The 60,948-nt window shown below is 54.6% G+C and overlaps 2 protein-coding genes across 8 annotated transcripts; one reads left to right on the top strand and one right to left on the bottom strand.

Annotated features, from left to right (window-relative positions):
* The first annotated feature begins 556 nt into the window (after positions 1-556).
* PIAS4 (protein inhibitor of activated STAT 4) lies at positions 557-31,867 on the top strand. 4 transcript variants are annotated; one of them, XM_053579854.1, is made up of 12 exons: positions 557-698; positions 5,513-5,939; positions 21,308-21,392; positions 22,367-22,441; positions 22,564-22,605; positions 22,965-23,055; positions 23,150-23,278; positions 23,353-23,458; positions 28,187-28,260; positions 28,447-28,607; positions 31,064-31,194; positions 31,384-31,867. In XM_053579854.1, exons 1-12 carry the CDS (start codon positions 672-674, stop codon positions 31,644-31,646), a joined length of 1,611 nt encoding a protein of 536 aa, XP_053435829.1. In that variant the 5' UTR covers positions 557-671; the 3' UTR covers positions 31,647-31,867. The 4 variants fall into 4 exon arrangements, with proteins under 4 accessions (XP_053435829.1, XP_053435817.1, XP_053435822.1 ...); XM_053579842.1 differs by having other exon boundaries at positions 22,367-22,460; positions 22,873-23,055; XM_053579847.1 differs by having other exon boundaries at positions 22,335-22,460.
* Positions 31,868-38,339: 6,472 nt separating this feature from the next.
* Positions 38,340-57,441, bottom strand: ZBTB7A (zinc finger and BTB domain containing 7A). Of its 4 annotated transcripts, none has more exons than XM_053579825.1 (4): positions 56,438-56,710; positions 50,925-51,058; positions 46,454-47,724; positions 38,340-41,840 (listed from the first exon to the last, which is right to left on the bottom strand). In XM_053579825.1, exons 3-4 carry the CDS (start codon positions 47,707-47,709, stop codon positions 41,348-41,350), a joined length of 1,749 nt encoding a protein of 582 aa, XP_053435800.1. In that variant the 5' UTR covers positions 47,710-47,724; positions 50,925-51,058; positions 56,438-56,710; the 3' UTR covers positions 38,340-41,347. The 4 variants fall into 4 exon arrangements, with proteins under 4 accessions (XP_053435800.1, XP_053435808.1, XP_053435785.1 ...); XM_053579833.1 differs by lacking the exon at positions 56,438-56,710 and adding an exon at positions 55,198-55,658; XM_053579810.1 differs by lacking the exon at positions 50,925-51,058 and having other exon boundaries at positions 56,438-57,441.
* Positions 57,442-60,948: the final 3,507 nt, after the last annotated feature.

Below are 60,948 nucleotides of genomic sequence, written 5' to 3'. Positions count from 1 at the left end.
TAGTCCCAGGGTTTACAGCGAGTGGGGAGGCGGGACTGGGCAGGATCACCGGCAAAGATGCTAGCCGCACGAACTCTGGGGAATTTGAAAGCTGGGTCCAGTTCTCCTGCCTCCATCCAGCCTGCTGGGTGCGGGGCCTGCCCCGCTCTGCACGCCAGGACCCAGATGTGCGGCCCAGGATAAGCAGCCCACAGAGCGCGCACCGAGGCGGCCGCTGTATTTGAACAACCGTCCCTTCCCCCGACGCCAGTGGGAGTCTGGGCACGCACCTGGCGGCCTCCGCGCGTGGCCAGTGGAGACACCTGATGGCATTGTTGTCGCTACCACAGCCAACGCCCCCTCCTTCCTCTCCTGCCCAGACGCAACCCAGCAGCTACGCGGACTTGTGCGGCGCTCCTTTTCCTTTAAGAAGCCAGACGGCCGTCAGGGGTGGGTGTGGCCGCCGCGAGCTAAAGGGGACTGGAGTGGAGCAGGAGTCAGACGTCTCTGATTGGCGTGAGTCCCGGGCGGCGGCCTCGTGCGCCTGCGCTGTAGGCAGCTGCGCGCGCCGTTGGAGGGAGGGGTCTGCGCCGGTGCTAATTGGCCTGGGCGGCAGCCCCGCCCGCGAGTGGCGGGCGGTCACGTGACGCGACGGCTGGGGGCTCCCGGCGCGGGGGACGCTGGTGGCCAAGATGGCGGCAGAGCTGGTGGAGGCTAAAGTGAGTGAGCGACGCCGGGGCGGGCGTAGGGGTAGGGGCCGGACTGCGGGCCAGGGTCTGCGCCTTCTGCCCAGGGACTGACGGCGCAGCCTGCCCGCGGCTCGCCGCCCGGGCCCCCAGCCCCCGCCCCCGGGGCTCAGGTTGCGGGCGGGGGGGCGGGGAGGCCGGGGGCGGGGCCCCCCAAACCTCATGCTGGTCTTCGCGCCGAGGGCCGATCCCCTGGCTTGAGAAACGTTCCCGCCCCCCCCACCCTCCTGAGCAGTGAAAGTCCAGGTCCCCAAGCACTGGAACAGGGCCCCCTCCTTCCATCTTGAGGCACAGTCTCCCTGGATAGTAGGGCGGGTTAGGCTTCTCTTCGTTCCGAGCTGGTGTCAGCGCTCTTTGGTCGGAGGGAGTGTCTACCCTTCCCCGCCCCCAGGGCACCAGGGGCTAGTATTTGAGTCTTGTCTTCTCCGCCCAGCAGGCCACCGTGGGGTTTGCGACTCAGTTCTCCGAAGGATTACCTGACTCCCCGGTAGTGTTCTGCCACCGTCCGGGTTGATGAGCTAGGGTCCTGAACCACCCCCAAAACACAGTACGTCCTCAGGCAGGGGTTGGAGTCCCTCTTCATCTCCGGCCTTAGTCCTAGAGCCCCGCCCCCCGCAATGGGTACTGCGCTAACGTTAGGTCTACCCTTTGCCCTCCCCGGAGGATGGACTGACCCCTCTTCTTGATCTTACTCCCCTTTTTCAGTGCCAGGTTCTGGGCTCTGCTCTTCTCTTCTTCAGTTCCCCCGAGTGTGCCTCTGGGCTTTCTAAGCCTCACACTTGGAGGGTCACATCTTATCTTCAAGCCTTGGCTGTCCCTGTAGTCTACTTCCTAGTGATTCTACTTAGATCAGACTCTTCTCTTCACAGCCCCCAGAACCTTTATGCCTCTAGCTCTGACTTCCTATCTTCTCCTTTTCTGCCTGTTATATTGATCTTTAGAGGGTCCCTGCTGGGTCCAGGGTAGGCCTCTTTCTTTAGGATAACTCCTGCTGCTGCTCTGGATCCTGTTCCAAGTTCCATGTCCCTTAGATACTGTACCCTGTCCTAGCTTGGGGCCCCTTTTAACCCACTAGGGCCTGAACTCAGAGTGTTCCCTTCCCAGGGATGTACCTTCTCCCAGTTGCCTCCTTGGAGATGAGGGACTCTTAGAAATGCACTCAAGACCACTTCTACTAAGGAGATAGGGGATTCCCACCCCCCTCTGGTCTTTCCTTTCTGAAGTTTTGACCTGTGTTTCCTTTTTTTCTTGCTGCTCCCTTCTTATATTGCCCATTTTTTCCCTGCTAGGATCTGAAATGCAGCCTTAGGGTTCTGTGATTATAGGATATATCTTATTCCCCCGTTCTAAATCTACACCACACGTACTTTGGGTCCTCTTTAGGGTTTTGCCTGGTAGGTGTGTAGGTCTGAACTGTGCAAACCCAAGGGGGCCGTCTCCAGACTTGAAGTCCCCTGGAGCCCTGAAATGTAACCTCTCAGGTCTGTGGACCCCACCCCCACCCAGGCCTGTGGTAGGGGCTGCACTTTTTATACTATCCAGGGTCTTGAAATATGATCTGATGAACTCTACTTGACCTTCTGGTAGCTGGGCCCCACCTCACCCCAATTATATCAAGTTGACCCTTCTTTCAAGTTCTCTAAACCACAGCCTCCATTCAGTGAGACTGGAGCCTGCTGCACAACTTCCCGGACCCTAAGGAGCCTTCTTTTTCTTTAAGTCCCTTTCTGCCACCTCACAGTGCCTTAAATATCATTGAAATGCCCTGTTTTTTTTTTGTTGTTGTTGTTTGTTTGTTTCAGGACTTTTCCCCAACTTGTCATACTAACAGGCATAGATTTTGTCTTTGAGGGTGCACAATGGGCTGGTCAGAGGGGCTTGTTGGTAAACTTTGATATCTAAGATTCCTTTTTTTTTTTTAGACAGCATGTCACTATGTCACCCTCGGTAGAGTGCCATGGCATCACAGCTCATAGCAACCTCCAACTCTGGGCTTAAGCGATTCTCTTGCTTCAGTCTCCCAAGTAGGATATCTGAGATTCTTGAGGAACTAGATTTGAATTTTGGATCTAGGGGTGTCCTGAGAATTGTACACATTAGTTTGCACACATCTCCATTTTCCTGGAGAGAGGAACCTTCCTGTGGTCTCAGGAGCCCGAGCCCGATTAGGTGCAGCTGCTCCATCCAGGCCAATGTTTTCCCGTACGACTTCCAAACAAGCCTGAAGTTGAGACTCAGCTCTGGAAGCTGTGGGGGCCTAGCCCTGTTTATAAACACAGTTCTGATGGCAGGCAGGTCAGGATGAAATCAGGGCAGGAAGTAATCTTTGGAGTGTTTGGGGCTTCTTCCTGAATGTTTGTACCCCTTCATGGTCTCTCCCCACACCCAGTGTCAAGGGCAGGTGGTGGCAGCTGTAGAGAAATCTGAGTCGTGAACATATGGCAGCCCAGGGGGTGTGCTCTGGGATGTAGGAGCCTTAGCTCCGGATGTCCTGCCTGGTTGGAAAGGCTCATCCTCAGTGGGGCAGGAGCTCCTGGGGCAGGATGACATCAGTAGGTTTGCCGAACCCACCTGCCTCTGGCTCAGTTGCCACTGTTAAGCTTCTCCATGATACCACCCCTCCCTTCTAAGGGCTTGGGCCTCTTCCAGAAGAAACATCTTGTCTGCAAGCCTTTTTGTTTTCCACACAAGGTAGGAAGTTGGCCAAAGGGAGGTGAGGCATTTTTATTTTCAGAGCATCCCAGCCTCTCTGAGGGCCAGCAGACCACATAGGTTCCTTGATAGTGGTGTGCTGGTGAGTGAGGGTCTCCCACACCCCACACCCCGTCCCCCACGGCTGGGTATGAATAGAAGGAAACACCTTTAGGAGTCTGAAGGACAAGGGTCTGAGCCAGCCCTGCACTTGTACTTGGAAGCTGAGGGTCAGCTGCATCCCTGTGAGCTTCAGTTTTCTCACCTATGTGTTGGGCGTGGCAATTGCGAGGTTAGTGATGTGTAAAGACCCTTCTGGCACCTGGCTCAAAGTAGACACTGGCGACCAACTGCTTTACAGAAGAGGAGGAGAAGGGTCCGGAAATGGGAAGAGGCTCCTCTGCAGGCAGGTGTCTGTCATCTGAGCCTGGGCAGCCTCCCTGTCTTCTGCAGGTCCTGGGCGTAGCCCCACAGTGAGTAGCTGGGCAGTGGCCTCCTCTGTGCTTCAGTGTGCTGCCAGAGGGCCAAAGCCTCACCCTTAGCCAGCCAGGAGCTAGCAAACCAGGGCCTCTTGGCACCAGCGCTGGTCCTCGACATTCAGGTTGAGTCTGAGCAATTTATTGGTTTCTTTGGGTGCCCACCTGCTCCGTGCCCACCTGCTTTCTGTGTTCATTCTTGTCACTTGGGCTTTCTTTTTCCATTCCTCCTGGAGTTTCTTTTTCCTATCACATTTCATTTATCCCAGGCCAGCTCCAGAGCTGTGAGGGTGGCCCCCAAAACCCTGCTAGCTCATCCCTGGAGGACACTTTGCTTATTTAGCTGGTTGGGGAGCCACCCCTCCCCTCGGTGTCCTGGCTTTCAAGGAAGGCAGGTCATAGAGTCAGCTGGGCTCTTCTGTAGCTTTTGTTCTAGATCAGCATTTTTCACCCTTTTTTTTTTTTATCTCATAACACACTTGAACCTATAGTTAAACTTCTGCAGCATGCTTAAATTACGTTGATCAAAAAAAAAGAAAAACAAACAAAAAGAGTACAAAAGAATATACTTACTGTGTTTTGAACTTCTTTTGAAAATAATTGGATTAGTGATCTTTAAAAATTTTTCCAGCACACCTAAGATCCTCTTATGCTACACCAGTTAAAAAACACTGATTTAGATGGACAAGCCCTGCTAGACCTCATTCATCACTTTGCCACAGCTCTGTTAACAGCCTCCATGGTAGCAGGATCCCTGAGACCTTCCCTTCAGAACAGTGGGTCTCAACCAGGGCTGAGCTTCCCCCCTGCCCCAAGACACTGGGTGATGTCTGGAAATGTCCTTTAGTTGCCATGACTGGGGTGGCAGTGCTCCTGGCATGGAGTGGGTGGAGGCCAAGGACACTGCTCAGCACCCTGCAGAGCCCAGGGAGTAGTGTGATAGAGGGGCCACTTGGCTTTAGTGTTGCCAAGGTTTGAATCTTGGTGCTGTCTTCCCCAAGCCAATGCTCCCTTACACGAACCTAGCAGGGACATTTTAAGGATCAGAGTTAAATATATAACCAAAAATCCAGCTCAACTCCTAGTAGGTGGTTCGTATTAAGCAAACTGTGGCTATCATCATCAAGACCAAAGGGAGGTCAGGTTTGTGGCTGACACTATTTGAGCCCTGGCTCTGGCAGGTGCTTTACGTGAGTAAGTCACTTCATCTGCTCCCTCCAAAATTCTGATGACGTGGTGTTTCCTCTCTCATGAGACTGAGGGTCAGAGAGGCTGTCAGTGTTTGCCAAGTAGGCACTGGCAGAGACTCTTTGTGGGTAAAGCAAGATTCCTGATTCTTGTACTGGGTATGCTTTTAGGGTTGAAGACAGGGAAAAGGAATCCAAAATAGAAGGTAGGGGGCAGTTAAAAGGAGCTTTAGGAGTTTTTGTTGTATTGACAAGGCTGGGGAAAGTTGGTGGGGCAGGGCTAGCCTTTGGCCCCAGCAGAGGCTGCCAGGTTCCTGACCAGTGGGTGTCTCACCCCCAGGTCAGGGCCTGGGAGGCTTCCTGCCTCTGTAGTGCCCCTGGTTTCAGCAACGCTAACCTCTTAGAGTTTGTGTATGTGGTTGCTCTTCCCCAGAACATGGTGATGAGTTTTCGAGTCTCCGACCTTCAGATGCTCTTGGGTTTTGTTGGCCGGAGTAAAAGTGGACTGAAGCACGAACTCGTCACCAGGGCCCTGCAGCTGGTCCAGTTTGACTGTAGCCCCGAGCTGTTCAAGAAGATCAAGGAGCTGTACGAGACCCGCTACGCCAAGAAGAACTCAGAACCTGTCCCTCAGCCCCACCGGCCTCTGGACCCCCTGACCATGCACTCCACCTATGACCGGGCTGGTGCGGTACCCAGGACTCCACTGTCAGGCCCCAATATTGACTATCCCGTGCTCTACGGGAAGTACTTAAATGGACTTGGACGGTTGCCTGCTAAGACCCTTAAACCAGAAGTCCGCCTGGTGAAACTGCCCTTCTTTAATATGCTGGATGAATTGCTGAAACCAACCGAGCTAGGTGAGTTGGCCTCCTCCTCCTCACTGTGGGAGGCCTATGTTCCAAGTCCTCACCGTGCACCCACTGCCCAACCACATGCTTGACCTGGAGCGATGTTTTCTGTGTTGTAGCAAGGATGGGGTGCCACCAGGGGAACATCCTTCCCAGAAAGCAAAGGGGCCATCTTAGATATTGGTTGCCTATTACTGTGTCACAAGTAACTTCCAAATTGAGCAGCTTAACATGTCGGATGTCTCTAAGCTCCCAGTTCCAGTGGGTTGGGCACCCAGGAGTGACATGGCTGGGTGGGTCTGGCTCAAGTTGTCTCATGGGGCTGCAGTCAAGCTATCATCCAGGGCTGCCATCATCCAGGGCTATCTCATCCAAAGGCTCAGCTGAGGCAGGAGGGTCTCTACCTCATGCGGTGGCTGACAGGTCTCAATTCCTTGCTGGCTTTGGCTAGGAACTTTGGCCCTCTGTACAGGCTGCCTGAGTGTCCTAAGAGCACTGTAGCTTATACATTCCAGAGTGAGTAATCTGAGAGAGAGAGGGTGAGAGTCTGGTGTGGTGTGGGCAGTTACTATACCAGGCTGTGGCTGCCAAGAAGTAGGCATCACCTGAAGGGTATCTGGGGCTGGCTTCTGTGTTCTTCTTCCCTGTGAAGGGGGCTGGAAAGTTGTTTCTGTCCTTTTTCCTTCTTTGCTCCCAAGGTTCTTGTTTCTAGTGGTGTCCTGTAGGAGCAATCATTGCGCATTGGCTCGGGCCACTGCTAGGCTGCTCCTACCTTGTGTTACCCAGGAGTTAGGATGCTTGGGAGTGGAGGGGATGTTCTGGGGTTCTGTGGTTCCCTCTTTACTCATTTGTTTGTCCCCAGCTATTTTTTGAACACCCACTATGCTCCAGGCCTCACAGTACAAGGCAATGTGGGGCTGTGGGGAGGTGTGGAGCCTGGTCCCCACCTTAGATGCTGCTCTGAGCTTGGGACCGGTAAGACCTGCTAGCCCCAACCTGCCAGGCTCCCAGAGAGCTAGCAGAATGTTCTGGGCCTTTTCCGAACCCTAGTCTAGGCCCACAGGTTTTCCCAGGGTCCTGACTGCCTCTGAAGGCCCTGCCCTTGGTGTCTTCTTCCTGCCCCCACCTCTCCTCAGCCCTTTACTCACACAGTAAAGATCTGAGAGCCAGCTGGATGGGTGCTTGGCGCTGTGCCAGGTACTAGGCACAGAGCAGGGCATACAACAGAACAGCCTGCCCTCATGGAGTTCTCTTCTAACACCCCATTGGGGCCGCAGGGTACCCCCAGCCTGTAGCCTGCTTGGTGAGTTTTGCGACCCATAAAAACATCCCACCATCTGTATCTCCCATTCAATCCCTCTTGTCTTTACTGAGTTGGCACTGTGTGCTGCGGCAGGGTGGCCTGGCAGAGGCGGCAGTCCCTGCGTGCCCTGCTCCCACGGCCCTGGCCTGGCAATTCAGAACCTCTGTGCATGCTCCCTCCCACCCTGCTGACCCAGCTCCTGGCCTGGGCCCCTGCTATGGCCTGAGGGCCCCTCTCTGGCATGCAAGCTTCAGCACCAGTCCAGCACAAGTCAGCCCCTCTCCCCTGCCCTAGGAAGGGGTTGGTGGGGAGGGGTGGAGAATGCCTCTCCCACCTGCAGCCCTCAAAGTTTGTGAGGTTAGGCTGGAGGGACTGGTTTCAAGTGGGGCTAGAGGAGGTGGAAGGAAGAAGGTCCTGCCAGTGTTTCCTGCAGCAGCCTAAGGCTCCTCCCTCTGGTCCAAGCTCCGACCTCCATCCTTAGGCACTACCCTCTGGTCCAAGGCTCCATTCTCATGCCTAAAGCTCCCCCATCTTCCATCCTTAGTCTCAGTCCTCTGGCCTTAGGCTCAGCCTTTTACCCTTAAGTTCTGCGTTCTGGACCAAGGCTCCGCCCTTTCTTTTTTTTTTTTTTGAGACAGAGCCTCAAACTGTCGCCCTGGGTAGGGTGCTATGGCATCACAGCTCACAAACAACCTCCAACTCCTGGGCTCAAGCGATTCTCTTGCCTCAGCCTCCCAAGTAGCTGGGACTACAGGTGCCCGCCACAGCGCCCCGCCATGTTTTGGTTGTAGTTGTCATTGTTGTTTGGCAGGCCTGGTCTGGATTTGAACCCATCAGCTCTGGTGTATGTGGCTGGCACCTCAGCCCCTTGAGCTACAGGCGCCGAACCTGGCTCCTCCCTTTCTGAGGCCTACTCTCTGCTGCTTTCTCTCTTGCAAAGTAGGTATTTCACAGGTTAGCCTAACTACCTGTCATGGAGTAGGAATGATGATGCTAGGGACCCAGGGCTTCATCCTGAGTTCCTTCAGGCTGACTTTCTTGCCTTTATGTCCCTTGTGCTCCTGTCTGGATAGGAAAGATGGAAGTCTTCTCTCTGCAGGACTCTCCAACAGCGCTGGTTGGCTCTGAAGATCAGGCTGAGGTTCAGACTCCTAAGACCCTGAGCATGACCCAAGTAACATGGAGGCTAGGCTTGGTGCCAGGTGGGGGCCAGGGCTGGTGGACCTGGCCCTCCCCACCCCCAAGATTACAGGCTTCCTTCCTGCAGGGTGAGCAGTCAGTCCGCCCCACAATGCATCACTGTGCCCTGAGCCCCCAGGGACCCCGGTCACCTGATCTCCGGGAGAGCCTGCTCCCTGCCATCCATACCAGGAATGACTCTGCTGGCAGCTCAGAACAAAGAGGCTGACCCCGCCCTGTCTTTCCTCCCCACCAACTCCTGCTCCTATCCCAGGACCTGGGAGGGTACTCCCATCAGGGGGTACCCCCCTTCCTGGACTCCCATGCTCTCCGGTCTCCCATGCTCTTTAGAGAAAGGTTTGCTGGTATACAATGCTTTCCTGAAGCATTGGTTCTGTTGTTCCAGGACTGAGATTCTTTCCCCCTTCTCCGGAGTGAACTCTGTAGCCCTGGCATTGCCCACTTCAGGAGGACCAAATGCACCAGCCTCTCCTTCCTTGCTTGTGGCTGTGACCCACCAGCCAAAATGAGGCCCACCATCAGGTCTCCTTCCTGGAAGAGCCACTGTCTGCTGGCTCCAGGATAGAGACTGCGCCAGGTGACAGGAGCTATAAATTACATGGAGCGCGGTGCTAGGGCTGTGGGAGGGGAGGGGTGATAGAGCCACAGCTCAGGAACTGGAGGGCTTTAGGAGATACATGATCCCCTGGGGGATGCTACTGGCCCGGAAAGTCTTCAGACTTGCCCCAGGGTCACACAGCAGGCTGACTGCATTCCCCACCTCAGACTTCTTTTCTCAGCACTGAGGCCCACAGTCCTGGAGGAGACTCCTACTCTGAAGATTTGGGATCCCATCCCCATTCCCCCCAACCCTTTTTTTTTTTTTTTTTTTTGAGACATAGTCTCACTGTGTCACCCTTGGTTGAATGCCATGGCATCACAGCTTACAACAACTTCAAACTCTTGGACTCAAGTGATTCACTTCCCTTAGCCTCCCAAGTAGCTGGGACTACAGGCATGCACCACAATGCCTGGGTATTTTTAGAGACAGGGGTCTCGCTGTTGCTCAGGCTGGTCTCGAACTCATGAGTTCAAGTAATCCACCCTCCTTGGCCTCCCAGAGTGCTAGGATTAGAGGTGTGAGCCGCTGCACCCGACCTGCGTTGTATTTCCTAATAATGTTTAAGAGTCTCCCAAGAAGCTGAGACTATAGGCATCTGCCACAATGCCCGGCTATTTTTTTGTTGTAGTTGTCATTGTTGTTTAGCAGGCCCAGGCTGGATTTGAACCCATCCGCCTTGATGCATGAGGCTAGCACCGTAACCACTAAGCTACGGGCGCTGAGCCCCCATCCCACTTCTTGGCAAGGGAAGCAGCTGTCCACACTTCCAGCCATCAGCCAGGCAGGCTTGGGAAGGCAGGTCATTGCCAACCCCAGCAGAACTGGGAGATCTAAGAACCGCATGGGGAAGAAAGGCTGTCACGAGACTGGAGGCAAAGGAAAGAAATACATTGGGTGGTAGAGCTGTTGTTCCTCAAGGCCACTTATCCTCCTATAGCCAGCGCCTTGGGGTATTAGCTTGCCTCACTGCCCTGTAGGGTGCAGGGCCCCTATCACCACGACCCCAAGTTTTCCACAGAGATGAGTGGCACTGACGTGACTGAGAACCACTGCTCTGGCAATATGTAGGCACACACATGCCCCTCGTCCGGACTCTTAAGCCCTTTGGCCTGTATTGCCCAAGCAAAAAAAAGTCCCCTGCCCCAGTGCCGTACAGATGGTGATTAGACAGTGCCAGGTGATACTGCTCTGATGGGTATAGGGTGCCCAAGGGCTGGCTGGTAGCAAGCAACAAGAGCCATTTATTGCACATCTGTGAGGTAGCAGTCAGGAAGGCTTCCTGGAGGCACTGGTGTTCCAGTCCAAACAAAAAGGGTACCAAGAAGCTAAGTAAAGAGGAGGGGCAGGAGAGTATGTTCCAGGAGAAGAACCAGAGCCTGGTTGTGAGAGGGGCTCATTCACAGGACTGAATAGAGGCCATCGTGACCCGAGTATGCTGTGCCCCAAGAGGACCAAGCAGCCTAGACTTGGGTGACAGAAGACAGAAAACCTAAGAATGGGGACTGGTCACCCTGAGGGCTGCGGAGCCCCTGATGTCCCAGTGAGCATTTCCTGTTCATGCTTTCTGGTGTCTTTTTGAGGTCAGAGAACACCACTCAATGCCAGGCCTGGTACAGACCCAGGCCCATGGTCCTGCATCTTTGGGTTTGTCCTGTGCCCTAGGAGCCTGGAAAGTCATGTGGCGTCCTGTGTCACTGTTACCTGTACAAGGTGGTCTGACCCACATGGCTGGCTGGGGCCTCCCATGCCAGTAATTGGTGTTGGAAGGATAACCCCACTGACTTTACTGTAGATCCTGGACTTTAGGGATACCCATCTGGTTAAGGAGGAGGGACCTGCTGGCCCCACCTCCAGTCTCCTGTGATCTCCTTTCCCATAGCCATTGGTTCTCACCTCCTACCTGCCCCAGCCTCTCCCCAGCTCCCTCCTAACAGCTTTTCCCCATCTGTTTCCCATATCTGTTCAGAAAGCATCCCTGCTGTTCAGAAAGTTCCCTGACCTGGGCCTTGTTGACTCCTGTCCCATCCTCCTCTCCCTCTGCTGTACCCACATGGACCTCCTCAATGTGCCTCCAACACTGCAGGTGCAGTCCTGCCCCAGGGCCTTTGCATAGGTTGTACCCTCTGCTATGCTGTTCCCTGGGTACCCAAGTCTCAACTTCATGTCACTTGCTCGGAGGTCTTCTGCCCTCACTATCCTCTTTTTCACCAGAACTTTCTTCTAACACTGACTATGCTTTTTATGTCTTTATTTTTTGACATTGTTTATTATTTTGTGTCTTATTTAAGCTTCTGTACCTTGGACTGGCTTGTTTACTGTGGCTGGATTGGGACAGGGTTAGGGTTGCAGCAGAACAAGGCCGTGGGGCTGACAGGTGGCCTGGAAGCTACAGTGAGAGCAGTGGGGAGCTGAGAGTACCTCTTGCCACAGGCCAATCTAGTTTGTCTTAAAACCCCACCCACAGGAGGTCTGTCACTGGGAGTATGGGAGTGGAGGCTCAGACTGATAGGGTTCCTTGCTCCTGGCTGTGTTCACACCTGACTGCTTAGCCACTGGTGGCCCCCTTCACACAGTCATGGACTTCTGTTGAGACTTCACCCCTCAAATCTCCACTTCATGCTTATCCTCACTTGATCTGGGGGAGCCCGTGAGGACCCTGCCAGTGCCCTGGTGTTCCTTGGCAGCAGGTAATTCTGGGAGCTACATCCAGGCCCACAGGCAGAGGGCAGTGCAGTCAGAGGAGTGTCAGTCTGGAGGAGGGGGCTTCCCATCCTTCGGTCCTGGGCCTGGCTTGGGCCCAAGGGGCAGGAAGCTGCCAACAGAAGGGCTTCAGGCCTGTGGACGGAGGAGGAGGGGTCCAGTGATCAGTTTTCTAAAATCTTCCTGTGTTTTCCTTTCATTTAAACTTTTATAAAATGATGTATTTGTCATAGAAAATCTGAATCAGCAGTAGAGGAACCTGCTGTGACTCCACTGCTTGGGGTGGCCCTCTCGGGGATGGGCCTTGTTCTTGCTGCCTTCTTTTCCTTTGTGTGTGTGGCTGTGTGCTGGCTGCCATTTAATGCCCCCCTCCCCCCAATATATTGTGAGCATCTGCTCATGCCATTAAATATTCATTGTCAGGAGCATCTTGTAAGGCTGCCTGGAAGCCCATGGTGGAAGCGATTACCCGGCCTATATGCCCCTGCTAGCTTCTGGCCTTTGGAGGTTGTGCAGGCCTTGACCTGGCATCTTCTGCAGCCTGGCTGAGCACTTCTTTTCAGAACTTCCTCCACTCATCACAGCCATTATGGTTAACTGGCTTTGCAGGAGCCACCAGAGAAGGCAGGATACCTTTGGTTCCAGTTGTCGCTTCAAATCAGAAAGCCTTCTAAGTGCCTCCTGATGCTCCATAGCACACAAATAGTCCCCACCTTCATGGTACCTTACATGTCAGGGGCTTGAAGAGAAAGAACAAAAAAAAGAGGCGGGGAAACCAAAATGGTTCTTGGGATGTGAAGGTTTCAGAGAAAGGTCAGACAGGGAAAGAAGTTATTTTTTTTTTTTTTTTGAGACAGAGTCTCATTTTGTTGCCCTCGGTTGAGTGCAGTGGCATCATAGCTCACAGCAACCTCCAAATCTTGGGCTTAGGCAATTCTCTTGCCTCAGCTTCCCAAGTAGCTGGGGCTACAAGTGCCCATCACAACATCCAACTATTTTTGTTGCAGTTGTCAATGCTGTTTTAGCTGGCCGGGGCCAGGTTTAAATCCGCCACCCTCTGTATGGGGCCAGCGCTCTACCCACTGAGCCACAGGTATCACCCAAGTTACCTTTTTTTTTTTGAGACAGAGTCTCAAGCTGTCTCCCTGGGGTAGAGTGCTGTGGCATCATAGCTCATAGCAACCTCCAACTCTTGGGCTCAGAATCCTCTTGCCTCGGTTTTTTTGTTTGTTTTCTATTTTTGGTAGAGATAGGTCTCGCTTTTTCTCAGGCTGGTCTTAAACTCCTGAGCTCAAACAGTCCATCCACCTTGGCCTCCTAGAGTGCTAGGATTACAGGCATGAGCCACCACACCTGGCCAGAAGTTACCTTTTTTTTTTTTTTTTAGTTGTATTTGTCGTCGTTTGGCAGGCCTGGGCTGGATTCGAACCCGCCAGCTCTAGTGTATGTGGCTGGTGCCGTGGCCATTGAGCTACAGGTGCCAAGTCTATTTTATCCTTTTTCTTTTTCTTTTTTCTTTTTGAGACAAAGTCTCACTATGTCCTCGGTAGAGTGCTGGGCATCACAACTCAAAGCAACCTCAAACTCTTGGGTTTAAGTGATCCTCTTGCCTCAGCCTCCTGAGTAGCTGGGACTACAGGCACCTGCCACAACACCCAGCTATTTTTTGGTTGCAGTTGTCATTGTTGTTTAGCAGGCCTGGGCCAGGCTCTAACCTGCCACCTTCAGTGCGTGTGGCCTGTGCCCTACTCACTGAGCTACGGGCGCCGAGCCCGAGAAGTTACTTTTTCTTTTTCGAGACAGAGCCTCAAGCTGTCATCCTAGGTAGAGTGCCATGGCATCACAGCTCACAGCAACCTCCAACTCTTGGGCTCAAGCGATTCTCCTGCCTCCGCCTCCCAAGTAGCTGGGACTACAGGTGCCCACTGCAACACCTGGCTAGTTTTGGTCTCAGCTGTCATTGTTGTTTGGCGGGCCCCGGCTGGATTTGAACCCGCCAGCTCAGGTGTATGTGGCGCCTTAGCTATTTGAGCCACAGGCGCTAACCAAAGTTACATTTTTTTTTTTTTTTTGTAGAGACAGAGTCTCACTTTATGGCCCTCGGTAGAGTGCCATGGCATCCCACAGCTCACAGCAACCTCCAACTCCTGGGCTTAAGCGATTCTCTTGCCTCAGCCTCCCGAGTAGCTGGGACTACAGGCGCCCGCCACAACGCCCAGCTATTTTTTGGTTGCAGTTCAGCCGGGGCCGGGTTTGAACCCGCCACCCTCAGTATATGGGGCCGGCGCCTTACCAACTGAGCCACAGGCGCCGCCCCAAAGTTACATTTTTAAACAAACTGCTCAGGGAAGCCATTCATCCTGGTTGTGTTTGTATAAAGACCAACACAGGGGCCATTATGAAGATGGAGAAAAAATGTTCCAGAAGTCAGAATAGCAAGTGCAAAGGCCATGAGACAGGGCATATATGACTGGTGGGGGACTCTAGGAGGCCAGGGTGAAATCCAGGCCACCAGGTTAAGTGTGAACAGGAGGCCTTCTGGATTCCTGTGTCCAGGTTTGGCCCTCAACAGTGGCTTTCAGGAGAGACTCAAGGGCAGGAAGGGGTGGGGGTGGAAAGGAGGCCACTGCTCTGTTCTCTGTTAGGAGGGCCTGAGTCTGAGGGAGCCAGCAGGGTGGCCCACACTGGGTGTGGTTTTTGATTTTTGAAATCAAGTACAGTGGCTTGATCATGGAATGATTCATTGCAGCCTCCAGCTTCTGGCCTAAAGTGATCCTCCTACCTCAGTACCCGAGTGGTTCACTGTGTTACCCAGGATGGTCTCAAACTCGTGGCTTCAAATGATCTTGCCTCGGCCTCCCAAAGCACTGGGATTACAGTCATAAGCCATGGTGCTTGGTGTGTTTTGAAAGCAGAGGTTGGCAGGATTGGCTAAGGGCATGGACGTTTGGGGGGACAGAGGGGATGGGGGAGTCATAGATGCCTCCACAAGTTTCTTTCTTTTTTTTTTTTTGAGACAGTCTCAAACTGTCACCCTGGGTAGAGTGCTGTGGTGTCACAGCTCACAGCAACATGCAACTCTTGGGCATAAGCAACTCTCTTGCCTCAGCCTTCCAGGTAGCTTCCTCCACAAGTTTCTGACCTGAACAGCTGAACAGGGGCATAGTTGCTGCTAATCACAACTGGAGAAGCACAGGTTGGGGGAGAGCCCACAGCTCGTCCCAATGGTATAGGGTAGGTTGTGTTTCTGTGGGGCAGAAATCAGCCACCCCATGGGCAGGTGGCACACAGGACAATAGAGTGCAGAGCACATTTCCAGGGTAAGGACTGCAAGATCCTTAGTCTCCCACGTCTAGGTTATGGCCTTCCTCGAACTTTCTGAGCCCTGTCTGCCCAGGCACAGGAAAGCATTCATTGCCTTGCAGGTGGGTGGCTCCTGAACTACCTGTGGGGGAACTTCTGTTCCTCCTGCCTCCCAGAAGCCACTGCAGGGTGGGGGTGAAGGGCTGGTATTCTTACCTCCTACCCAGCCTCTCCCGACCCCATGGCCCCTGGAAATTGCTCACCAGGTTGTCTGGGCAGCACTAGGCATGTCTGCAGGTGGCATGTGTGCACCCAACCTCCCATTGAGTAGATTTTCTCAAGGGCCTCTCTAAGATTTGCTGGCTGGCAGTGTCCAGGGACTGCTGAGCCCCGTTCCTGGGCATTGACAGTGTACACTGGGCCCTAAGAGACAGGACGTGCAGTCCAGGGAGGCTCTTCTGGAGCTGGGGTCTGGGCCTAGGACATCTGACCTGAACCTGAGCTGCTTATAGTCAAAATCAACTGTGCTGTCTCAGCACCTGTAGCTCAAGAGGCTAAGGCGCCAGCCACATACACCGGAGCTGGCGGGTTCGAATCCAGCCCGGGCCTGACAAACAATGACAACTACAACCAAAAAATAGTCAGGCCTTGTGGCAGACACCTGTAGTCCCAGCTACTTGGGAGGCTGAGGCAAGAAAATCGCTTAAGCCCAGGAGTAAGAGATTGCTGTGAGCTGTGATGCTACAGCACTCTACCCAAGGTAAAAGCTTGAGGCTCTGTCTCAAAAAAAAAAAGACTCCAAGGCAGGTTGGCAGATGAAGCCCTATCCCACCTGCAGCCTCTCTCTCACAGAGCGTCATGGGTACATGGCCATGCCTGTTTGTGGCATTGTGGCATTTGCATTTGTGGCAGTTTTTATGGTACCAGGCACAGTCACCTAGTTGTAACAGAGACAGTGTAACCTGCAAGGCTGAAAATAAATATTCACATTCTGCCCTTTGCAGCAGCCATCTACTGCCCTTGTTAAATCCATTTCTTTGTCCCAGCCACTTGGGGGCTGCCCTTTGGCCAAATTCTTGTGCCCACTCCCCAAATACTTTTTGCACACGTGAACAAATGTTTTTACACAGACTCTTTTCCTCTTTTTTTTTTTTTGCACAGGCAACAGCAGCATACTATTCACATTACTTGATGCTTCTGGTTTTCATTTAGCAGAAAACATCCGGCAGATTACTCCTTATCAGAACGTCAAGAACTTTTGACTGTTCATTCTCCCATTTTCACAGTTCTATAGTAATCCCTTGTGTGATGACCCAGAATGCTGTTTTACCCAGACCATTGACAAGGGTAGAATTCTTTTTTTTTTTTAGAGACAGAGTGTCACTTTATCACCCTCGGTAGAGTGCCGTGGCATCACGCAGTCACAGCAACCTCCAACTCCTGGGCTTAGGCAATTCTCTTGCCTCACCTTCCCAAGTAGCTGGGACTACAGGCGCCCACCAGAATACCTGGCTATTCTTTTTGTTTTGCAGTTTGGCCGGGGCCAGGTTCAAACCCGCCACCCTTGGTAAACTGGGCTGGCACCCTACCCACTGAGCCACAGATGCCACCCAAGGGTAGAATTCTTTAATTGAGGTATAGTTTACATGCAATGAAATCATAGGTATTAAGTGTGAAGTTTGAGTTTGAACAAATGAATATCATCTCAGTATCCTAAAACCCATCAAAATACAGAACATTTCTACCACTGTAGGTTCCTGTGTGCCTCTCCCAGGCAGGTCCCCCTGACACACATACCCAGCAGGCAATCACTGTTTTGATTTCTGTCACCACCAATTAGTTTTTTTTGTTTGTTTTTGGTTTTCTTTGTAGTTTTTGGCCGGGGCTGGGTTTGAACCTGCCACCTCTGGCATATGGGGCTGGCGCCCTATTCCAGCCACAGGCACCGCCCCTACCACCAATTAGTTTTATCTGTTTTAGAATGCGATGTAAATGTATTTATGCCATGTTGTGCTTTGTGTCTAGCTGCTTTCGCTCACTCGGCATAATGTTTTTGAGGGCTGTGTTACTGCTTGGCTCATGGGCGTGCTCTATCATATGACTGTACCAGAGCTTGTTTATACTTTCTTCTATGGAAGGACACTTGGGTTATTAACTGTTGGTTAATAGTTTAGGGCTAGTAGGAATAAATTTGCCATGAACATTCTTGTACAAGTCTTTATAGACATTTTTCCATTTATTTCGGGGAAAATACCTAGAATGGGATCACTGGTTTATAGGGTAGGTATAGGTTTAACTTCATGAGGGCAGTTTCCCAAAATGTTTATACTGCATTTTATAACTGCTAATTGCTCTACATACTCACCAAATCTTGGAGTTGTCAGTCTTTTGTTTTTTTTTTTTTGAGACCGAGTGTCACTGTGTTGCCCTTGGTAGAGTGCCATGATGTCACAGCTCACAACAACTTCAAACTCTTGGGCTTAAGCGATTCTCTTGCCTCAGCCTCCCAGTAGCTGGGACTACAGGCACCCACCACAACGCCTGGCTATTTTTTGTTGCAGTTGTCATTGTTGTTTGGCTGCAGGCCATGTTCTAACCCGCCAGCTTCAGTGTTCGTGGCTGGTGCTATAACCACTGTGCTATAGGCACCTAGCTGAGTTGTCAGTCTTTTAACTTTAGCCATTCCGGTGGACGTGTTAGAGGTTCTAAACCATCTTGCATTCTTCAGTTAGATCCCAGAGGCCTGATATATTTGCTAATATTTCATTAAGGACTTTTTTTTTTTTGTAGAAACAGAGTCTCACTTTATGGCCCTCGGTAGAGTGCCGTGGCATCACACAGCTCACAGCAACCTCCAACTCCTGGGGCTTAAGCGATTCTCTTGCCTCAGCCTCCCGAGTAGCTGGGACTACAGGCGCCCGCCACAACACCCGGCTATTTTTTGGTTGTAGTTTGGCCGGGGCCGGGTTTGAACCCGCCACCCTCGGTATATGGGGCCAGCGCCTTACCAACTGAGCCACAGGCGCCGCCCCATTAAGGACTTTTTACATCTCTGTTCATGAGGGATGTTTATCTGCAATTTTCCTTTCTTGATGCATCTTTGTTGGGTTTTGGTATCGGAGTTATTATGACTTCATAGAATGAGTTAAGAAAGTGTTCCTGCCTTCTTGTTTTCTGAACGAGTTTATGAAAGGTTATAGAGTTTCTTCCCTAAATGTTTTGTTATTGTCTTTCTGTGTTTTTTTGTTTTGTTTTGTTTTTTTGTAGAGACAGAGTCTCACTGTACCACCCTCGGGTAGAGTGCCATGGCGTCACATGGCTCACAGCAACCTCTAACTCTTGGGCTTACGCGATTCTCTTGCCTCAGCCTCCCAAGCAGCTGGGACTACAGGCGCCCGCCAAAACGCCCGGCTATTTTTTGTTGTAGTTTGGCCGGGGCTGGGTTTGAACCCGCCACCCTCGGCATATGGGGCCGGCGCCCTACTCACTGAGCCACAGGCGCCGCCCGTCTTTCTGTGTTTTTTTTACTTGTCTTGCCGATGAAGAAACTGAAAATATTTTTGTTCTTTTTCTTTTTTCGTAGAGACAGTCTCACTCTATCACATTCAGTACAGTACTGTGGCATCACACAGCTCATAGCAACCTCCAACTCCTGGGGTTAGGCCATTCTCTTGCCTCAGCCTCCCAAGTTGCTGGGACTACAGTTGCCCGCCACAGTGCCTGGCTATTTTTTGTTGTTGCAGTTTGACCGGGGCTGGGTTTGAACCCACCACCCTTGGTATATGGGGCCAGCACCCTACCTACTGAGCCACAGGTGCCACCTTTTTTTTTCATTTTTGTTGCAGTTGTCGTTGTTTAGCTGGCCCAGGCTGGGTTCGTACCCGCCAGCCTTGGTGCATGTGGCCAGCGCCATAACCACTGTGCTACAGGCGCCAGGCCGGGGTTTTCTTTTTTTTTTTGAGACAGTCTCACTTTATCACCCTTGGTAGAGTGCCATGGCATCACAGCTCACAGCAACCTCAAACTCTTGGGTTTAAGTGATTCCCTTGCCTCAGCCTCCCAAGTAGCTGGGACTACAGGTGCCCTGCCACAACGCCTGGCTATTTTTTTTTTTTTTGAGACAGAGCCTAAAGCTGTCGCCCTGGGTAGAGTGCTATGGCATCACAGCTCACAGCAACCTCCAACTCCTGGGCTCAAGCAAGTCTCCTGCCTACACCTACTCAAGTAGCTGGGAGTACAGGCGCCTGCCACAACACCCGCCTATTTTTTGGTTGCAGCCGTCATTGTTTGGTGGGCTCAGGCTGGATTCGAACCCGCCAGCTCAGGTGTATATGGCTGGCACCTTAGTCACTTGAGCCACAGGTGCCAAGCCATCCTGGCTATTTTTAGAGAGGAGGTCTCGCTGTGGCTCAGGCTGGTCTCCAACCTGTGAGCTCAGACAGTCCACCCACCTTGGCCTCCCAAGCGCTAGGATTACAGGTGTAAACCACCACACCCAGCCCTATGTTTCTCTTTGTAGAGATTGGGTCTTGCCCTTGCTCAGGCTGGTCTCAAATGTCTGGCCTCTAGGAATCCTCCTGCCTTATCCTCCCAAAGTGTTAGGATTGTAGACATGAGGCACCATACTTGGCCAGTCATTCATTTTAAACCTTTTTTGTTTTTAATATAAATAAGCATTCAAAACTGTAACCTCTTTTTTTTTTTTTTTTTTGAGATGGTTTTATTCTGGTTTTATTCGGTGGTTTTATTCTGTTGTTCTGTAGCTCACAGCAACTTTAAGTGATCTTCCTGCATCACCTTCCCAAGTAACTGGGACTATAGGCATGTGTCACCATGCCAGCTAGTTTTTTCTATTTTTAGTAGAAACAGAGTCTCACTCTTGCTCAGACTGGTCTTGAACGCCTGAGCTCAAGGGATCTACCCTCTTTGGCCTCCCAGAGTGCTAGGATTACAGGCATGAGCCACCGTGCCCATCCTAAAAGCTATAACCTTCTTTCTGAAGACTGCTTTGGCTGCATCCCGCAAAAGTATTTTCTCTTTTGGTTAAAAGCATTTTCTAACTCTCTGTGTGCTTCTCAGTCCAGTTATAATTGAGAGTCGGGCCCAGACTTGGAACCACAGTGGTTTTTGTCCCTTTGCAGAATGTTCCTCTGGCTCCTGCAGCCAGTAGGTGCTTTGTGATGCTGAGGGAGGAACTGCGTATGTCATCTCCCTGACCTCTGATGTTCCTGTCACATCCCGGCTGTGAGCTGACCTCCTGTGGTCTCTAGATTTTTTTGTTTTGTTTTGAGACAGAGTCTCACTATGTCGACCTTGGTTGAGTGCTGTGGTGTCACAGCTCATAGCAACCTCAAACTCTTGGGTTTAAGAGATTCTCTTATCTCAGCCTCCCAAGTAGCTGGGACTACAGGCACCTGCCACAACGCCCAGCTATTTTTTGCTTTTTGTGTTTTTGTTTTGTTTTTTGAGACAGAGCCTCAAGTTGTCGCCCTAGGTAGAATACCGTAGCATCACAGCTCACAGCAACCTCTAACTCTTGGGCTTAAGTGATGCCTCAGCCTCCTAAGTAGCTGGGACTACAGGCGCCCACCACAACGCCTGGCTATTTTTTGGTTGTAGTTGTCATTGTTTGGCAGGCCTGGGCTGGATTCAAACCCGCCAGCTCTGGTGTATGTGGCTGGCGCCTTAGCCACTTGAACTACAGGTGCTGAGCCCCAGCTATTTTTTGGTTGCAGTTGTCATTGTTGCTTGACAAGCCCGGGCTGGGCTCAAACCCACCAGTTTCGATATATGTGGCCAATGCCTTACACACTGGGCTATGGGCGCCAAGCCTGGAGTCTAGTTTATGTACACTTGGAGGTTTACTTCCTTATCTCCTCTGCTGGCCTGTGAGTGCCCTCAGCTGGACTACTGCTAGCCTGAGGACATGCAGAGAGCAAGGGCCCAGGCCAATTTGTGCCCTGCCACCAAGGCATGGCTCTCCTCCCCAAGCGGAGCAGTTTTCCATGTTCCCGAATAGACAATTGAACTCTAGCAGGTTGTGGGTGAGAGCTACCTTGCTCTGTGAGTGGCCCTGTTGAGGGGCATGGGCAGGGGAATTGAGTGTTTCCCAAACCACAGGCTGTGTTGAGTGGCCATGCTCTGTGCAGCCAGCTTCCTACTTCTGTTTCCTGGCTTGAAGAGGAGCAGGCCTGTGGAAGTGGCTGGGCTGGGGGTAGGGGGGGTGGCTTGCTGGGGCCCAACATTTGCACTGACCCATGTGTTCTTTAGTCCCACAGAGTAATGAGAAGCTTCAGGAGAGCCCATGCATCTTTGCCCTGACGCCCAGGCAGGTGGAGCTGATCCGGAACTCCAGGTGTGCCAGGGCCCCAACTCTCTGCTGACCGCCCCAAGGTCTTGACTGGCTCAGGAGAGCCTCCAGCCATAGCTGCTACAGGCTCTGGTCAGGCTTGCTCCAGAACTGGGGTCCATAGCAGCAGGGTTGTTCTAGAAATCTCTGTCCTGGGTTTGCAGTGCCTTATGCTCAGCATATGCTCGCTGTCTTTGAGCCCCGCATCTCTCAGTGGCCGTACTGAGCAACCCCCGTACCTCCAGGCACTGTGGACATTGTAACCAGTTCTCTGTGGTGGGGCACTGCAGGTGCTGAACAGTGTCTCTGACCCTATCCACTCATGGCAGGAATTCCCCCCCATTTTGATAACAACAGATGTCTCCAGACATCTCCAAGTGTCTCCTGGGGGCAGAATCACCCCCAGGTGAGGATGGCTGAGCTATGAGGGATGAGGGACTAAGAATCTGGCCATGGCCGTGGTGCTGTTTATTCCCTCACTCAGTCTCTGAAGCCACAAGTCCTCCTGCCTCTGCAGATCTGCCTGTTTTGGACATTTCATATACACGGAATCACATACTATGTGTCTTCCTGTGTCTGGCATCTCTCACTGAGCATGATGTTTTCAAGGTCCATCCTGTCGCCTTTGTCAGAGCTTTTTTCTTTTTCATGACTGAGTGATATTCTAGTGTGTGGATGGACCCTTGTTGCATTTATCCCTTGGTCTGTGGTGGCACTTGTACTGTTTCCACTTTGTGCCTGGTACTAATCATGCTGCCATGAACATTCACACACAAATCTTAGTTATATATAACTTCTCACTTCTCTTGGGTGCATTTCTTATTTAAGCTTATCCTTAGGTGTTTTGGGGGATTTTCCTGCTGCTGCCCATTGGCCAGTGATTCTGGTGTGCTTGTCTGTGATTTCATCAGGGGAGTGGGCAGCTCCTGCTGTCTCCTCTTATTACAGGGGCTTTGCGGTTGATTCTCTTGCGTTCCCAGGGAGGCAGCCCTCCGCAGTGGCCCCACAGATGTCCCTGTCTCCCCAGGGCCTGCGCCTCAGTCTCCCAGCTGGAGGTGGGGCAGCCCTGCCCAGGCAAGGTCCCTGCCCCGCTGGTCTGATGGGTGGGTGTGGTGTACTGGGGGCATCCCTCATTGACCTATCCTTTCCTCCCTTTTGGCTTACTTGACGCCCACAGAGAACTGCAGCCTGGAGTGAAAGCTGTGCAGGTCGTCCTGAGGTATGCCCAGGTGTGCCCACGACCCCAGTGTGGACCTTTAGTCACCCTTGCCTCTCCCACCTGGGTGGCCACAGCCTTTTCACATCCTGTCTCAAATACATCATGGCCCAGGCCCATCACACTCCTGGGCAGAGACAGAGCATGACTTCCCTTTCCCTGCCATCTGCCCTTGTCAGGGACACACTGCCATTCCCTCAGTCACTCAGGCCAGACACTGCATGACCTCCCTGGCATGGTTCAGCCAGATTCCACCTTCACCAATCCTAGGCCTGCTGTCCAGCCCTCATGAGTGTCCTCCCTGGAAGTATTGCAAACACCCTCTCCCCCCGCCAGAGGCCCCACAGCCCCTCTTGTTGCAGAATCTGTTACTCAGACACCAGCTGCCCCCAGGAAGACCAATACCCGCCCAACATCGCTGTGAAAGTCAACCACAGCTACTGCTCAGTCCCGGTGAGTTACAGACGCCCCCAGATCTGCTTCAGAGGCAGGTGGAGCCCATGGAGGAAGGGACGGAACTGAAGGACACCTGGCTATGTGTTTACAGGGCTACTACCCCTCAAACAAGCCTGGAGTGGAGCCCAAGAGACCCTGCCGCCCCATCAACCTTACCCACCTCATGTACCTATCCTCTGCCACCAATCGTATCACCGTCACCTGGGGAAACTATGGCAAGGTGAGTGAGCCACTGCTGCCTTACTATTTTCTGCTGGCCCCACCCAGCCCTCACCTGGAGCCCTCTGTCCCCAGAGCTACTCAGTGGCCCTGTACCTGGTACGGCAGCTGACCTCGTCAGAGCTACTGCAGAGGTTGAAGACCATCGGGGTGAAGCACCCAGAGCTTTGCAAGGCACTAGGTGAGTGGGTGTGGGGGGGTGCTGGGTGAATGGGAGCAGGCTGCAAGAGAAGCACTGGGTAGGCAGAAAGGTACGGTGTGCAGTAGATGAGCAGGGAATGTGTGTAGGAGGGCTGGTGGGCAGGAGTGGGAGGTGCAGGGGGTGCTGGGTGAGAAGTGGCACTTGAACATAGGCTCCCCAATCTTTACCCTTGCCTATTGGAGGCAGTCCCAGTTCAGTTACCAGGGACCTTTCCTTTGCTGGGTGAGAGGTATAGGCTCAGCCCCAGCCCTCGAAAAAGCTTCTGATGGGTCATATGCCTCAGATGGTCTTGGGAGACTGGGAATCAACCGCTTGTTACCTTGGGATCTGGCACCATCATGGCTAGGGAGGTCAGAGAGGTCTCAGGAAATTGCTAGAGGAAGAGGGGGAGCTGGGCCCCAGACAGAGGCCCCCAGGCAGGGTTGAGCCCGACAGGTCAGCCTGGGAAGAGTTGCAGGTGGTAGTGGGGCCCAAGGCAAGCCTGACTCTGGGCAGACCCCTTTGGCTGCTGCACAGCAGGGGTCAGAGAGTGCCACCGGCAGACATGTTGACAGAGGCAGACAGGCAGTGAAGGTCTGACTGTAAATGGTAAAGCTGTATTTTATGTCTCGTACTTGTGACAACCAAAAAAAAAAATTGTTTTTGAGATAGTCTCATTTTGTCACCCTCAGTAGAGTACCATGGCATCATAGTTCACAGCAACCTCAAACTCTGGGCTTAAGCAATTCTCTTGCCTCAGCCTCCCAAGTAGCTGGGACTACAGGTGCCTGCCACAATATTTTGTTTTTAGAGACGAGGTCGAGGTCTGGCTCTGGCGCAGGCTGGTGTTGAGCTCACGGGTTCAAGACTAGCCTGAGCAAGAGTGAAACCCCATCTCTAAAAAAGAGCCAGGCGTGCAGATAGCTCAGTGGGTAGGGCGCTGGCCACGTACACCAAGGCTGGCAGATTCAAACCCATCCTGGGCCAGCTAAAACAACAACAGCTGCAACAAAACAAAATAGCCTGGCGTTGTGGCAGGCGCCTATAGTCCCAGCTACTTGGGAGGCTGAGGCAAGAGAATCACTAAAGCCTAAGAGTTAGAGATTACTGGGTGGCGCCTGTGGCTCAGTGAGTAGGGTGCCGGCCCCATATACCGAGGGTGGCGGGTTCAAACCCACTGAACTGCAACCAAAAAATAGCCGGGCGTTGTGGCGGGCACCTGTAGTCCCAGCTGCTCGGGAGGCTGAGGCAGGAGAATCGCGGAAGCCCAAGAGCTAGAGGTTGCTGTGAGTCCTGTGACATCATGGCACTCTACCGAAGGCGGTAAAGTGAGACTCTGTCTCTACAAAAAAAAAAAGTTAGAGATTACTGTGAACTGTGACGCTTGATACTCTACTAAGGGCAACCTAGTGAGACCCTGTCTCAAAAAAAAAAAAAAAAAACACCAAGACTGGCAGCTGAGCCATTCTCTCTTTCCCTGTACCCCGACTCCCTGGCTGTCCAGCACACTGCCAGGGCATAGCAAGTCCCATTTGGCTGCTGTGTGGCCCTGGAAAAGTTGCTGCCCCTCTCTTGTGGCTACTTTCTTCATAAGAACAGACCTGAGCCATCTCAGGGGCATCCAGACTTCTCTCTGGGTCCCACCTAGTTGGGGATTGGGTCAGGATGGGCTCTGCCTGACTATTCCATTGGGGAGTATTTGTGGGTAGCATCTAGAACAGCTATTGTAAGATGGGCCCAAGGCAATAAACCAGTCTTCTGCAGACTTAAGAAGGGACAGCCTCGCTTACCATCTGGCACCAGGCTGTGCCCCTACCCTAGTATCTGAAAGCCTGGAGTGGAGCTGGTATTTGGTGGAGGGGCTGTGAGGTGAGCCCTGTCGTATAAAAGCCCCTGCCCATTCCAGCCGTCAGAATCCCCTTACAGAGGAGGACATGGGGATAATGTGTAGTTACCCAGGGAGGTGGTGCCTGGCAGTGTCCCCATCTGACCAGTGGGTGAACATTGGCACAAGCAGCCTCAAGGATCTGTGACCCCAAGCCCTACTGGCCTTCTTCCCTTTTAGAGTCTCCCTCACCATCGGCCTCTCCTATGGGGACAGTGCCAGGGAGGAGGACACATTGCTAACAGGCCAGGGATAGGCTTGGTGTGGGGCTGGGGGCCCAGAAGCCCCCCTGCAGTGCCGGGCTGTGGTGATCCTCCAGGGGCTGCAGGGTCAGATTTCCTCTGAAGCCTCTAGTCTGTTCTTCACGGCTAGTTGCAGGCTCCAGCTCTTTATCACTGGGTTTTCCCTTAGTTGACTAGCAGCTTGGAAGTCCTATCCTTTGTCTCATTTGAACCCTTCTTGTTGCACACACTGATTTTCTATAGGAAGGAGGTCTCACAGGCTGGGCCTGGTGGCACATGCTTGTCTCAGCTACTTGGAAGGCTGAAGCAGGAGGCTGCAGTGAGCTATGATGATACACCACTGCACTCCAGCCTGAGTGACAGAGCAAGACCCCATTTTAACAAACAATGTATACCTTCTTCTCCTAGCTGCCCAAGGTCCTTTCAAGGATTTAAGGCCTGTGTGTCCACTATTAGCTAGAGGAGGAACCAAGAGCAAATTGTTACTGAGGTGTGAATGATTGATGTCTTGGTTCATGCAGGCTCTCCTGAAGGAGCCCAAGCTGCTAAAAGTTAGCAAAGTCTGGGGACAAGTGCAAGTGCCTTGAGGGTGGCCTGGTCCCTAATGAAAGGAGGAGGAGTCCACAGGTCCACACACAGGCTGTGGGTCAGGCCTGGCTGGTGGGGGGTCAGGAAGGAGGTAGCAGCTCCAGAGATTCCAGAGATAAGTGGTTTTCCAGGCAGGTAAAGGGGAGGGGAGGAAGTTCCAGGAAGAGAACACACCTGGATAGCTGGGGATGGGGTGGGAACAAGCTGAAACAGTTACCCTCAGCTTCTTAGAACAGGGGACATGGGCCCAACAGTCTAGAGTGTGAAGGGAGGCCCTTCAAGGCCCTGGGCCAGGCCAGGGTGGTTTCTGCCCTTTGGGATACAGGGGTGGGGTCTCCTCCTGGATGGGGTTTATTGGCCAGCGTCCACACAGCCTGAAAGCAAAACAAGCAAAAAAGCATCAGGGAGATCAGATGATACCTGCCCGTTTCCAGTGCTGCCCTTGGGTGGACTTCCTTCCAACCTGTCACTTATAACTGAGAAGAGGGCACCTGTTGCCGTGAAGCTTTGTGGGTTTTTTGTTTGTTTGTTGTTGTTTGTTTATTTTTGAGACAGTCTCAATTTGTCACCCTCGGTAGAGTGCTGTGACGTCACAGCTCATAGCAACCTCACACTCTTGGGCTTAAGCAATTTTCTTGCCTCAGCCTCCCGAGTAGCTGGGACTACAGGTGCCCGCCACAATGTCCAGCTATTTTTTGTTGCAATTCTCATTGCTGTTTTTTAGCTGGCCGGGGCCGGGTTCAAACCTGCCACCCTCGGTATATGGGGCCAGTGCCCTACCCACTGAGCCACAGACGTCACCTTGTTTGGTTTTTGAGACAGTGTCACTGTGTCACCCTTGGTAGAATACTGTGCTGTCACAGCTCATAGCAACCTCAAACTCTTTGGGCTTAAGCGATTCTCTTACCTCAGCCTCCGAAATAGCTGGGACTACAAGTGCCTGCCACAACGCCCGGCTATTTTTTGTTGCAGTTGTCATTGTTTAGCTGGCCAGGCCAGGTTCGAACCAGCCATCCTCAGTGTATGTGGCTGGCACCCTAACCTCTGAGCTATGGGTGCTGAGCTGGAGCTTTGTGTTTTATCATGTGTGTTCTCTCACTTCTCCTGTAGCTGTAGCAGGCCCTGTCTCTTTAGCCATGGACATTAGACTCCAGCCACCTCTGGACATTGCCCCAGTGGCCCTGCCCGGTGGCTGGGGCTTCCTGGCCCTCTGCTGTGGTCCAGGAGGCTGCAGGGTCTGTCTTGAAGATGGAGTCCCTGCCTCACTCCTGGCTGTGTCCTTAGTGATGGTGTTTTGGTGACAGAATTATTACTTTTTTTTTTTTTTTTTGCAGTTTTTGGCCGGGGCTGGGCTTGAACCCACCACCTCTGGCATATGGGGCCGGCACCCTACCCCTTTGAGCCACAGATGACGCCCTTGGTGGCAGAATTAACAGTCACAGTGAATGATCCTGTGGGTAGTTGTGTACTACTGCCTGGATCTTTCTTTCCCTTTTTTTTTTTTTCTTTTTGAGACAGAGGCTCATTTAGTCACCCTCAGTAGAGTGCCATAGCATCACAGCTCACAGCAACCTCCAACTCCTGGGCTTAGGCGATTCTCTTGCTTCAGCCTCCCGAGTAGCTGGGACTACAGGCATCTGCCACAGTGCCCGACTATTTTTTGTTAGAGTTTGGCCAGGGCCGTGTTCGAACCCACCACCCTCGGTTTATGGGGCTGGTGCCCTACTCACTGAGCCACAGCTGCCGCCCGTGCCTGGATCTTTCCATAAAAATCCTGTGGGTCATAGAAAGCCCCAGCAAAATGGGGAAAAAACACATTGGTGCCTGCTTTTTGGGGGATCAGTTCTGTGGAGCACTCAGGCTGCTGCACAGTGTTTCTCACAGGGATCCCTCGTGGCCCAAGCTGTATAGCAAAAGTCATGTCCCATCATCTGGGAGGTGGATATCGATTGTGCCACCTAGCAAAGGCTGTCCTGCTCCTTCTCCTGATGATATCCTCTGCCCTCCCTACAGTCAAGGAGAAGCTGCGCCTTGACCCCGACAGTGAGATTGCAACCACTGGCGTGCGGGTCTCCCTCATCTGCCCGGTGAGTCTTATGGCCCTCACCTCTTGCAGACCCACCTACCTACCCCTCCTGGGTTGCCAGGTCTTGGTTTCTCCCTCAGTGTCTCTAAGGCCATTAGCAAATGTCAAGATCACCACACGGGAGAGTATAGTGGGGATGGAAGGGTGGCGAACAGGGGAGCCCTCTCATGCTGCCTGCTTTCCGCAGCTGGTGAAGATGCGGCTCTCTGTGCCCTGCCGGGCAGAGACCTGCGCCCACCTGCAGTGCTTCGACGCAGTCTTCTACCTACAGATGAATGAGAAGAAGCCCACCTGGATGTGCCCGGTATGCGACAAGCCGGCACCATATGACCAGCTCATCATTGATGGGTGAGTCTTAGGGAGCCTCCCATTGGGTGCTGGGCTGCCCTGGGCTCAGCTCAATGTCTGTGGGCCCTCAAGTGGAACACAGAGCAGTGCTGGATGATCACTGTGGATCCATGTCCTCTAACTCCCCAGGGGCTCGATGTGCCTCAGCAGGGAGGCACTGGCTACTCCCAGCAAAGCACAATGGGGAAGCACGTGATTGGTCCCAGAGCAGTGGGAACCTCAGGCTATTTAAAGAGGTACATTTTTCCCTGCAGAACTCAACGGAGCCTTTGCTGCAGGGGCAGAGTGTAGCTGAGGCTGCAGAAGGTGTTTCAGGTCCCCTAGTGCTCCCATGGAGTTGGGTTGGTATGACCTTGAGCTCCCAAATGAAATAGGGGCCTAAGAGTCCAGCCACAGGGTGTCCTGCCCCAGTATTTGCAGGGTTGATCTTGATCTCTGCACAGAAAGGGGGAGAGAGACAGATGATGCCCCAAAACTTCCATCTTATGACTACCCTTCCTTGGGGTGCCAGTTGTTGCCATGCTGTCCCTCAGGCCTCCCAGCAGGCCCTGCCCAGGCCACAGGGGGACAAGGACAAGTCTTTTCTGCCCAGAAAGGAAACTTTGCTCTTTGCTCAGGTCTTAAGTTTCCAGAAACTGAGCCCTGTTGTCTGCGGCACCTGATGCGGCTCCTGCCCGGCGCCAGCCACACCCACCTCCTGTCCCCAAGCCACCAGGCAGGGCATGAGGTCGCAGCCTGCCTGAGCTCCTCTCCTTAACAGAGGGGGCAGATGCTGCCAGGCAGCAGGTGAAGTCCTCAGCCTTTGCTGAGCTTGGTAGTGGGGATACGGGTTTGTTCCTCAGGTGGGCCCCCTCGTTCAGGCCTGTGTCCTTCTCCAGCAGGTGGGCCTCCCTACTTTACTGATAAGGAAACCAGGGCTAGGAAGAGCCAACCATGCCTACAGACCACCCTCAGCTTACAGGTGATAGGCTAGGACTTGAACCTGGATCCGGCCAGCCCTGAGCTTGGGTCCACTCCCCAGCAGGGCCAAGCTGCTGCCTCTATGCTTCCAGCCTGGAGATGGAATGAGGAGGTCTTTGGTGCCTTGCACGTGGGCTGGCCCTGAATGGACACACTGTTCCCAGCCTAGCAGCTGTGTGGCTGCTCCCCACCTCCCCCATGGCCTGGAGTGGGTAGCTCAGGCTTGAGGCTGTGATAGCTCCAGGGACCGACCGGGTCAGAGCAGGGCTTCCTGGAGGAGAGGTCCTGGTTCATAGGTTCCTTCCACAAGGGTCTGTCCCTGGCCTTGAGTTGGGTACTCTGCTTTTAGGGACCTCCTCTAGGAGGCAGTGGAAAGGCAGTCTAGGCATACACCTTGGTGTTGCTCTGGCTCCTTCATGGCAGGGAGGAAAGGGACCGTTGACTTAAGCTTTGGAGGGTGAATAGAAGTTGTAGGCAGGGAGCTGTGTTCGTACCCAGTGTGACTGTCTCTGAGCAGAATGGGGAGAGGCCTCAGGGTGGCCCAGAGCAGGACAAGGCCTCTATCCTATATGACCCAGAGTGACGTTGTCAAAAGCACGTGGGAGCAGGTGCAGCCTTGACAGCACACAGGGGCTGGGGCCCATGTGGCTACCACAGCCAGCCACAGGAGCTCTCTTCAGACACCCCTGCCCCCCCCCACACTCATCCTACAGGTGGGGAAACCAAGACACCCGGCAAAAAATACCTCTAGGGGTCTGCTGCTGACTGGCCTTAGAGAGCTCATGTCCCCTTCCTGGGCCTCTAATTGCTCATCTGTAGAGTGGGGCTGGTAGCACCTCTGAGTCAGCGACTGAGCCAGCATGAGTGCTCCCAGGGATGCTATTCTTGGTCTGGCAGGAAGGACCCCATTCTGCCTCTTAGCCCCTCCCTGGAGACTTCGAGCCTCTGCACCTTCCCTTTGAGCCTCACTGTCCTCATCTGTCAGGCTGGCAGTACTGTATGCTGGCAGGCCGCACACACTCATTTCTTGTCCTTGAGAAAAGTCACCCCTAAGGTTTCAGTTTTCTGTTCTATGAAAATGGTAGCACAGAATTGAGATCAGAGAGTAGAGGGAGGTTGTAGAGAAGGTGCTAGCTGGGGGAGGGTGGGCAGCATCCCTGAGGCCCCCTGACCCCGTCCTCTGGACAGCACTTGTTGGGGGGGCTCATGACTGGTCATCTGTCACCATGGTTGTGTACCTGCAGATTATCTGTCAGGGCTTGGCACCTGCAGGCCTCACAAGGGCACTGGGGTAGGAGATGGGGCAGCTGGGCCCAGGGACCCACAGTCAGGGGTCTTTGCTAGGCATTACTGAAGCTTCTGGAGAGAGAGAGGTAGTGACCTGGTGCTCCTAGGAGGGATGGAGGGGAGGGGAGGGAAGAGAAGATCACCAGTCAAGGCAGAATGTCAGGGCTGGGTACACGTAGCCCAGGCTTCAGCTTGCCTGCCCCACCCAGGCTCCTCTCGAAGATCCTGAGCGAGTGTGAGGACGCTGATGAGATCGAGTACCTGGTAGATGGCTCGTGGTGCCCGATCCGTGCTGAGAAGGAGCGCAGCTGCAGCCCCCAGGGCCCCATCCTTGTCCTGGGTGAGTCCCAGTCCCTGTGGCATTAGCCATGTCTGTGTTTAACTCTGGGTCCTGCTGATCCCCCAGTGTGGGCACTCGGGGCACATGTGTCAGCTAGGCCTACAGTTGGTTGAGCTGGTAGCCTTGGTTTCCCCTTTTGTGGGTTGGTAGCTTCCTGAGTACCTGTGTCCCCATCCCTGACACCCACAGGCACCTCGGATGCCAGCGGTCTCCTGCCCGCCCCCAGCATCAACGGGAACAGCACCATGGGTGGCACAGGTGGTAGCAGTGGCTCAGTCAGTGGCACTGAGAACGGGAAGCCAGGAGCAGATGTGGTGGACCTAACGCTGGACAGCTCATCATCCTCAGAGGAGGAGGAGGAGGAGGAAGATGAAGAAGAAGAAGAGGATGAGGAAGGCCCCCGGCCCAAGCGCCGCTGCCCCTTTCAGAAGGGCCTGGTGCCGGCCTGCTGACCGCCGGCTGTTGGACACTCAACTTTCCTGGTGCTCACCACAGAGGGGGCGCAGGCCGGCCTTGGTGCAGAGGGGAGGAGTGGTTTTTCTTTTTTTTTCTTTTTACTGTCGTTCATTTTGTTTTTCCACCCCTTTCCCTGGCTCCTGGCACCTGTACCTCTGGACTCTCCTATCTGGGGATTAAAAAAAAGTAAAATGACAAAAAAAAAAGGTACAAAAAAATGCAACAAAAAGTCAAACTCTTAACAGCAAGGCCAGCCACACAACACAGCCGCCTCCCCTCTGGAGCCCAAGCCTGATTGGAGCTGACCTGGGAAGGGGCAGTGGGCAGGCTGGAGGGACCCAGGAAGCCCTCTGTGCCCTCCCTTCCATGCCACCCCAGTCACCTGTCGTCCTCTTCCTATGACCATTCCAGCTGGTGCAGAGGGCGCTAAGGCAGACAGGAAGGCTGACAGGGCACAGCCTTTCTGGCAACCTCCACTTTGACATTCATCTGTTCCTTTGCTTTTCTCTGCAAACGGGTCCTCTGGCCCGGAGACCCTTGAGCGCCGAGCAGTGAGCATTTTAGCCAAGAAGCCATGGAGTGGGTTGGGCAGGGGTGGGTGTCAGGGTTGGGGGTAGGCGGGTGGTGGGGTGGGGGTCGGGGTGGGGGTTTGGGAGGGCTTAGCCACAGATGTGTTGTATTTTTTGAAAGTGCAATAACTTGGTATTTTGAAGACCTAGCATGTGGCCAGGGCCCCTGGGGAAGGCAGGCCCCCAGGGTGCGGCACCATGTGGCGTGGGGGGGTCTCAGTTTTCTAGCCAGCTACCTCGGTAACTCCAATTCAGGTTAACTTCCCTACGGAACAGCACAGATGTCCACAGCTGCCGCTGCCACCGCCCCCCACCCCCACCCCCACCCCCGGTCTATGGAGCAGGGAGGTCAGTCACCTCCCAAGGGGCAGCAGGGACCCAGCTGCCTCATCTCTGGTTTGGGTTGGTTCCTCTCCTTTTTTGCTCTTGGGTTTTCTATTAGGTGGGAGGCTGGCTCCGCTTCCCCAGGAGCCTTGCTCTTCCAGAGGGATGGGCTGCCCTGGACACCAGACAGGCCAGGCCCCCCCAGCCCTCGGCCTCAGGGGTCCAACAACCAAGGGGGCTTCTGGGGCCTTGCCTGAGCCGCCTCCAGGATCCACAGCTGGGTGATCCCCCATCTGTGCCCCCCAGGAAGTGGTGGGTGCGGGAGTGGCACAGCCCTGCCTGGGGTCTCCAGCACCATGTTCTGTTTTGCTTTTTTCCTTCCCTGCCTCCCTCTCCCTCCCTACACCAGAATCATTCTTTGTATAAACAGAACTCTCCTAGTCAGGAAGCAATATCATTTCAGGTTTAAAGAAGAAAGGGACATAAATCTGGTAGAGGGCAAATCCAGTTTTACTGTATAAACCCAGTTGCGCAGCCCAGCTCCCTCCCACCTGCACTGGCAGCTGAGGGCCGCTGTTTTCTAATATTTGTATTCTAATTTAATTGTTTTTAAAAAATGCAAATAAAAAAGGTCGAGGTGAAGCCACCAAGGCGTCCGCCTTTCTGTGCCCTTTTTTGTCTGAAAGTGTGTAACCAATATTAGGCACCCCGTGGGATGGGGGACAGGGTGAGGAAAAGGATAAAAGCTCAGCCCCATCAACATTTGTCTTGTTGAATGAAGTTCAGAATTCAGAAGGTGCAGCATGCCATCACTGAGGCAGGTTGTACCTCAGACCGTCAGGGCCTAGTGGCCCTGCTGGATTGGGCAACTTGGGAGAAGTGACTTGGGCAGGAGGAATTCAGACCCTAAGACTGTGCCTGGCTCCCTGACAGCTGAGAAGCCAGTGAGTTCACGAAGTGAGTTAGAGAAATGCACTTTAAATCCACTGTGGCTCACACTTAAGTATAGTCTCAGCTACTCAAGAGGCTGGGGCAGAAGGATCACTTGAGGCCAAGATTTTGAGACCAGCCTAGGCAACATTACAAGGTCCCATCTAGAAAACAATTTTTTTGTCAAGCAAGGCAGCTCACACCTGTAATCCTTGCACACTGGGAGGCTAAGGCAGGTGGATTGCCTGAGCTCATAGGTTCGAGACCAGCCTGAGCTATAGTGAAACCCTGTCTCTAAAGATAGCTGGGCGTTGTGGTGGGTGCCTATAGTCCCAGCTACTTGTGAGTCTAAGGCAAGAAAATCACTTGAGCCGAAGAGTTTGAGGTTGCTGTTAGCTATGATGCCATGGGAATCTACCAAGAGCAACAAAATGAGACTGTCTCAAAAAAAAGTTTTTTTAGGAAAAAATTTTAAATTAGGTATGGTGGCATGCACCTGTAGTCCCAGCTACTTAGTTGCCTGAGGCAGGAGGGTCCCTGGAGCTTAAGAGTCTGAGGCTGCTGAGAGGCTATGACACCACTGCATTCCAGACTGGGTGACATTGAGACCCTGTCTGTAAAAAATAAAAATTAGAAAATGTTAAAAAGCTAAGGTTGGGGCAGCACCTGTGGCTCAGTGAGTAAGGCGTTGACCCCATACACTGAGGGTGGTGGGTTCGAACCCGACCCCGGCCAAACTGCAACAAAAAATAGCCAAGAGTTGTGGTGGATGCCTATAGTCACAGCTACTCGGGAGGCTGAGGCAAGAGAATCGCCTAAGTCCAAGAGCTGAAGGTTGCTGTGAGCTGTGATGCCACAGCACTCTACCAAGGGTGACAAAGGGGGACTCTTAGGTCTCTAAAAGGAAAAAAAAAAGAGCCAGGGTTGGCGCCCTTACTCAGTGGTTAGGGTGCCAGCCATCTACACCAAGGCTGGAGGTTCAAACCCTGCCCAGGTCTGCTGAACAATAACAACTGCAACAACAACAAAAAATGGCCAGGCATTGTGGGCACCTGTAGTCCCAGCTACTTGGGAGGCTGAGGCAAGAGAATCGCTTAAGCTCAAGAGTTTGAGGCACTGTGAGCTGTGATGCCACGGCGCTCTACAATATAGTGAGAAGCAATATAGTGAGAATGTCTCCAAAAAAAAAAGAAAAAATATTAAAAAGCCAGAGGGGGGAGCGGCACCTGTGGCTCAAGGAGTAGGGTGCCAGCCCCATATACTGGGTGTGGCAGGTTCAAGCCTGGCCCCAGCCAAAAACTGCCAAATAGAAAAAAACAAAAGCTTAAGACTTGGGTGCAGTGCCTGTGGCTCAAGGAGTAGGGTCCCAGCCCCATATACCAGAGGTGGCAGGTTCAAACCCAGCCCCAGCCAAAAACTGCAACAAGAAAAAAAAAAAAAAAAAAGCCAGACTGAGATACTCTGTCACACCCACCAGGATGGCTGGAATCAAAAAAGACAATCATCAAGGATGTGGAGGTCCCACTCACAGCCACTGGGGGTGTGGAATGGTAGAGCTGCGTGGAAGCATTTAAATGTTGAGTTAGCACGGGACTTGCTGTTCCACTCCTAGGCATGTACCCAACGTGAGTGGACACATCCTCCACATAGAAACTTGCATACAAATGTTAACAGCACCAGCATTCACAGGAGCCAAAAAAATTGAAACAACCCAAGTATGCATCAACAGATGGATTAATATAACGTGGTCCATCCGTCCACACGGTGGAAATTTTTTTTTCTTTTTTAGAGCTAGGGTCTTACTCTGTGATCCTGGCTGGAGTGGCGTTGCACAGTCATAGTTCACTGCACCCTGGCCTCTAGCAATGCTCCTGCATTACAGGTGTGAGCCATCACATCTGGCCCCTACTGTATCACTCAGCCATGAAAAGACACAGGCTACAATGTGGATGGACCTTGAGGACATTGTGCTTAGCGAGGGGAGCTGGACAGACATACAGTGTGTGACTCCCATTTATGTGCAATGTCCATTGTCAGGGGCTGGGGAAGGGTGGGAAGTGATCGCTAATGGATAGGGGGCGATGGAATGTTCTGGAATTAGATCATGATGATGGGGCACAATTCTTTGAATATACTAAAAACCACTGACTGTGAATTATATCTCAATTAAAAACAAAAGCTTCGGGGCGGCACCTGTGGCTCAAAGGAGTAGGGCACTGGCCCCATATACCGGAGGTAGCAGGTTCAAACCCAGCCCTGGCCAAAAACAGCAAAAAAAAAAAAAAGCTTCTCCCACTTAGCAGAAGGGCTGTGGGGAGTCAATGAAGAGGTCCCTTGAGGGCTAAGCAGCAGTGGAGTGTGCTTCCTTCTGCCTCTCAGTTCAGAGGTCACAGAGCTAGGCTGTGGCTCCCTCGGCTCACTGACAAACATGGAGCCCTGGGTACAGTAAGGGCTCAGGACAGGTTCTGGCTGCAGAAACTCCAGCCCCTAGCCCCACCCCAGCCCATGCTGGAGCTCTGGGTGCAAATCCTATGAATCCCACAACCCGGGCCCTCACATGAGGGAGACTGGTTAAGAGGTTCTGACTCCCTGAGCTGCAGAGCACACTGTGGGGGCCACGTGAGGGCACTGGAACTCCAGGTTTTGTGGCATTCCCAAGCAGGGCCTGGCCAGGTCATACCAGTTCGCAGTTCCCCATGGCTACTGGGGGGCTTAAGCTCTGGAAGGACCGAGTGGTGGCTCAGTGTGGACATCTGTGCCTCCATCACTTGGTGATGGCCTGGACAGATACCTGGAAACATGAGTTACATCTGGTTGGGGGACAAGAAGCAGGAGGGGGCTCTCCCCGTGAGCCCTGAAAGTGGCTATGTTTGGTGACCCCAGCCCAGAAGCAGGAGCTTCAGCTAGCTGAAGTTTCCAGCTCCAAGTTCTTGATCATGTATGTCCTAGGCACCTGGCATGGGTGGCCCCCAGAACTCTCCACCCAGGGGGACATCATAGAGGCAGAGGTGCCCAAGGCCTGGCCCTGGTCACGATGGACTGTGATGTGATCACAACTTGCCCAGCCAGTTCCCCCTTCTGTCCCCTGGGCCCTTTCCTGGTGCTGCTCACCTACCTGCCCAGAGGCTGTGGGTCACCTTCCTTGTGGGGACCTCCTGGATTGACTACCATCCTCAGGGTGCTAGGTCAATGTCTCCATGCCCTGGTCCCCTTCACAACAGTGGGACTTCTGAAAGACAGAACTGACTTTCCAGGGTGGGCAGGAAGGATTGGGGCCAAGTCCCCTTAGGGTTTTCTCCTTGGAACCCTAGTTTGGGCCAGTCTGGGCCCAAAGGTATGTGGTGTGGCTAAGGGACTCAACCCACAGAAACGGGGCAGCCTCTGATCCTGATCTTCATTCTTCAGGGCCAGAAGGGGAAGGACCCCCACCACCCCAAAACCCTGCTTCCCGGCCTCCCCGAAACAAAACACAAAGAACATCAAAATCAGGCAAATGAGGCTATGGCGGTCGTAACAGGCTTTGTTTAGTGGTTGTTGTTTATGTACAAGAAAAAATGTTGTTTTTTTTTCTGATTTTTCATCTTTTATCTTTTTGTGTCTTATTACTTTTAAAGCTTCTCCCCCCACCCCCCAAAAGTGCATTTTTTTATCAATTGATTTTTTTTAATCTCCCACACTTTATTATAAAGACTCTTGAGTACAGTCTCTGGAATGTCTGCTCTGTGCTCTGTACCCTGAGGGCACCACCCCACACCCCACCCCACCCCCACTTGCCAGGTTTGGCCCCCCAAAGTCCAAGGCACCTCAATTCTGGGCCTGGGGTGGGCCCGGGGGCACCTGGGCATTGGGGCCCCCTGTCCACAGCCTCCAGGCAGCGCCAGCCACCAACTAGGGATCTCCTTACCCCCTGAATCTCCTGGCTTCCCCAACCCCACCCCACCCCCCATGTCAATCTATACTTTTAGTGCGAGCTAGTCTGAACTCTGAGATTATGGCTCCTGGGATGTCCAAGCCCCCAGGCCCCTGACCCGTCCTACACCAGCCACCCCCGCCACCTCGGGAAGGCTGCTTCCTCTGCTTAAATAACTTTTTAAAATAAAACTGCAAATATAAATATCTTTCTTTTTCAAAAAATAGGATTTTTGCTTTTTTTGTTGTTGGTTTTTTAACTTTTTTTTTTCCTGTTTTTCCTCAGTCCATCTCACCTCCTACAATTCCAGCTGCCTGGACTCTCCCTGTCCTGGGGGAGTGGGGGTCCTACAAACCCCCTGCCCGGTTCTAACACATGCAGCTGCTCCTTGCCAGAGACCAGGGTCTGAATAGTACAAAGACCCAACCCACTCCAAATCTAGCCACCCCCATGCTCCAGGAGGTGTGGCTGGGGACCCCCTTTCTCCTGCTGCAGATCTCCCATTTTGGAAGGAGACATGAGGACAGCATTGTAGTAACAGGGTGTCCAGACTCCATGGCCACACGGAGTAAGAGGTCTCCAAGTGGGCACAGAGGTTTTGGTGTTGCCCGCTTGAGTGTGGCTGGGTGCAGCAGGCCCCACAACCTGTGCCAGGCTGGGCCTGGTCTAAAATTTTACATTCACTGGTTTTTAATATTTTTAAGTTTTTTTGCCTTTTAAAAATTTTTCTTAATCTCAAAAGGCAGGGTGGGGTAGGGGTGGTGAGGCAGGAAGCAGCAGCAACTAGAGCTAGGATGCCCCTCTCTCCCCAGCTGCAGGCTGGGGACCCCATTTATGGGGATGCTGGCCCTGCCCCCTCCCAGCCCCCACCCTGGGAGCCCATACTTGGACCTCACTCACACATGCATTCACACATCCACACACTCCACCGTGAGGATGGAAATAACAATTTCACTTTGTTTTTTTTTTCTTTTTTTTTTGTACCAGGCAGTTAAAAAAAAAAACACCCCCCAAAAAAGAAAACACACAAAAAACCCCCCAAACAACCGAACAAAAAAGCTTTCTGTGTTCTTTCTGATGGAGTCAGCACGACCCCCCTCAAATATAATTTTTTTGTTTGTTTCCTGAAACTCGAGAATTCAGCAGTATCTTTGGCAACACTTTATCACGACCTTAATTTAAAGAATAAAAATAAAATCGATCCACGTCTATATACAGTATGTGATTGCGCAGTCGGGAGAAGGCAGGGCTGGGGGTCCCGGCACTGGGCCCATGCAGATGCTGTGGCCCCCAGGATTGGAAGGGGTTAAGGCAAAGTAGGCGGGCGGGGTGGGCGAAGCTGAGCTGGGAGCTAGGGGCAGGGGTTTAGTGCAATTCCCGAGGAGGTCTGTGTAAGTGTCACATGGTATTCAGTGGCAGCCCTTGCCCCCACCAGTCCCAGAGGGCTCCACACCCCCGCAAGTCCGGTCGCCCCACTGGCCAGGAAACTGTGATTTTTGAGTTGATTTTATTGCGAGAGGTGAGTGGGTAGGGGGAACAGGGCTCCCCTTCAAGGGACCTCTCTGGGAGTTTTTTTTTTTATTTTTGGAGGGGGGTATCCCTGCTTGGTCACGGACAAGATGGTACTCCCAAATTGGGGTATGACTGAGGCCAGCGTGCTGCCATCCGGCCCTGGGCCAGCCCCAGAGGGGGGATCCTGAGACATTTGGGGTGTATATGGGGTGGAGCTGACAGGTTGAGGGGCAGGGAAGAAAACAAACAGCCTATCCTGTAGAAACAATATGAAAATTGCCTTCTTAAAAAGCTTCCCTTTAAAAATGAAAGACAAAGAACAGAGAAGAGGCGCTGCCACAGAGGAGCAGGATGACACCCCCCAGGGCACTGGTAAGGAGTCTTGGCTGGGGGGGGGGTATTTACAGGGTCCCACATTAGGCATTGCATATGCAGGGGAGAGTCAGGGTGAGGGGGCATCCTGGCATCTGGTGACATCGTCTCCCAACCCCAGTCCCACTCCGTGGCCTAAGGCTCGGTCCATGCCGGGCCTTGTGGGAGCCAGAGGTTGGGGGGAGACAGGTACCAGCACCCCCAGAATTACAGTCAGTGCCTTTGAAATAAAAAGAGGGAAGCTCAGTGGTGGGGGGAAGAAGTCTAAGGCCCTGGAGGTGGGGGGCCCCTGTCACCCACCTCAGTGCGGTGGGCATGTTGAGGATGGCATCTCCTCAGTGGCCATGCAGGAGGACAGCCATATTGGGGGTCTGGGGGTGCAGGTCAGGGTGCTCTGGCTGGTTGGAAGGCCAGCCCCCTCTCGGGCCATCCCTGAGCTAGGGAGTGAAGAAGGAAGAGGGTCCCCGGGACAGAGACAGCCACTTGTATGGCTCAAGGGCGGTAAGACATCTCTAAATCATCAGAACTGAAAAAGGGGACAGAACTGGGGAGGACAGAGGTGGAAGGGGGGACACGGCACAAACACAAAACCCCACAACCCTGCCTCTGAGGCCAACTTCCATAGGTGGAACAAACACCTCAGAGTCTCAGGTCCCTTCCATGGCTCCTCCTGGGCCCCCTTCTGGCCTTTGGGGAACAGAAGTGGATTCTACGTTTGTGGTGGGTTTTTTTTTTATTATTTTGTACAAAAATAAATCGACTTTTAGGAATTTCTCTTGCTCTCGCTCTCTCGCTCGCTCTCTCTCGCTCTCTCGCTCTTTTTTTTTTGTCTTTTCAACTTTTCATAGAAGTTGGTTGCAACTTGTAAACATGTTTTTAAATTAAGAATTAAGATAAAGTGTAGTACCCGTTCCATTACAAAGTGCCAAGACTTCTAAATGTGGTTGGTTGCCTGTTTGTTTTTCTTCCTTTCATTTTGTAAAATCTTGTTTTGTTTTATTGCTTTTGTGACATTGGAACTGTGGACTCTCTCTTTCTCTTTCTGTCTTCCCTGCCACCAACAGCCCCAGTGTCCATCTGACCTGGGCTCTATTCACTCTATGCAGCTGTCTGCTCCTCTGAGGAAAAGTATACTTTATATATATATCTCTCTATATATAAATTTTGTTTTTAAGGAGAAAAAGAGAAAAAATAATCTAAAAAGTGCTTTAAAAAGTTGGGAGGGGGGGCTCCAGGGAGAGGGCAGAGACATAAGTTGTGAATCTCCAAATGGGGGAGTTTGGGCAGGCGGTGCCCCGAGGGATAGCCCCTGGAGGTCCCGCCGGTTGTAAGTGCCGTGAAGGGAGGCGGCAGGAGCCACCTGGACCATCCTAGTGCCCCCTAGCCTTGACCCACAGTCCTGTCCCCTTTCTCCAGGCCTGGAAATAAATAGATTTGTGTCTCAATGGCCTGGAGATATGGGGCGGGGGCCGCAGGCAGGGTGGTGGATGGGGAGGCTGCTGGGGAGATCAAAGGGAGACCCCCCCTTAGTAAGTGCCCTGAGGAAGGAGGGTGGGGGCCAAGGGTCTATTTTAACGTCCACTCAGAGCAGACAGAAATCATTTAAGGTCTTGTCTGAAAGACTCCTAGAAACTAGCGAGGGATGGGGAAATAAAAGCCCACCCTGTTCCCCAACACCCCTCACCCAAGTTCACCCTCACCCCAGCCCAGGGCCTCGGATAGGGCCCCAGACCCCACACCGGGCACCCCGTGGCTGGGGATGCTTGGAATCCTTGTGTCCCACAAAAACCCCAAACCAAGACCCAAAACCCAGTGACGGGGGGTGGGGTGGTTATGTGGTGGGAGGGGGAGGCCCCGTGGAGGGAGGAGACGTCAGGAAGGAGGGAGATCTGAGGAAAGCGCTACCTAGGTTCTGTGACGCTTCATATATATATATATCTGTATATATATATATATATATAGATATAGTTATCTGTATATAGATATTCTTTTTTTGTGTTTTTGGGGGGGTGGTGGGTGATTTTTCTCTTTCTCTCTCTGTCTGTCTCTCTCTCGGGTTTCTGTTTTCTCTTTTTGGTTTCTAGGCGAGTCCGGCTGTGAAGTTACCGTCGGTGGTGGCCCCGGGGCCCCCTCCACCATCACCTCCACCACCAGCGCCCGCTACATTCAACTGGCTCAAGCCATCGGGGCTGGCCGCATCCTCGTCCTCGTCCTCGTCCTTAAAGTGCTTCTCCTGGCCGTTGCGCTGGGCATCAGGGGAGCCGGGAGGGGCAGGGGCACCGGGTGGTGCGGTGGCCCCTGGGCTGGGGTCAGGTCCCCCACCCCGAACGCGGGGCTTGCGGCCACGGCGCGAGGGTACGCCATTGCAGCCGTCTTTCTTGAGGTGTCTGTGCAGGTGATCAGAGCGGACGAAGGTCTTGCAGCAGCTGTCGCACTGGTAGGGGCGCAGGCCTGTGTGCACGCGCATGTGGTTCTTCAGGTCATAGTTGTGCGCGAAGGCGGCACCGCACTGCTGGCACAGGTACGGCTTCTCGCCAGTGTGCTTCCTCATGTGCACTTTGAGCTTGTCCTGCCTGTGGACGGGCAGGGGCGGGGGACGGTCAGTGGGTGGGGGTAAAAAAGCCTCCTGGTCTCTGCCCGGGAGCCTGAGATCCAGGCCGACGCAGCAGGCTCCTGGACCACCGTTTTGGAAAGCAAACAATCCACCTGAGGTCCCAGTGCCCCAGGGAGGAACAGTCCCCAGCAAAACAATGGGTACATTTCAATGTTCTGAGAGTCTCAAGAGAACCTTGTGTGCTATGTGGTGTTAAGTAAACACTGTATCTCTCTGAACCACTCTCCCTACCATAGGAGGAAGAAGACAACGGCCTTCTGCTATTGAGGTAGGATGAGGCCAGTGAGTGGCCAAGAGTGGCTGTGGCCGTCATTCCCACTGCAAATACTCACTGAATGCCTGCTGGGGCCAGGCCCTGTTCCAGGTGCTGAAAATACCACAGGGAACGAGGCAGGCAAACATCCCTGCCCTCTTGAAGCTGGCGGTTGCTGGGGTATTTGGTGACAGATAGGGTGACCAACTGTGCTGGTTTTAGCACCAAGAGTCCTGCATCCCAGGAAACCCCTCAGTCACGGACAAACTGGGGCAGTTGGTCACCGTAGTAACCGAATCCCCACCCCACAGCAACTAGACCCCAACAACTCTGCCCTCTAGCTGTCACCCCCATGTGCCTGCCTTGGGGCCTTTGCATTTGCTAGTCTCTTTGCCAAAAGCACTTTATTCCTCTCAAATTTTGACAATCAAAGCTGGGCTCAAATGTTACCTCCTCCTACTGACCCTCCTGGACCCCACTGCCCAGTCCCTGATGCCATCCGTATCTTGGTTTCCATGTTTCTCATCTATTTCCCAGACTGGACTGTGAGCTCCGAGATGGCAAGTGCTAGCTAGGTGTGACAAAAGGGCCCCTCCCTACCCTTCTCACTCTACAGGGAACAGTGAGGACACAGCTCAATCTGAGGGTTTTAGCCCTACAAATCCAGTTCTCATCCTATCAGCCACAGGGCGCTCCTGAGCCTTTGAAAGGTAGCTAGTCTGAGCTGAAGTATGTGGGAAGTGCACAGGGCACCCCAGATTTTGAAGACTTGTTATGCAGAAAGTAATATAAAATAATACATTTAAAATTCTGCGTATTGATTACATGCTATAATAAATGGGTCTACTGGGTTATAGAAAATGTGGTTAAAGTTAACTTTTACCAGCTCTCTTAAGACTTTTTCTTTTCATTTCTTTTTGTTTGTTTGTTTTTGAGATAGTCTCACTTTGTCACCCTTGGTAGAGTGCCGTGCCGTCATAGCTCACAGCAACCTTAAACTCTTGGCCTTAAGCAATTCTCTTGCCTCAGCCTCCCAAGTAGCTGCAACTATAGGCACCCACCAAGATGCCCAGCTATTTTTTTGTTTGTTTTTGTTTTTTTGGTTGTAGTTGTCATTGTTGTTTAGCAGGCCCTGGCTGGGTTCAAACCCGCCATCTCCAGTAGTGGCTGGTGCCCTAGCCACTAAGCTACAGACACTGAGCCTCTTTTCATTTCTTTTTTTCTGAGTCTTGGTCTGTTGTCCAAGCCAAAGTGTGGGGCATTGACCTACCTCACAGCAACCTGAAACTCCTGGGCTCAAGAGATCCTCCTGCCTCAGTCTCCTCAGTGGCTAGGAATACAGGTACCCACCACAATGCCCAGCTAATTTTTCTATTTTTTTAGTAGAGATGAGGTCTTGCTCTTGCTCAGGCTGGTCTCCAACACCTGAGCTCAAGCAACCCTCCCACCTTTGCCTCCCAGAGGGCTAGGATCATAGGCCTGAGCCACCGTGCCTGGCCTCTTTTGACTTTTTCTTTCTTTTTTTTTGTAGAGACAGAATCTCACTGTACCACCCTCGGTAGAGTGCCATGACATCACACAGCTCACAGCAACCTCCAGCTCTTGGGCTTACGCGATTCTCCTGCCTCAGCCTCCCGAGCAGCTGGGACTACAGGCGCCCGCCACAACGCCCGGCTATTTTTTTGTTGCACTTTGGCCAGGGCTGGGCTTGAACCCACCACCCTTGGTATATGGGGCCGGTGCCCTACTCACTGAGCCACAGGCGCCGCCCAACTTTTTCTTAACATCATTATCAGAAAATTTAAAATTATATAGGTGGCTTATTGTATGGTGGTGTTCCACACTGCTGGGGACAGACTCCTTCCTGGAATCTAACAGGCAAGAGGGATACCTAGATCTAAGGAGCCCTGGCCAGTGTCTGACTTGCTCCTTGAACACCTCAGCCCAGCCACTTCTGGGTTTCTTTCTTCTCACATTCAGCAGACTGAAAGCTTCTTTAGTGCAAGCACTGGCAAACTCCTATTCATCCCTCAGAGCCCCACCTTGAATACCCTTCCACCTCTCCCAACTTCCAAAGACCTGGCTTCTCCTCTGGCATCACCCACAGAGCTGGTGTCCCTACTGACTTTAACCTTTTCTTGGCTCTATTCCCCCATAGGCCAAGGCCTGGCCCTTTGCAAACAGACCCCTCCACCCTCTCCTTATTGCCCCACTTGGGCTGCAATGCACTCTTCACTACCTGTCTATTGCTAGAACCAGATCTCTGATTCTTTCCCCTTGCCTCCTCCAAAGCCCACTAGTATGGTCTACCAAGTGTCCTGCCCAGATCTGGCATAAGACCAGGTCATGAAGGGGAAAGGAATACTACATTTTTCTGGCTAAAGAGACTGAGAGGCTCAGAAAAAGGAAGTGACTTGCTTAGGGTTGCACAGCAGGCCAGGGGGCCATGCAGAGGTGGGATGGGGGAGGAGGTAGCCCCAGTTTCATCACCCCGAGCCCCAGCCTGGGTAATTATAGGCCTAGCTGCCACAGCCCCCGCTTACTCAACATTCTGCTGTGACTCAGAGGGGCCCCTGGGCTCCCAGGCCTGGGGTGGGAGGGGGCTGATTCCCTGTGATGGGGGGTCTGGGGCTCTAGGCCGGGGGCAAGAGGAAGAAGGTAGGTATGTGGGGAGAAGAGCTTTGCTGAGTGCCTCTATCTCTCTAAGCCTCAGTTTCCCTGTCAGGCAGATGGGATTGGTCTGGGGCTAGGTGGGGTTAGCCAAGGGTACTCCAAGTCAGAATGAAACTGAGCCTCTGGCCTACAGTTAGGAAGACCAGCCCCAGCCCCTGTGGAAGCAAGAGTGGAATAGATACTTCTGCCTGGCATGGTCCCCTCTCCAGATCCTGGCTCCCTGGGCCCCCACTATACTGTCCTTCCCATGCTCAGAGACCCCTGAGGGCAGGATCTGCTGCTACCCTGGGACCCATGCTTGGAGGAGGAGAGAGTCCCCCCACCAGACTTCCAGCACCCTGGTCTCTCCAAAGGGCTACCTGCCTCCTAGCCAATGCCCTTTGCCCCATGCCTGGCACTCCTGTGCAACAGAGCCCAGCTGCACCCTCCTCTCCTGGCCTGCTAGGGAGGGGGCCAGAGGTGCTAGGGAGGGGGTCAGCCCCAGTTCCTGTCCCCATGGGGCAGGGCCAGGAAGCTGGGACAATGGCCCCTTTCTTCAGCCTTGGTGGGCGTGGCTAGGGGAACCCCACGTTGGGTGGGGGAAGGGAGCAGGGGTAATGCTGACTCACCCGCCTGGCCAGCCCCCTGCTGCCATCGTTCTGGCCCGCCCTGGATCCACAAGACCCAGCCAACCACCCCCAGACTCCTGGGACAGAATCACAAACTTCCCCAGCCAGGTTTTGAACTCCTGCTGTTCAGGGCCCAAGCCCTGCAGTACCCACAGGCCTCAGTGATCCACTAAGATGAACTGGCCTTAGGGCCTTTGCACTGGCTGTTCCCTATGCCCAGAACACCCTTTTCCCATGCAGCTCCCTTTCTGTGAAGCCTGTGTTGCCAATGCAGCATCTCCAGCTCCCAACCCACAGCCTAGGAAGCCTGGCACCCAGCAGGTGCTTAATAAATGCTGGCTGTGGGGTGGCGCCTGTGGCTCAGTGAGTAGGGCGCCGGCCCCATATGCCGAGGGTGGTGGGTTCAAACCCGGCCCCGGCCAAACTGCAACCAAAAAATAGCCGGGCGTTGTGGCGGGCGCCTGTAGTCCCAGCTGCTCGGGAGGCTGAGGCAAGAGAATCGCGTAAGCCCAAGAGTTAGAGGTTGCTGTGAGCCGTGTGACGCCACGGCACTCTACCCGAGGGCGGTACAGTGAGACTCTGTCTCTACAAAACAAAAATAAATAAAAAAATAAATGTTGGCTGAATCAAAGCAAATTACCCAGGCTCACCAAAGACTTAAAAGCGATTCAAAAGCAGAGTTTTCCCTCCCTAAGGAACTGTCACCCTCTCTCAAAGGAAGAAAAAGAAAGAAAAATCTCCTTCAGTGCCAAAGAACCAAGCCACCACAGAAAGAAAAGTGACTCCTGTGTCCATCCTGCCAGTTTCCTATGGTATGTCCCTGTCTGGCACCCTTTATGTACTACTTGTGGTTGTCTTATTCCTTGCCTGTGGCCCACCGGGACGTCCACCCACTGATCCATATTGTTCTCAACAGGCACAGGGTTGGGGAAGTGTTGTGTGCATTTAGTGCAGAAGGGAGGAGATCACGTGTGGCTGAGTTTGGGCTGGGGACCCCAGAACCCCACCTCCGCCCTTGACGCAGCACTGGTAGCTCACCTGGTGAAGCGGACTTTGCAGATGTTGCATTCATACGGCTTCTCTCCTGTGTGGGTCCGGATGTGGCGTGGCAGCTTGCCGGCGCCCTGGATGACCTTCTCACAGATGGGGCACTTCTGGAAGGCCTTGGCACGGATCTTCTTTTCCACCTTCGGCGACCAGGCTGGGTAGACATCACCATCATGGGCGCCGCTGAAGTACTTCAGGTAATAGTCCATGACGCCCTTGTCATCTGCCCGTGACTCCTCATCGCTGTCCCCCGTTGCCGTGGCCCCTGCCCGGCTCACTGATGACATCATCTGCTGAAGCAGTGCGCTGGCGGCCAGCCCATCCACATCGGCCCCGTCCCCATCCTCACCCTCTGCTGCTCCTGACAGAAAGCCTGGTGAGTCGCCCGGTTCTGGGGCCGCCTCTGACAGTGAGGCCGCCTCCTCCTCCCCGCCCCGGCCATAGTGGCCATTCTGTGTGGTGGCAGGCGGGGCCGCTGGTGGCGGAAAGAGACCCCCAGCAGGGGTGTCCTCGTCCCGTTCCGGCCACAGGCCTGGGTTGCTGTCACCCTCATCCCCATCCCCTGTTGGGGGCCGCTCAGCTGGGGGGCCCGGCCCATAGAAGTCCAACCCATTGCAGTCGCCAGCAGCCACTGCAGCCACAGCAGCTGCCACGGCTTCCTTTGTAGCGTCCAGGTCGTCATCTGACGCACCAAAGGCAGACCACGGGAAGTTGGCAGCAGCTGCAGGGGGCAGGCTGTTCATGGGGTTGGTCTGGAAGAACTCGAGGTACTCCTTGGCGCGGAGGAGGTTGCGCTGATCAATCTGATCTACAAGGTCCAGTTGCCCAGCATCGGCACCCGCATCAGCAGCCAGGATCTGTCGGTCTAGGAGGTCGGCGCAGACATGGCTGACAGCAGGGATCTCCAGCAGGCGGGCGGCACTGAGGATGTCACCCACATTGGCCGTGCTGACTGTGAGCGTGGCTGTGTAGGCAAAGTCCATGAGTGCAGTGAGCGCCTCCGCGCTGACAAAGTCAATCTCATACACGTTCTGCTGGTCAACCACGGCCCCTGACGTGAACAGCTTCTTGAAATACTGACTGCAGGCTGCTAGCACAGAGCGGTGCGTGGGGAACTCACGCCCCTCCACCAGGATCACCACATCACAGAGCAGGCCCTGCGTCCGCTGCTCATTTAGCCCGCTCAGGATGTCGCTGCTATGGTCGGGGAATGGGATCCCGATGGGGCCATCCACGCCGCCAGCCATCTTCTGCGCCGAGACCTGCAGCACAGGAGAAGAAAGGGCACTAGTGAGTGGAGATGCCCCTGACACCCATCAACTTGGGCTTGAGACCCTTGGGAAGCGCTGCCCCACGCTGTCCCCCATAGCCTGTTTCCCCAGCTATGTCCTAGCTCATCAACGTGAGTGAGGCTGCACGCCCACATCAGGTGTTCAGGAGACACAGGCACTGACATCCTCCCCTGCCAGAGGGCCCCACAAAATGACTATCAAAGGGTTTATTTGAGATATTGCAGGAGCACACAGTTTAAGTGCTCAAAAACCATCCCATGGTCAGTCATTCTCCTATCAATCTGAGCACATGCTTTTGCCAACACAGAGGCGGCCACACAATAGCATTCCCAAAACTCCTACTTCTCACTGGCCATGTCTTAGCCTTACTGAGCACATGGGCAGCACCTGAACTCAGACCCAGGAACCTGTGACCTGAGAGCCAGAACCCCACTCCTGCCTCTTGGCTAGGCCCGGCTTACTCCAGGGGGCTTTAAGCCAGCAAGATGGGCAAGGCCCAGACTCAGGGACCCAGTACTGTAGCTAGGCCAGGATCAAGGCTACTGTGGGTGTGCCCCATCGGGCCAGGACTGGTGACTCCACAGGTTAAACCCCTTCCTGCCTCATGGAGCCCCTGGCATGGGGCTTGGCCCCAGCAGTGAGTAATAAGGACACCGGGTCATTACCTGGCCAACACCCCCACCTGGCACTCTCCCAACTCTAATCCTCCCTGGCAGCACTATCCAGGCTAGAAGGCCCTGATGCTCTCTGGGCCTCAGTCTCCCCATCTGTCAAATGGGCAGAGGTGTTAGAAGGAGCAGGGCCCCAGGGGGCTGTCTGTCCTATCCCTCTCTTTTGCCCCCCCCTTTTCTGCCTTTCCCTCTACTATGAGTCATCCACCCACTCGGATGCTTGTGCAACCCTCTGGCTCTGCCTCCACCCCTCCACCCTCTCCTGGGAGCCCCTGGCTGCCCTGAGCCACCCAGCATAAGCTGCATTCCTTAGGGCTAGCCGGCCGGCTCTCAAGCTGGAGCCCCTGGACAAGGTCCTGAGCTGGGCCTTCCTGGGCGTTGAGACCTTCTTGCCCCTGCACCCCAGACCTGCTATGACCTAGGCAGGCACTGCTGGACCCAAGGCCAGGGCAGGCCCTCAGAATGGGGTCCAGGCCCTAGCGCTGACACAGAGGCCTTTGTGCTGTGGTCCCCACAGCCCCACTTCCCAGGGCTCCCTGGCTATGGCCCCAGTTGCCCACCCTCCTTCCTGCAATGGGGCCCAGGCACCAGCTGCTCAGCACCACCACCCCCCACCGGGTTCTGTGGAGGGGGGCTCACATGTGGCTGCTAGGAACAGAGAGGGGGGACCCCATCTGAGGCCCAGACCTATGGAACCTCAGAGGAGCCCCCTTTGGCGGCAGCCACCCCCTGCTACCATCTGCTGTCTGGCCCCAGGCTGTGGGGAGCATGTTGGCAGATGGGGCTCCGGATCAGACATGCCCCGCCCTGTGTCAGCCCACCCCCCAGCACAGGAGGGAGGGGACCTCTGACCCAGGTTACCAATACCCCAGATGGCTTCCCTGGCCCTCCTCTGCTAGTCTCCCCTCAGGTGACCTAGGGTCCTCCTGAATAGCTTTGAGGGGTCTCCCCAAGATGGTACAGGTGACTCAGCCCTCCTATGGCTACTCTGCACCCCTGGTTCCCCAGCCAATGCCAGGATCACAGGCCAGGGCTGCCCGACCTATTTTAAGCATGAAATACCAGGCTGCAGGCCATGGTGGGGCCTGTGGATGCTGGCTGGGTCCGAGGGTCTAAGTCTCTGCCCTTGTCAGCCAGACAAATCCTCCATGAGAGGACATGGTCTCCTATTTTACAGATAAAAACACTGAGGCCCAGAAAGGGCTACTGTCCTGGCCAAGGGTACCCACCTGGGCTGACTCCCAGGAGTATCCCCCTACCCACTTCCCTTCCCTCACCTCAGAAACTAAACTCACTCTGCAGACCCAAGATCCACACCCTTTCTCTACAGAAACACAAGCCACCTGCCAGCCACACCCTGGGCCACTACCTCCACCAGGCTTCTCTCTCTCAAGGGCCTCCCCCTAAGGAAAGGGCTGAAGTCGACCCTGCCTTTCAGTTGAGAGGGCCTCTGCCAGATCTCCTTCAGGTGTCATTAAGTCCTAGCAACAAAAAGCACCTGTGTACTGAAGACCCACTGTGCGCCTGACGCACAGTGGGTGCCCCCCATGCATGGTGGTTTCATTCCCCTCCTCCTCCAGAAAGCCTCAGTCCCTGCCCCACACCAGCCAGGGTCCCATGTGCTCAGGCCCACACCCACCCCTTTCACCATGGCCCATCCTCCACACTTGCCTCTGTGGGATTTCCGGGCCGTCGGGTGCTGACTAGGCAGCTAAGGGGCAGGCCCTGGCAGGCCCCTCCTGGGCTGGAGGTAGGGTACCTCCTCCCCCAGGCCCCTAAGCCCAGCCCTCTCCAGGATAGCACACAGTAGGGGCAAAGGGAACAAGGGAGCAACCTAAGACCACATCTGGCTGTACCCACCTGCCTACAACCACACCTAGTACCAAGGAACTGAGCAGTCCCACCTCCCGTCTAACCTAGGGTCACAAACCATAGTTTCTAAGGCCTTAATTCAGCACTCCCTGTGCTCTAGAACTTGGAGGAACTAAGTGCCTTTATTTCACCCAAAGACTCAAAGAGAGGACAAGACCCAGCCAATATTACACAGGAGATATAGGTGGCCAGGTCAGGACTCATGCCCTCTGACCTGAGCTTCTGCCAATCCCCAGGGATGTGCAGCAAGGGCAGAAGCACCCTGACATGGCTCACACAGCAGTGTCACCTAGGCAGGACCCCAGGATCACGGCAGGCTGCCCCCATGAAGAACAGCAGGAACAAAGGCTGGCAGGTGGGCAACTCAAGAGAAGGGAACCAGAGCCTGGGGCCTTCCCAAGGTCATAGGCAAGGTGAGAGTTGGGGCCTGGCCTCTCCACCCACACTCCTCAGGAAGGAGGAGGGACAGCTGGAAAGGGGGCTGAGCAGGTAACTGCTACCTACTATCTCCCTGGGGGACACTTCCAGGGGCAGGGGGTCGCTTAATGAGGGGTTCAGGACCCCCACTCACTCCTCCACCCAGGGATAGCAGAGAAGGAAACCAAAGAAGGCACCTTTTATACCTACTGTGTGCTGTGCAGTGCAGGGCAGCTCCTGAGTCCCTGTCTCCACAGCTTAGAGCTATGTGACCTTGGGCAAGACGCAGTGTCTCTCTGAGCCCTTCCTGGGACAGGGGTTTTGACAGCAAAAAAGCAGCTCTCCTATGGCCAGAGAGCACAAGAACAGGTTCCTTTCACATCCATTCAGCAAACTTTGCCCAAGAACCTACTATGTGCCAAAGCCAGTCACAAAAGGGCCACCATCCCTCTTGTGGACTGGGGTGAAGGGCTTTTTGAACTTTACTCCTGAACGTTACTCCAGGGATTAAGGCTCATCTTCACCTACTGTGTGGGGAGAGCTGGAGTGGAAGACCAGGCCCAGAGAGGGTGGGCAGCTGCCCCAAGGTCACACAGCAAGCGTGGCATGCAGGTGCAGCTGCTGGGTCCTCGCCCGGCGGCCCCACCCCCTCCCAGCCTGGCAGCCTATGTTGCAAGGTTGGTCCTGACGGGTTACCCCACCCTAACCTGGTGCCAATCCCAGCCTGGCCAGGTCCCCAGCCCTAGGTTTGGGGCACCAACAGCCCAGGATGGCTGCCTGCTGCCAGCCTGCCCTCTGCCTTAGGCAGGCCTCCCTCCAGGCCACACAACCACACACAAGCCCTCAGCCATTTTACGTGTCCATTTATTGCCCTAAATGGGGAGGGGCTTCCTGCCCCAGCCTTAAAGGGCCAGAGGCAGGAGGTTGCAGGGCCCAGTGGGAAAACTGTGTACACAGTGGGGTAAGATCAGAGATGAGGCGGCCATGGGTTTCCCACCTGACTCCCAACTCAACGCTGGTGAGAAGGAGGTTCACCCTATTCCCATGCTCTCAATGCCACCACGAGCCAGGAAGCCCAGACTCCAGACCAAGGCCAGGTTCCAAGAGGAAGCTTTAAGAAGCCAGAGCCATCTATAATGGTAGTGGAAGGAATGAGCTTCCCGTCACTGGAGGTAAGCAAGGCCAGATCCCACAGAATCCCATCTCTGTCTACTCTGCCTTCAGCTTGGGCTGCACTAAGATGCCTAGGAGCAACGTGGGTGGCCTAAGAGGTACTACTCTGCCTCCAGACCTCTCTCCTTCCCCTGAAGGAAGCTGGCTTGTCACCTATACTCACCCCGCCCTAGTCTGAGCAGGTGGAAGGTGCAGCCTGGGTGCCCACAGGAGCATTCGGCCTGCAGGGCCCCAGTATCCTGTACCTCCAGAACACAGGTAGACTCTACTCATCACACACATCCTAATGGTGGGCTGGGGCCTTGTTTTCCAGTCAAACCAGAAAGGCGTGGGTGGGGACACTTCCACAGAGTGGCCGTCCACAGCCTGCTGGGGGGACAGATGGAGGGGCCGGTGATTTGGCCACACTCCTTACAAGTGCCAGATCTTCAGCAGGGCGCCTTCTGTGCTCTGGGGCTGGGGAGAGGCTGACCCTGGTTATCACAGAGAAACTCCTTAGACATCATCTATCCTCATGGCTCTGAGAGGCAGGGTCTCTAGTCAGCACCCCCGTCCTGCACATGGGCAATAGGCTTAGAGAGGGAAAGCAACTTGCCCAAGGTTACACTGCAGAGCTAGAAGTTGGACACCGAACATCTGGTTCCCTCCCATGGAATTACCAGTCCCAGGGGTTCCTTCTCCCCATCTCCAAACACATGGCCCCCAGGGACCAGCAGAGGGTAAAATCCCCCACCCTGAGGCCCATAGGACTTTAGAAGGCTTATTCTCACACCCCCTTTGGAGTGCCTTGTGATGCAGGAAAGGTTCCCCCAAGGTCCTGCTACTGTGCACAGCAGCCACCCAACAAATGTTCCCAGAGAATCACTGAGTAAAACCCCCAAGCAGGTGTGGGTAAAGATGACACTTCTGGGCTGAAAATAATCTCCCCATTGTACTAATGGGAAAACCAAGGCTGGCAGAGAGGAAGTGACTTCCCTGAGTGGACCTCAGGCAGACCTGAGTCGGCTTTGGATTGGAGCACACTCACCCCTACCCAAGCTTGTTCCTCTGGTCCCTGCTGCCCAGGGCTATTGCAGGGTGGTTTATGGTCCAGCAGGTGCCTGCAGCACCAGGTGACAGCTGGGGGTGCCGAGTGGCTCAGGTGGTTGGTAACCCACGCCTAGCACGCAAGTGGATCTCTCCCATACCCTGAGCTGTCTTTAGAGCTTCCTCCACAAGAGAGAAGAAAAGAAATGGCACAGGTAGACCTGCAGGCACCACTAGGGCAACCCTGCCACCCCACTGTACAAGTCACACTTAGACGGCAGGAAGCCAGGGTTCAAGTGGGCCAGCCCCCAAGCGTCAAAGAAGGCTTCCTCAGGCCATCTCCATTGCAGAGAAGGTGGCCCTGACTCTTGACCTTGGTCTCCTCTGGTACAATGACTCGTAAAACCCAGAGCCCTGCCCACCTCTGAGGGCCAAGGTGTCAAGGTGCAGAATCATGGCTGGGCAGGTTAAAAACGGGCTTTGTACACTCACAGCCTAAAGTGTTAGCCCAGTGAGACTGAGAGAGAACTGTGGTTCATGCTGTGTGACCTTGAGAGCCTTGCTGGCCCTCTCTGAACCTCAATGTCATCTTTGAAAAAAGGGCTGAATAAGCCTCAGTGACACTCCATTCATAAACAGGTGGCTGCAGTGGAGGCTTCACTGCCAACCTCCAGCCGTTCCCGAAGAGGGGGAACACTAGACAGGTTTGCACAGGGAAGCAGGGCCACAGTGGTCAGACCTAGCTCCAGTGGGATGACCTTAGACCACTCTGCATCCCCTGCACCTGTCTTCCCTGTCCCAGCCATGCCACCAACTCTGGGGCTCACTCTGACACCTGGAGTTTCTAAGGCTCAGGTTCTAACCCACCCCTACCCGTTTCCTCTAATAGTGATAGCGGCTGCCCCCAGGTGGATCCAAACATGGGACACAGGGGCTCAAGGAAAAGAAAAAATAAATAAAAACCAAACCACCATGGACTTGCTATCACCCCAAGAACCTCTGCCAGGCCTGTCTCCCACACAGAGCAAAGGACCCCTAGCTCCCCCCAGTTGCCTGAAGGCTTCTGCTGACTGGCCATCACACAGCCAATCAGAACTGAATAAGTACCCCCCCAGAGTGACCCACGAATTAAAATTTCAGTGTCCCCGTTGGCTCCTCTTTCCTTCATCAGGCTTTGCTTTTCCAGCAACCTGCCCCTCCTCCCGCAGGCTCCGTCTCCACAGCGATGGCTGGCAGTAAACAGAGCCCCGAGCCCAGCCATAGGTGCTCTAGGGGCCCCACAGGGGGTGGGCCTTGGGGGCGGGGGTGCTTGGTGTTGGTGGGAATATGCCCTGCCAGAAGCCCTCAGCTAGGGTGGCAGCAGGGCCTGTCCTCCTGGGACCAGCTCTACCAATAGGAAGTGATAGGCCAGTGGTGGGCACCCCCCCCCCACAGAGTGGGAGAGGCACACTCAGGGTTACGCCCTGGTCTTGTTCTGGGGCGGGGGGGGACTGACATGGAATCCTGGAAGCCCTCTCTGGAGGCAGCTGGCGGGGAGTCGTGGGGGGAGCAAACCGGCCTGCCACCCATGGGTGAGCCAGGTGGGCGCCGCTGGGGGCAGGGGCACCAACACCTCTCTCACTTCCGCCGGCTGGCTTGGGGAAGACAGGAGTTGCCTGCCTCACCCTTGCCTCTCTGCCAACTCCTGGCTGCATTCCGCCAACATTTAGTGGGCGCCGACTGGCTGCCCAGGACTGGTTGGACAGCAACCTCCTGCTGAGGCCCACCAGAGCTCCCACGAGCCAGGCTGCCCGCTTGGGCAGTACCTCCCAGAACCCGCAAAGGCCTGGGCCGTGGGGGTGCAACGCTCCAGCATTCGCCCAGCTCAGCCCCCGGCCGGACTCCCAGGCCCGAGGCTGGGGGAGGGGGCCAGCTCTCCGGCCAGAGAGGGAGGGTGAAGGAGGGAAGGGACCGGATCCCACCAGCTCTCCCCCTCCTCTGCCCGGGCTCAGGGTTCGCACGTGGTGGTGGCGTCAAGGGGAAGGAGCGGGGTCCAGGCCAGAGGAGACAGGGTCACGCGCTTTGGGGGCGCGGAAGAGAAACAGAGTGCCTGCTCCCCTCCTCTTGCAGGCCGCAGCCAGGCGGCCGCGCGGGCAGAGCGAGGGAGCAAGCTGGTCCCCCCACCCAGGGCTGAGTCAGGCCGGGTGGGGGCAGGAAGCGGTCCCCTCCCCCGCCCGGCCGCAGCGCGCAGCCCCCGCCCCAGCCCGTGGGCCCCCGCCGCGCCGCCCGCGCGAGGAGCTCCTACCTCCTTCCCGGGGCAGCGGCAAGGGGGCCCGGCCCCGGCGGCGGCAGTGGCGGCGGCTGCGGCTGGGCTGGCTCCCTCCGAGGGGCCGGGAGGCGGCAGTGAGCCTGGCCCCGCGCCACCCCCCGCTGCCAGCGGCCAATCCCCACCCGGGCTGGGGGGAGGGCGATGCAAATTACCCCGGATCTGGGTCCGCCCGCCCGCCTCCCCCACGCCCCGGCCCGGCCTGCGCTAGGCCGCGCATCCCCGGGCTCGCCTGCGCCGCGCGTCCGCCCCGGCTCCCGCCCTCCCCGGGGAGCGCCGGGAGGGTCACTCCCCCCCCCGGGGTGGGGGGCCGAGGGGAGGGGGCTGGGGACGGTTACACAACCAGGCAGGGAGGGGCCCCGGGGCGGGGAGGGGGCCGGCCCGCAGGCCGCGCAGCCGGAAGCCGGGGACCGCCACCGGCCCCCGGCTAGGGGAGCCCGGCTCCAGGCCCCGCCCCCAGGCCGGCTGGCTCCGCCCCCGCGCCGCGCCGCGCGATCGGCCCGCGCCCATTGGCTCGCCGGCCCGCCGCTCACCGCCCCTCCTCCGCACCGCCCCTACCCGCGGGTCGCGGCAGGCTGCCGGCGCAGGGCAGTCTGGGACTTGTATTCCACACCGCCCGCCATCTGCCTATCGTAAACAGCGGTGGGACTACGACTCCCAAAAGACTCCTCGGCTCCGCCCGCCCACCCGGACACCCCACCTCTTCTCCCTCCTTCGCAAAGCCCCCTCCCTGTTTTTTCAGCCCCCTCTCCCCCATCCCCCATGGAGCTCAATCCTAGCCAACTCCAACGTATGCACGCAGCACCAAATAGGCCCCCGGGGGGCGAAAGCGCCCCCAGTACCCAGCTGCAAACTTAGCAAGCGACGCGCCCCCCTATCTCCCCACGCCGGCTCCCCCCACCCTCAGTGCAGCCCCGCTTCCCCTCCCCCGCTACCCGCGCGCCTGGGAGCCCCGAAAAGCCATGCACCCAGGTGAGGGGGATTGGCGCACAAGCCCGTGCCCTTCGCCCCCAATCTCCCTTCCCGGTTGGTGCCCCCTCCCCGAGCTCGAGATCCAGGGCTCCTCCAGTCTCCGGGCAGCTGCCAACCACCCCTTTCTCGGAAACTTGGGGAAGGACCCCAGATCTCCCCTTCCTAAGAGGGCAGGAGTGGACGCAGCGCCCCGCGCCCATCCCCGCCCTGCAGCCCGCGCCGGGGGCCGCGCTAGGCGCGCACTGACCTCGCGGGGCCGGGCCGGGCCGGGGCGCGTGGGGCCGGGGCCCGGAGTTGGGACTGGACTCCCTGGGACGCTCGCCTCTGGGGTCCGCGTCGCTTGCTCTCCCCTCCTAGCGCTCCACTCGTCGCTCCCTGGCTCCGGCGGTGGCGGCGTCACTGCCCCTACAGTAACTGTACAGTACAGCCAAAGCCCCGTATGATGCTCGCGACTCCCTTCCTGGTTTCTCCGAGGGCAAGAGGGGTCCTCCCTTGTCTTAAAGGTGCCGCAGCCGCCGGCCTCCCCCCCCACGCCTAGCCCGCCCCCCCCCCACCCCGGCCTCGGAGGCCAGAACAGGCTCAGCAGGTCCCCTCTTGCCACGTCTCTGCCCTCCCGTGGGGCTTCGCCCGCCGCGCCGGAGAGACCGGGCTGTTATTAGGTTTTGTCAAGTTGGGGGGGGGTCCAGCCCGCCCCCAGCGCGCCCCCCCTCCTCTGACCTCTCCAACCCGCCGCGCGGCGCAGTGCCAGCTTGCCAGCTTATCTGGCCCCAGAGCTCCCCGGGGCGCGGGGGGAGCGGGCCCCCCGGGGTGGAGGGGGGTGGGAGCCTCCAGATAAACAGGCCCCCAGCCTCTGCGCAGGGGAGGGGTGCGGGGGGGCGCGGGCTTTGCCCCCGACGCCTGGGGCGTGGCAGGATGGCAGCGGGGGCGGGGAGCGCCGTGCGCACTGCAAGGACCAACGCGGGCGTGGGTCGCGGTGCCCGGGCTGCTGGGAGTAGGTGGGGGGCGAGGGCGTGGGGATCCCCCGGGCCAGACGCCGGCCCTGCTCGGGCCTCCGTTTGCCCGGCTGCGCTAGAGACCCGCGAGCAGGTTTACCAGGGACGGGCTCAGGTCCGCTAGGCTCTCGGGTCCCTAACGTGAAACATCAACCTGCCCTCCCGCGATTATATAAAGGAGTCGCCTCCACCCGCTGCGCCAGGGCCTAGGGGGGGAAGGGGTTGGCGAGGGGCGGGGAGGGCGGTTGTTTTCCAGGCTTTCCAAGTGCCTCCACCGAGCTGCGCGTTGCTCCCGCAAAGGTCTGCGTGGCTCCGGAGGGGTGGTGGTGGGGAGTGGGCAGGCGTTGGCTCGGCCCAACTTTTTTTTCCCTGTCCATTTCTCCCACTTCCTCCTCGGTCGTGGGAGAGGTCCGGCGGGGGACGGGGGAGGGGAAGGAGGGGACGAGCGGTGAGAACATCCTGACCTGGCCCAGCTGACTGCCGGCTGCACACAGTAGGAGCCCGCGCAGCGAGGAGAGCTGGCTCGCGCGACCAGTGCCTGGGCAAGCTCTGGGCCTCAGTTTCCCCTTCCTCATTCCTGAGGACAGGGAGCTCTGATACCCTCTTTAGGAGCTGTTGACTGAGCGCTTACCTAATTGGGTGACTCTGTCGGGGTCTGTGCACCTTCATTCTAACGTCTAATCCCATTGCCATTCGTATTAATTATTATTACTACCAGCACTACTTTGCAGGCGGGAAACTACCACCTGCACGAGTGAAATTTAGTCTACCCAGCCTCTGACTTCAAAGCCACACGTATACTTTATTGCTTCTTCACACAACATTTTAAAAGTGCCTTTCAACACCCAAACGGCTTGAATTGGCTTTTGTAATAATAATTTGGCTTCAAGGGCAAACCCGAGAGGTCCTCAGAGGGGACGTGATCGCCCCAGGAGTTGTAGCCTGGATAGGCAGTTGGGAAGGGACTGAGGGAGGGGCCACGTCCGTCCAGGTTAAGGGTGGAACCCCGGGACTTTGCTCTAACGACCCTGCCTGGTATATAAGCCCTTCCTTAAGTCACGGGCCAGCAGCCTAGGGAACCGGAGGCCAAAGTGAGCCAGAGTTTGCAGACCCCACTACTGCATTGGGATTCCTACAGACAACTGAAGCTCAAGCTTTAGTTTTATGTGGTCTTACCTAACTGGGGAGCTCCCTACTAGAGCGGCGGGTGATTCAGTTTCCCCCCTTGTAGTGCCCACCGCTCAGATATTATCCTCCAGGAAAAGTTAAAGAAAAGCCCCACACCAGTTCTCCACGGTTAATAATCTGACTCAGAGGAGCCAGGGAACCCCCGTGTAAGATTGGAATTTAATCTAATCCTTATCACAGCCCTGAGAAATAGCAAGGATCACAATTTCCATCTTAACACTTGGGGAAACTGAGACCCACAGAGGGAAAATAAGCAAAGAGGTCAAATTGACCGTCGCTTGCTAGGTCAATTCACTTGCCTCTGGACCCTGTGGGGGTAGGGGTGGATGAGAAGTCCTTCAGGAAATGCCAGATGTGGCAAACCCTAGACCTTGCCCTCCTCAGTAGTGAAAACAGAATGGAGAAAGTTTTGCTTTCTCCTGACCTGCCCTCTTCACTCCCTCCACACCCCCCAGAAGCCACTCAAGTTGATGTTATTTTAAAACTCAATAAAGGGGCCTGGTGCAGTGGCTCATTCCTGTAATTCCAGCATTCTGAGAGGCCGAGGTGGGTGGATTGCTTGAGCTCAGGAGTTCGAGACCAGCCTGAGTAAGAGCGAGACCTTGTCTCAAAAAAAAAAGCCAGGCGTTGGGCGGCGCCTGTGGCTCAAGGAGTAGGGCGCCGGTCCCATGTGCCACAGGTGGCGGGTTCAAACCCAGCCCCAGCCAAAATCCACAAAAAAAAAAAAAAAGCCAGGCGTTGTGGTGGGCACCTGTAGTTTGAGCTACTTTGGAGGCTGAGGCAAGAGAATCACCTGAGCCCAAGAGTTTGAGGTTGCTGTGAGGTATGATGACATGACACTAAACCCCAGGGTGACTGAATGAGACTCTGTCTCCAAAAAAACAAATTAAAAAATTAAACCCAAAGTATAAAAGATTGAGTTACTATGTGACCTTGGGCAGGTTACTTAACTTCTCTAATCCTCTGAGTCCTTTGGACTTCCCAGGGTTGTGACAAGGGAGAAAGGAGATGGTGCATGTAACGTAATGAAACAGGGCTAGGCGGGGTAGCTCACGCCTGTAATCCTAGCACTCTGGGAGGCCCAGGCCAGTGGATTGCCTGAGCTCACGGGTTGGAGACCAGCCTGAGCAAGAGCGAGACCAAGACCCCATATCTAAATATAGCCAGGCGTTGTGGTGGGTGCCTGTAGTCCCAGCTACTTGGGAGGCTAAGGCAAGAAAATTGCCTGAGCCCAAGAGTTTGAAGTTGCTGTGATGCCAGAGCACTCTATCGAAGGCGGCAAAGTGAGACTCAGTCTCAAAAGAAAAAAAATACTGAAACAGCACAGCACCTGCACCAGTAAAGTCCTCAAAAAATGATAGGCCTGATCAGTCATATTATCATTGTGTGGGTTATGTACCCACTAACTGTCATATTATTTTATTCTGTGTACCAGGGTTTATCATCCTTGGTGTATGGATGAAGACACAGAGACCCAGAGAGAAGTAACTTGCCAAGGACACAGAGAGAGTAAAATTGCCAGACATGAAATTAAGTTATGTTAGGGCGGCGCCTGTGGCTCAGTGAGTAGGGCGCCGGCCCCATATGCCGAGGGTGGCGGGTTCAAACCCAGCCCCGGCCAAATTGCAACAAAAAAATAGCCGGGCGTTGTGGCAGGCGCCTGTAGTCCCAGCTGCTCGGGAGGCTGAGGCAAGAGAATCATGTAAGCCCAAGAGTTAGAGGTTGCTGTGAGCTGTGTGATGCCACGGCACTCTACCTGAGGGCGGTATGTGAGACTCTGTCTCTACAAAAAAAAAAAAAAAAAAAAAAAAAGAAATTAAGTTATGTTGGGTAGACTAAATGCCAATGTTACTTTTTTTTTTTTTGACAGAGTTTCACTATGTCACCCTCAGTAGAGTGCCATGGCATTACAGCTCACAGCAACCTCAAACTCAAGTTGATGTTGGGCTTAAGCAATTCTCTTGCCTCAGGCTCCCAAGTAGCTGGGACTACAGGCACCTGCCACAATGCCAGGCTATTTTTTTTTTTTTTTGTAGAGACAGAGTCTCACTGTACCGCCCTCGGTAGAGTGCCGTGGCGTCACACGGCTCACAGCAACCTCTAACTCTTGGGCTTACGCGATTCTCTTGCCTCAGCCTCCCGAGCAGCTGGGACTACAGGCGCCCGCCACAACCCCCAGCCATTTTTTTTTGTTGCAGTTTGGCCAGGGCTGGGTTTGAACCCGCCACCCTCGGCATATGGGGCCGGCGCCCTACTCACTGAGCCACAGACGCCGCCCAATTTTTTTGTTGTAGTTGTCGTTGTTTGGTAGGACTGTGCCAGGCTTGAACCCTCCAGACCTGGTGTATGTAGCCAGCGCCCTAGCCACTGAGCTATAGGCACCAAGCCGAAAATTACATATTTTAAACAGATAGTTCTCACCATAAACAGGGGTTGTTTCTGGGGTGGGGCAGTAGGGGAGCTGGGGGACAGGATGAAGAAACCTACTGTTCACTCTATCTCTTTAGGTCTTTTGAAATTTGCATATAAAAGTATATAATATAAATAACATTAAAATAAATTTATAATAAATATAGTC

The sequence above is a fragment of the Nycticebus coucang genome, chromosome 2 (assembly GCF_027406575.1).
Source record: "Nycticebus coucang isolate mNycCou1 chromosome 2, mNycCou1.pri, whole genome shotgun sequence".
Classification (NCBI taxonomy): domain Eukaryota; kingdom Metazoa; phylum Chordata; class Mammalia; order Primates; family Lorisidae; genus Nycticebus; species Nycticebus coucang.
This window is presented reverse-complemented; position numbering and strand designations above follow the sequence as displayed.

Coding starts and splice junctions, on each gene's coding strand:
- PIAS4 (XM_053579842.1), top strand. CDS start 672: ATGGCGGCAGAGCTGGTGGAGGCTAAA. Junction 5,940..21,307: donor GCTGAAACCAACCGAGCTAG/GTGAGTTGGCCT, acceptor TGTGTTCTTTAG/TCCCACAGAGTAATGAGAAG. Junction 22,461..22,563: donor GGTGGGGCAGCCCTGCCCAG/GCAAGGTCCCTG, acceptor TGACGCCCACAG/AGAACTGCAGCCTGGAGTGA.
- ZBTB7A (XM_053579810.1), bottom strand. CDS start 47,709: ATGGCTGGCGGCGTGGATGGCCCCATCGGGATCCCATTCCCCGACCAT. Junction 41,841..46,453: donor TGCAAAGTCCGCTTCACCAG/GTGAGCTACCAG, acceptor GCCCGTCCACAG/GCAGGACAAGCTCAAAGTGC.